Raw genomic sequence first — 72,089 nt, forward strand, 5'->3', positions numbered from 1 at the left:
TATGCTAAGTAAAATAAGCCAAGCAGAGAGGGATAAATATCATATGATCTCACCTTTAACTGGAGCATAATCAACAAAAGAAAACAGCAAACAGAATATAACCAGAGACATTGAAATTATGAACAATCTAACAATACCCAGAGGGGAGGGGGAGGGAACTGTGGGGAGAAGGTATTTCAGGACTAACTATAAAGGACACATGGACAAAACCAAGGGGGAGGGTGGAAGCAAAGGGGGAAGGTGGGTTTGGTTGGGCTGGGGTGGAGTGGTGGCGAGAAAATGCAGACAACTGTAATTGAACAACAATAAAGTAATTTATGGAAAAAACAGTTATATGGAAACATAAACGATCCCTAATAGCTGCATCAATTTTGAGAAAGAAGAACAAAGTAGGAGGGATCACAATACCTGATATCAAACTGTATTACCAGGTCACTCTAATCAACACAGCCTGGTACTGGCACAAGAACAGACACAGAGAACAGTGAAACAGAATAGAGAGCCCAGAAATAAACCCAAGTCTCTATGGTCAATGAATATTCGGCAGAAAGGCAGAAGCATAAAATGGAGTAAAAGTAGCATCTTCAATAGGCGGTGTTGAAAGACCTGGACAGCTACATGCGAGGAAACTCAATCACCAACTTACACCATGCACAAAAATAAATTCAAGGTGGGTAAAAGACTTAAATATAAGTCATGACACCATGAAAGTCTTAGAGGAAAACATAGGCAGGAGAATCTCAGATATTCCACATAGCAATATTTTCACCAATATGTCCCCTAGAGCAAGGGACATAAAAGAATAAACAAATGGGATCTCATCAAAATAAAAAGCTTATGAATGGCTAAAGACAGTAGCATTAAAATGAAAAGAAGACCAACTGTATGGGAAACCATATTTGCCAATGATACCTCAGACAAGGGTTTGATCTCCAAAATATATAAAGAACTCACACTACTACACTCCAGGAAGATAAACATCCCAATTAAAAAATGGCAAAAGACCTGAGCAGACACTTCTCCAAGAAGAACATGCAGACGACCCAGAGACATATGAAAAGATGCTCAGCATCACTAGCCATCAGAGAGATGCAAATTGAAACCACAATGAGATACCACCTCACACTGGTCAAAATGGTTTTCATAAACAAATCAACAAACAAGTGTTGGAGAGGATGAGAAAAGGGAACCCTAGTACACTGTTGGTGGGAATGCAGACTGGTGCAGCCACTGTGGAAAACATTATGGAATTTTTTCAGAAAATTAAAAATGAAACTGCCTTTTGATCCAGCAATTCCACTGCCAGGATTACATCTTAAGAACCCTGAAACACCAATCCAAAGAACCTATGCACCCCATTGTTCAATGCACAATTGGTGCACAATTTATGATAGCCAAGTGCTGGAAGCAACCTCAGTGCCCATCTATAAATGAATGGATCAGAAAACTATGGTACATTACACAATGGAATACTACATAGCAGAAAGAAAGAAGAAGCTCCTACCCTTTGCAACGACATGGATGGAAAGTGATAGCATCATTCTATGTGAAATGAGCCAGACAGTGAAAAACAAATACCATATGATCTCACCTTTCAGTGGAACATAATCAACAAAATAAACAAGCAAGCAAAATATAACCACAGACATTGAAATTAAGAACAATCTGACAGTAACCAAAGGGGAGATGGGAGGGGATAATGGGGGAATGGGGGAAATGGATTTCAGTACTAACTATAAAGGTCACATAGACAAAACTAACAAAACCAGGGGGGAATAGGATTGGGAGAGGGAGGGAGATATGGATGCAGTGGTGGGGAGTAGTGGTTGGGAGAAAATGCAGATAACTGTGCTTGAACAATAAAATTAAATTTAAAAAATTCACTGAAGCCAAAGGCAGTGTCTCCCAACAGTGCCAGCTGATATATTGATAGAGATGGGTTCCTAGAACCCTCAGCTAGTGGGGAAGCTTGTATTACATGGACCCATCCTCCAAAAGATATTTCTGGTGTTTGGGGAATCAACCCCTTGTAGACATAGAGACAATCCAATACTGGAAATGAGCTCCTCATTGCATTGTTAATTGTGTAGAAACTACAATAAATGAAAGGAGTATGTGGGCTTTTTTTTATATAGATCAAGTCCAACAAAGACTTGAAGCTACATATGAAACTACAGCCATGTTTACTAAACGGGGCTTTCAAAGATTGAAACTCAGAATTTCCAATCTGTGTAACAGCAGATAGAAGTGCAGTCCATGGAGCAGGCTCAGGCAGTGTCAGGGTGGGATCTGTGATTCCAGAGAGGGATGGGTCAGGATTGGTGCTGGGTGGGGCCTGGGGCCTACTTGTACCACCACACCCAACCCCACCAACTCAATTACAATGATCCCTCACCTATCTCAGGGGTTATGTTCCAGAGACCCCCGAGATAGGTGAAAATCTGAGAAGTAGCGGTGTTATATTTATTATTTATATATATTTTAAGGCTTTATAAACCCTTCCCACACTCCTATAAACCTTTTCCACTCTCTTATTAACCTTTCCCACACTCTTATAAATACTTCATATGCTCTTAAACACTTTCTACACTCTTAAACCTACATAATTTTAGCAACATATAAAATTCTATATGGGTACTCACCAGTGAAGTATACTACAACTTGAATGATGAAGATTATGAATTATGTAGCTGTGCAGTACTGATGGCGATGAAGGTGAGGATGATGAGATGAGTGTACTGCACAGCCAAGAAGAGCATTACAGCTCTTCTGAAGGCATCACTTCATCAGGGGCTTCATCAGGTGGTGCAATATCTTCACCCTGGGCCGAAACTTCTATTTCCACTAAAGGCGTAGGCGTAACTGATCTCTTCCTCCGAGTGATGAACATAGTTATGGGAAGCTGCTGGCACTACTTTTTATCCACAGAGGCAGCTTCTCCATGCAGAGAAACACTCTTGAGTCCAAAGCATCTCTGAAATTTGTCAAACCATTTGCTAGCACTGAATGGAGTTTGTCTCGTGGGAGAAGCACTCGATGGCCCTGCTTCTGTATCGTTGTCTTCATCTTCGCCCTCGTCACCATCATGAATGTCCATGCTTTCTGCAAAACTATCTAAAGTTTTTTGGCCTTCATCCAGATAGTGTTGGTGTCCAGCGAGATATTCTTCTTTCTGCAGTCATTTATCCACAGGACCAATCCAGACTCCATCCTCACTATGGCCTTATTGAGGGAAGTGACCATCCTTTTTGCAGTCTTGTTAAAAGTCATTCTTGCCATAGACCTAATATACTTCTCATCTTCCTTTACGTAGTGAACAGTAGATTCATTGATCCCGTAATGGCAGCCTACAGCCATGTAGCTTTTGCCTTCCTTTAACATGTCGAGAAGTTCCACCTTTTCTTTCATGGTAAGCATATTCCTCTGGTGCTTGGGTTCACTGCCAGAAGCCTTAGAAGGTGCAGAATGTTTGGGTGGCATTGTAGGGCTTGAAATAATTTCAAACTTTTATGAAAATTTCACAAAAACATAACACTGCATACCAACACTATGTGCAGAGATGAGACGTCGATGTGAAGTGGACAAGGAGAGATGCTGAACACATGGGCACAGTGCAGGAGAGCAAACAGACAGATGCTACAGTCACTGAGTCAGTCAGCACCCAGGATACAGAACACAGTTCTGTGGTTGGTTGCCTTCCATTCATCAGCCAAGTGTGTGCCATATACAATCTCATGTTGGCAAACTTTTGCAAGCAGTAGTGGCGTACTGCATTTCCATTGTGTACAGTATGGTATTCATTTATTGGTGAAATACATGCTGTATTTTATTTTGATTTAATATTCTTTTAATATGTTTGAATTAACACTTTTTATATTTTTATATTGTTTTAAATTTTTAGGCAAAAATAATTAAAATCATAAATATTATATAAATACCTATATACCACAAAATCCCATGATAGAGTGAAAACTCCATGATACAGAATTAGATATATTTTTTTAAAAACACCTGTAATACAGTGAAGCCACAATAAGTGAACCACGATATAGTGAGGAATGACTGTACATGGCCCAGGCATTTGGAGTCTCACAATGCAGGGAGTGCTGACCAGGTGTGTCTTCATCTGCCTGGGGACAGCAGGCTGTGAGATGACTAGAATGGCCTGGTGAAAAGCCTGGGTAAGTGTGGAGCAAGCAGAATCAGAGAGATTTTGCAGTGTTGAGAGTTTGGGAAGAGGGATCAGCTCAGTCAATACTTGCTGCTGCCTTCCAGACCAAGCCCTGTACTGCCTACTGGGAAGGAATACAGGAAGAAACTGCCTCACCCTAGAAGTGCTCACACCAGAGACAAAGGCAGGTGAAACAGGCAGATAAAGGACCCTTGAAATGTACAGGGAGATGGGAGAACTCAGAGAGCGAATCCCTTCTGGGAGAGGTCAGTCTGCTCAAAGTTAGGGGGTATCATGGTTGAGCCATATATATATGTGCAGTGTATGTGCACATGTGTATGTTAGGAAGAATCAAACAGTGGTCCCTTGCAAAGGAAGTAGTGTGTGCAAAACCCCAGAAGGGTGGGAAGCTTGGCTTTGGAGGGAAATAGCTTAAGGGCCTTGGCAGGAAGGTCAAAGAGTAAGGGAAATGTACCTAGGGAAGCAGGCAGAACTGGGTACCAAGGGTCTCATATGGCAATCTAAGGAGCTCAGATTTTACCTTAAGAGCAATGGGGAGCATTGAAAGGCCTTTAGCTGGAGAGTAACCTGATTGAATAAGTTGATACTAGAGGGCTCATCAATGGCTACTCTTGGGGCCTGGGTGGGTGGGTTAGTCTCCAGGAAACAAGGGTTTATTTTATTTGTTAGGATTGAGGAGGGAAGAGTGGTGGTTGGAAGATCTAGCCCACAGGGGTCTTGCTTGGCTGAAGTCCATGCTTTATAAGAGACCTAGAGCAGAGGTAGGGAGAACAGCACAACCTGTCCCCAAGTCACCCATGTCCCAGCTGAATTAACAGATTCCCAGGAATGTTTAAGTCCAAAGCTATCTTGTGCTAAGGAGTTGAAAACACAAAAGGAAGACCAAGACAATGAGCAAATGACATCCCCTAAACAGGCATGATGCTGCAAGCTCTGCATACCTTGCTTCATTTTGTCCCCAGGCATCCTGGGATGTTAGAACTGCTCTTTCCATTGTATAGATTAAAAAACTGAGTCTCAGAGACACTGGGTTACTTGCTGAACCCCACAGCTAGCAGGCAGAGGCATAGCTAAAACTCAGGTCTCTTCACCTCTATCCTCAGGCTCTCTGTGAGCCTTACTAGAATCAGGCTTATCCTGCTTCAGGAAATCTCTTTGTCCCAATTATCACAACCCAGTGGCCTTAGGTTCAGACATACTAGACAGACAGAACAGTGAGGACAACAAGGTCAAGGTGGGGCAGCTGTATGGCCTCGAACAAAGCAGCCAGAACAGGCCAAGGGGCCAGTTTTGTCTCAGGTGGTGGGAAAAAGCCTTTGGGGATGCAGATGTGTCAGGGAGAGCCCAGTACTAGGCACTTTCCAAAATCACCTGCTGGCCCAAGTGAACTGATTCTGGGCCTTGCTCCCAGTGGGGCAAGAACAAAGGCCCATCCTTGGGACCCTACTCAGCTAGGCAGGCAGAAGTTCCCTTCTAAGAACCCGGTCAACCTGGCATTATAACATGACATTTGCTGAGCAACTACAATGTGCCAGACATTCTTCTAACCACTTCACACTCAATATCTCACTTGAGCCTCATACCACCTCTACAATGTAGATATCAGTTACCTTGTCCACAGATGAGGAAACTGAGGCATCAGGAAGATAAGCACCAGTTTATCCTTACTAGTAAGTGAGGTTGCCACACTAGTGAGTGTTAGAATCTGGGTTAGAATCTGAGCAGCCTCACTCCAGAGCCCAATGTCTTTAGGCCTTGGCTACCCATCTAGAAGAGCTGGCTTGTGGCAGCAAGATTGCAGGTAGACCCCACCTAAGACTATCTGAGCTACCAGTGAAGACCAGGTGTCCTCTGGACACCAAGCTGGACTAGGACTGGGAACAGAGGAAGATGAAAGATCAGCTTGGAGGCATGGGGGATGGGGTATGCATCTGGGCATCTATGCCTTCTTACAGAGCCAAAGTTCTACCTCCCAGGTCATAATGACAGAAGGCAAAGACATGGAAGTTCCCCTGTGATGACCATAAAATGTGTTACAGATATAGAGTCACAGGCTGGACTGAGTCACATTTTCAGTGAAAATGTTCCTGTCTGGACCTGCTTACACCAGGCAAGACCCAGCAGGACCCTTGGCAGAACCTTCTTCCAACAGTGAGGCCGGGGGTGGGTTTCAGGTAAGAAAACTTGGAACTCTATTGGTCCATGCAGATATCCAGGCATCTGATTCCAAGAAAATTGTCCTTTCTTCCCCTAAAACCATGAAGTATAAAGTGAGGCTGATGCTTCTCAATGCAGTGAAATCACAACAGCCTAGGAAGCTATTTACAAATAGTGCCTCAGACCTGCTGAATGGGTCACTCCACTGTGACATATGGCCTGGTCAGTCACTGCTACACAGACAGCCCCTTGAGTCCCAGCATGGGGGCAGAAGAAAGTCCCTCCTGGGTGGCACCCAGAGCTCAACACTGAGAGCTCAGAGGCCCTCCAAACTCCCAGAAGACCTGCATTCCTCTGTCCCATTCCTTTAGTGATGAGTTTCAGGAAGACTCATTGTCTGCAAAAGTTTGAGTTTTTGATAGAGTGGATGAGGTAAACAGAGCTCAGCTTCTTAGTTAGCCTGTGGGTTAACTCCTTGGCACTATCACTTACTAGCTGTGTAACTTCAACAAGTTTTCTGAGTCCAGCTTCTCTGCCTATAAAATGGGGCATTCATGTTAACCTAGTGCAACTGTCAAGATAAACCGAAGAGAAGACCACTGCATCTATAGCATCTAAAGCATCTAACTTGCAGAGCTTGGCACATGGAAGGTGCTCAAATTACTAATAGTGGTAACAGCAGCTAATGACTCCACAAACAAGAGATGTATAGTTGGGCAACATCTGGGACTGCATAGGCTCTCTGGATGGAATTGTTAGGGATGGGGACAAACATATCTGAGTCAAGAGGCTCTCTTCCCTGCTTTGGTTCTTGTCTCACCAAGAGACTATTCTCTTGCCTCACCAAGAGGCTACTCCTGCAAGAGAATGATTCAAGTGAGGGACAAGTACATATAATGGAAATGAGCTAGCAGGTGTATTTATGAAACACATATGGGCACAAAGCTGCAAGCAAGCACTGATAAAGCTGTTAATAAGTTTGTTAGTAAGTTTTTTAATAAGCTTGTTGTATACACTTAAGTGGGTACTCAGCTAATCTAAGTACACCAACTATTGAGGTTCAGGGGTTATATACTTTAGTCAGCTTCTAAGTTCCCCCTCCTTCTCTTCTTACTAAATATTGGGAATAATATGCAGCCACAAAGGCATTTTTTCTTAGTTAGTAAAGGTTCTCTGCTTTACTTAGTGAAATAGTTACAGAAGCTCCTTTTCCCAGTATAGGCCTCCCTCTTCCTCCTGTGCAATTCCTGCCTGTGATGTTCAGAATACCAGGCAACCTTAGTAAGATTGTTACAGAAGCCCTTTTTCTCCACACAGTCTCCCTTCCTCCTATGCTAATTTGCTTGTAATGCTCCGGACACCCAGAAATCTTATCAAACTGAGCTAAGTACTGCTGAGTTGATGGATGAGACATGTCTTCATTTTGCTTCTAGCCTCCTGTATTAAGTTCTCTGTTAGATTGTAATGGCAAGGGCCTTGGCTTTATTTCTCCTCTGGCCACTCATTCCTAGCTGCTACCTAACAGAATTCCCACAAGGAATCATTTCTAATAATTTCTGCTATAATTTCTGCTAATTATATATATATAATGCTGAGAAATGAGATGAGAAAATCTGTCACCAGAGATTTGAAATTCAAGCAAAGTACATGAAATGAATGGCTTCTTACCTCTTACTCAAAATAAATATCCTTATAGCTGTACTATGGATGGGAATCTGCTCTGTATTTTCAGGATCTAACCCAGGGATTGGATGGAAGGGTAGATAAATAGATAGACATTACAAATGGAAGGAAGGAACGGTAGATGACTAGATGGATAGAAGGATGATGGAAGGAAGGGTGGATGGATGGATAGATAGATAGATAGATAGATAGATAGATACATGGATGGGTGAAAGGATAAATGAAAAAGGAAGGAAGGAGGGAAGGAAGGAAGGAAGGAAGGAAGGAAGGAAGGAAGGAAGGAAGGAAGGAAGGAAGGAAGGAAGGAAGGAAGGGAGTGGTCAGATATCTGGGTGGAGAATGGTTGAATAGATGAATGAATGAGTGGGTTGGTGGTAGGTGGGGGAGTAGATGAGTGGGATAGGAGCATATAGAATGAGTAAGTGAAGAGGTGAGTGGAAGACCAAATGCAATGGGACTAAACTCCCTTCTATTTGAAGGCTCTCTGAGTGTCCCTCATACTCAATGCCTATCACCAATCTCCTCCACTCCTCTACCAAAAACACTACTTAAGAGGATCAGTCATTTGCATCTAAGAAACTCTGTAGGACAAAAGTCTAAAGAGCCCTTAAGCAAGCCCTGGATTACAGATTTGGACGTCAAGGACCCAGGTACTTTGGTTATCTGCTTTATTTCACAATTTTCAGAGCATTGTGCAGTTCTTTCTAAACCTAACCCTCTGCCTGCATGAGTCTGTAGATTTTGCAAAGGCCCTGACCTGTCACAGTGCTCAGCTGGGTGTGCTGGATCTCTATCTTCTTGCAAGTACCCACTTATCAGGAAGCAAGCAGGCTGAGTTCAAACCACACCTGGCTTCCCAGTTTCACCTGCCACTCTACAGGCAGTGTTGAGCTCCATGAAGCCTGTCATTACTTGCTCATTGTTCTTGTAGCTTTGGGTGGGCTTATCCCTTCCTGCTACCTGTCAGTGGTGCTAGGGGCAGCTGAGGGGAGCTGGGCCTGCTGCCTTCTCTCAGATGGCATTGACTAGGAGAGGCACAACCTGATCAGAGACCACACCCCAGGGCAGGGACAGGAGGGATTTAGTGGCTTCTCCCTGCGAGCTGTGGCTCTGGCTGGTGCCAGCCTTTTAATCAAGGGGCCATTCTGTGGAGAAGATATGGCAATTCCACAAAGCCCAGCAGGGAACCATCAAACTTTCACAGCCAGACCAGACAGGGCACATTCTCTTAGGGTGCCTCCTTGTCAAGAAATTTCCTACACAGCTGATGTGCTCTATAGACCCACCTAAACCCAGGAAAGTCGCTTCCCACAGGATGCAGTGCAATCCCCCTTCTCTTGTACCCCTAAGCTCACAGCCTGAAATGGGGGGGCCTGCCCCCCATTTCTCCTCCCAAGCTTCCATCACCCAAGGAATCTTTGCTAGTCTCTGGAATCTCATCACAAAAGGCCTAGGAACAGCCCTGGAAAGAAGGTTAAGGGAGGGAAAACAGCAGGTACAGCCAGGACACTTCTGAAGACAACAAGGTGCTAGGGAACACACACGTTTTTTGTGCTGTCACCCTGATAAAAACACTGTTGAACTCTGAAGCCCATGCTGGTTCTTTCTCAGGCCAGGCCCTCTCTCCCTTCTCTACAATCTCTCACCAGCCCTCCCTAGTGCTATCCCATGACTTTTTCCTGATTCTTCTCTCTTTCCAACACCAAAGGCTACCACCAAGGCTCTAGACCCTCTTCTTCCGGCCCACACGGTAAGTATGGGAACTCTGGGAATGGCCACAGTGGCCACCTTCAAAGTCTTTGCCTGTATTGTCCAAGTCTCCAAACCCTGACCCCTCAAAGCTGGAACTGGCTCTGAGAGCTGGGATTCCATCTCTCAGGATGGCAGAGAGGTGCTAACTAGCTTGGCCCTGCCTCACTCCTCTTTAAAAGGCCTCTCCCTCCAACCTGAGGGCTCTCAACCAATACAGCTTCTGCAGCCCTGAGGTCAAAGGGCCTTATGGCAACTTGGTGTAGAGTGGAAACTGTTATATCAAAAAGCTGCTGCCCTGGACCAAGAAGAACCCCTCAGTCCTCCCCTTACCCAGGTGGTCAGGCAGGAGGAATCAAGTCAGGCAGGATCAGGGAGGAATGGAGACTCAGCCACTAGCTACAGGAACCCTGCTAGATTTCACCTACCAAGGCAGGCTGCAAAGAAGGCCAGGAGCCTGGGATGCCCTCCCAACTTTCCTACTTTGAGCAGGCCTGAGTTCTCTTGCAGATTGAACAGGAGGGTATCTCAGTGACAGGCAGCCCACATTTCAACCCAGACCCCAACATGGATACCCTCTACAAAGCCATGAAGAGAATTGGTGAGTGGGCACCTGAGGCCTTGCCCCAGGAATGCTATGAGTCTCTGGGATTCTGCCTACTCTGCTCAAGACCCCTCTACTCATATCCCTGAGGAAAAATGCCAGGAACATCCCAGGGTTTAGAGTGTCCACAAAAGCCCCTGGGACTGACTCCTAGCACCCAGAGAATCATCACACAGGCCCCACCTTCCCCAGCTCTGGTCTACACATACCCCTGAGACACAAGGGGGAGGGCAGTTGTGGCCTCCCTGAGTAATGGAGGTGCAGATGCAGAGGTGGTCTGCTGTGTGAGCCTGCATGTCCTTACGCAAGCAACCCCACCCTGATAGATCTGAGCTTTCTCACTCCCAAATGACCCCAAGCACTTTGGACCCTGTGTGTCACTGTGAATTTTGGATGAGATGATGTTGTGAGTGTTGTGGGGCTGAAATGGGCCCAAGGGGCAGGACATAGAGGTTTTTCAGCTTTTCCTTGCCCCACTTACCCTGCCAGCCTGTGGTGTCTGCATTCCCTCCTAAACCAATAGCATTTCTACACTCTAGCCCAGAAGGCCCTCATGCCATCACCCCAGGCCAAATTTACTCCCTACCTCACTTTGGTAACTGAGGCATCAACAAGAGCTACCATTTTCTATTCTAACCCACCATGTTGATGTCCTCTACTTCCTGTGAAATCTTTATTATCTCTACTTCCCAAAGAATAAAATGGAAGCTTAGAGAGGTGAGTCAGCTTGCCACTGGGCTATTGGACCAGAACTCAGATCCAATTTTCTGGACCCTCAGTACTGACCTTTCCCCATTGCCACTAGCACAAGTGAGGTCAGGGCAGGAGGTCTTGCTGATAAAACTCAAGGCCCCAGGCAATATCCAGAGCAGATCAGATGACTAGAGGGTCCTCAGATTATATCACTGTAAGGCTGAGGCTTGGCTGTACCCACCATTTTGTGGGTGTGGGTGGGAAAAGGACAGGTGGATTTTCTGTCTAGATGTCTTATCTACACTTTGAGAATCAGGTTTTGAAGCTATCCAGATGGTATGTCCCCAGTGCTTGGCCACCAGGCTGTTGCCTTCCCTTCTCCCCAGCTTTTATCAGGCCTCCTTGAAGAAGTGAAGATGCTCACACTGTGCACCCCTGCAGGGACCAACTAGCAGGCCATCAACGTGCTCACGAGGAGAAGCAATGTATATCGGCCTCAAATTGCTGAGTCCTTCAAAGCTCAGCTAGGCAAGGTACCAGAGAGACTGAAGGGGATGGGTGCAGGTGTGGTGGGGCACTAGAGGCCTGCTGCTGCCAGAGACAACCTAGGAGGCAGTTCTATGCTGGATCAGGCCCTTCCCTGGAGGCCAGCCCACTGGAACATGGGGCATGTGGGACATACTTGTCAACAGAAAGAACCTGAACCTTGAAAATACTAGGTTTTTTATTTACAGCCTTGCTTGAAGGTCTACAAAGCCTCTACAAAGCCATGAAGAGAATTGGTGAGTGGGCACCTGAGGCCTTGCCCCAGGAATACTATGAGTCTCTGGGGTTCTGCCTGCTCTGCTCAAGACCCCTCTGCTCATATCCCTGAGGAAAAATGCCAGGAACAGCCCAGGGTTTAGGGTGTCCACAAAAGCCCCTGGGACTGACTCCTAGCACCCAGAGAATCATCACACAGGCCCCATCTTCCCATTAAAGAAGAGTTTCAAGAAGCCTTGAAACAATGCTCTAACTCCTGGAAAGTGGAGCTGAGGGGTTTCTATACAGGCAGAGGATTAAAAAAAAAGTCCATCTGTCTCATTAGAAGTTTCAATCAGGATACACACGGTTCTATATGCAATGGAAGGAATGTGTAGAGAAGATAAGTTTGAGTTGCTGTGCCCACAGAAGTCAGAAAATTTTAATTCGGATCTGGAAACAAATTTTTTGAAACTGCTCAAGGTGATTTTTATCAGATGTAGAAAGAACAGATACTGTTATCTATATCAGTTGATCTTCAGTATTTGAAACTGTATTCATATATATGATTACCCGCCATGGTTCTCACCTTAGTAAAAAAATTTGGGAGAGCTCATTGCTCTCTCTCTCTCTTTAAAAAAAAAAAAAAAGACTTAGCCCTGGCTGGTGTAGCTCAGTGGATTGAGCACAGGCTGCGAACCAAAGCATTTCAGGTTTGATTCCCAGTCAGGGCACATGCCTGGGTTGCAGGCCATGGTCCCCAGCAACCGCACATTGATGTTTCTCTCTCTCTCTCTCTTTCTCCCTCCTTTCTCTCTCTAAAAATAAATAAATAAAATCTTTTTTAAAGACTTTATTTATTTATTTATTTATTTATTTTTAGAGGGGGGAGGGAGAAAGAGGAGAGAAACATCGATGGTGTGTGAAACATCAATAATGTGCAAAATATCGATGTGCGAAACATCTACTGGATGCCTATTGCCAACCCCCTATTGCCAATCAGGGACCTGGCTCCCAACCCACACCTGTGACCTGACCAGGAATTGAACCAGCAAACTGCTTTTGGTTTGTGGGATATTGCCCAACCCACTGAGCCATGCAAGTCAAGGCTCATTGTTCTCTTTTGGCTACTGATCAAGTCAGAGAAGTGGAAGCACTGTTTCCTTTCTCATACTTATGCTAAAAAAATGATGAATTATGTATCTGAAATTCAAATGTAACCAGCCTCCTGTGTTTTATCTGGAAAACTTACTTAGGTTCCCCACACCCTGGTCTACTGGCCAGCCTTCTGTTGTCCGACCCGCCTGCCTTTCTCACCTTCTCACCCACTTTGCTCCTTCACATTTTTCCCTGACTCCATCCATGAGCTGCTTCCCTGCCTCTGTGCTTTGTTTGTCCTGTTTCTGAGATTGGAATGACCTCTTTCACATGTGCCGTGCAGAAGACAGAAGACATGGGAGCGACTCCGCTCTGTCTAGGGCATGAGCATTCACCTCTCATTGACTTTCCTTCTGCATGGGAACTCTATAGAACAGCATGGAGCCTTTTCCTCTCCTCCCAACTTCCACTACCCCCAGGAAAAAGCCAGGCATTAGGATGCTAGGTAAACACAGGAATAAATGCTCACGTAGCCATGGTTGCTGGAAGCCTCCATCGGCACACATCATTAACTTGGAGATTTAAAACAAGGAGATAAGTGATGAAGCCCAAACATTTCATGGAAGAAATCAATGTGCTTTTATTTTTATATTAATGTTTTTATTGTTGTTCAAGTACAGTACTCTCCTCTTTCCCCCTAAACCTTCCCCCAACCCCAGCCATCCCCACCTCCCACCCTCAATCTTATGACCCTTTGGTTTTGTCCAAGTGTCCTTTATACATGCTCCTGAAAAAAACCCTTCCCCTTTTCCCTGCTTTATCCCCTCAAACCTCCCCTCTGGTTACTGTCAGTTAGTTCTTTATTTCACTGTATCTAGTTATATTTTGCTTGCTTGTTTTACTAGTTGATTAGAAGTTATAGGTCAGATCATATGGTATTTGTCTTTCACTGCCTGGCTTATTTCGCTTAGCATAATGCTCTTCAGATCCATCCATGCTGTTACAAAGGGTAGGAGCTCCTTCATTCCTCTCTGCTGTGTAGTATTCCATCTTGTAAATGTACCATAGTTTTTTGATCCATTCATTTACAGATGGACACTTAGGTTGCTTCCAGCACTTGGCTAATGTAAATTGTGCTGCTATGAACATTGGGGTGCATAGCTTCTTTTGAATTGGTGTTTCAGGGTTCTTAGGATATAATCCCAGCAGTGGAATTGCCAGGCCTAAAGGAAGGTCCATTTTTAGTTTTTTGAGGAAATCCCATACTGTTTTCCACAGTGGCAGCACCAGTCTGTATTCCCATCAACAGTGTACTAAGGTTCCCTTTTCTCCACATCCTCTCCAATACTTGTTGTTTGTTGATTTGTTTATGATGGCCATTGTGACCAGTGTGAAGTGGTATATCATTGTGGTTTTAATTTTCATCTCTCTAATGGCTAGTGATGTTGGCATCTTTTTGTATGCCCCTGGGTCCTTTTATGGCCTCCTTGGAGAAGTGTCTGTTCAAGTCCTTTGCCCATTTTTAAATGGGTTATCTTCCTAGAGTGGAATTGTGTGAGTTCTTTATATATTTTGGAGATAAAACCCTTGTCTGAGATATCATTGGCAAATATGGTTTCCTTTACAGTTTGTTCTCTTTTCAACTTAATGCTATTTTCTTTAGCCATGCAGAAGCTTTTTATTTTGATGAGATTCCATTTGTTTATTCTTTCCTTTATGTCCTTTGCTCTACAGGACAAATTGGTGAAAATATTGCTTTGTGGAATATCTGAGATTCTCCTGCCTATGTTTTCCTCTAGGACTTTCATGGTGTCATGACTTACATTCAAGTTTTTTACCCACCTTGAATTTATTTTTTTGTATGGTATAAGTTAATCAAGTTTCTTTCTTTCTCTTTTTTTTTTATTTTTTTGCATGTAGCTGTCCAGCTCTCCCAACATCATTTGTTTAAGAGGCTATTTTTTGACTCTCAGCAAGATGGAGGCATAGGTGGATGCACCGTACCTCCACACACAACCAAGATTAGAACAACAACAATTTAGAGGCAGAATAACACCCAGAACTGATAGAGAATTTATCTGAATGGAAGTCGGACAGCCAAGAAGTTGAAGTAGACCCGTTCATCCAGACCGGTAAGAGGGGCAGAGAGGAGGAGCAGGCATGGGTCTTGGCGCTCAGAGATCGGGGAGAACTGGGTGCAAAAGGCAACTGGGAGTGCGTAAGCCTTCCAGGATGTGCAAGATTGCAGTGGTGGACCCTGAGTACACAAGCGGCAGCTGGCGGACCCAGTGAGGCAGCACTGTGGACCAGGGCAGAGCATGCAACCCAGGATCCCGGGGGGGTACTGAGGCCCCAGGAGAGTGGAGCTACTGCCATTGTTCCCTCCTGCCCCCACATACAACGTCACAATCTAGTGACTGGGGTGCCCAGCCCCAGGGAACACCTAAGGCTCCACCCCTCACCGTAACAAGACCGACCAGACCGGGGAAAAAATAAAAAGGAGAAAGAGAGAGAGACATGTCTCCAACAGAAGAACAGATCAATCCCCCAGGGCTCATCCTTTTGAGTGACTAAGAGATAGCCAGTCTATCAGATGCACAGTTCAAAATACTGGTGATCAGGAAGCTCACGAAATTGGTTGATTTTGGTTGCAAATTACATGAAAAAAATGCAGGTTACCATAAAAGAGATGAAGGAAGATGCACGGAGAACCAATAGTGAAGGGAAGGAAACTGGGACTCAAAACAATAGAGTGGATCAGAAGGGAAAAAAAAAAAAACAACCAAGCAGGAAAGAATGAAGAAATAAGAATTCAAAAAAATGAGGAGAAGCTTAGGAACCTCCAGGACGTCTTTAAACATTCCAACATCCAAATTATAGGGGTACCAGAAGGGGAAGAGGAAAAGCAACAGATTGAGCACATATTTGAACAAATAATAAAGGAGAACTTCCCCATTCTGGCAAAGGAAATAGACTTCCAGGAAATCCAGGAAGCTCAGAGAGCCCCAAAGAAGTTGGACCCAAGAAGAAACACACCAAGGCACATCATGATTGCATTAGCCAAGGTAAAAATGAAGGAGAGAATCCTAGAAGCAGCAGGAGATAAGGGGACAGTCACCTACAAAGGAGTTCCCATCAGAATGTCAGCTTATTTCTCAAAAGATACCTTACAGGCAAGAAGGGGCTGGAAAGAAATATTCCAAGTCATGAAAGACAAGGACCTACATCCCAGATTGCTCTATCCAGCAAAGCTCTCATTTAGAATGGAAGGGAAGATAAAGTACTTCTCAGATAAGGTCAAGTTAAAGGAGTTCATCATCAACAAGCCCTTATTTTATGAAATGTTAAAGGGACTTATCCCTTTAGAAAAGAAAAGAAAAGAAAGAAAAAACATGTATAGTAAAAGGACAGCAAACTCACAATTATGAACAACCACACCTAAAGCAAAACCAAAGAAACTAAGCAAACAACTAGAACAGGAACAGAACCACAGAAATGGAGATCACATGGAGGGTTAGCAACAGGGGAGTGGGAGGAGGAGAGAGGGGGAAAAGGTTCAGAGAATAAGTAGCATAGAATGTAGGCTGAAAGTAGATAGGGGAGTAAGAATAGTATGGGAAATGTAGAAGCTAAAGAACTTATAAGTATGACACATGGACATGACTAAAGGGGGAATATGGGTGGGAGAGGGTGTACAGGGTGGAGGGGAGTGAGGGGGGAAAATGGGACAACTGTAATAGCATAATCAATAAAATATATTTTAAAAAAGAGAGAGAGAATAAGATCCAAATACAGAGATCCCAGAATCATAACCAAACCCAGGTCCGGCTGTCTGCTGCAATGAAAGCCAAACTTGTGAGACGGTTACTGATGGAAAAGGAAGGAGGTTTACTCAGGTGCCGGTGACCCAAAAAGATGGAATGTCTCTCATCCCAAAGACCATCTTAACAGTTCTGGTCAAACTAGCAAATTTTATAGGGCTAAAAGCAGGGGAGACAAAACTGGTCGTGCAGGACATGTAGAACATGCAGAATGTATAGGATGTCATTCTTAGGCCTTGACATGGATCTTCACTGTCAGCATCCTTGAGCTGGCCATCTGGTTTTTGTCAGCTGAATCCTGTGACTGTGCAGTCCGCATCAGCTGGGACCTTGAGATCAGGCTGCCTCCTATGCTATTACGGTTTTGCTGGAAAGAGCACTTCTGTGTATCATCATCTCAGTTTGCATGCCTATGTGCACCAAGAGTTGGCTGGAAGCAGCCCTGAGAAATGCATGAGGTCACTGCTGTGGTCTAACTTGTGCCTTTACCCTTGTGCCTGAGCTCTAAGTTCCCAGTGGTTTTCTAGACCATAATCAGACACAGAAAGAAAGGAAAAACTGAGACTGTGACAAATTTTAGACAAGGTAAAAAGCAGAGCTTCCCCACAAAAATATTTTTATTCTGTCAGCTACCTCTGATTATAGGCATATGTGAGATATTATAGGTTTGGTCCCAGACCATCAGATAAAGCAAATTTTTCAATGAAGAAAGTGACAATAATTTTCTGGTTTCCTGGTGTATAAACAAGTTCTGCTTACACTGCTGCAGCCTGTTAAGTGTGAAATACCATTCTGTCTAGAAGATTAGTGTACATGTATTATTTGAGCCTTCAGTGAGTCACAATCTTATTGCTGGTGGAGACCCTTGTAGTTACACTGATGAAAATGCATTATCTGCCAAGCATAATAAAGCGAAGCTCAGTAAAATGAGGTATGTCCCTACTTCTAATGGTCTGGAGGACTCCAGGGCATTATGGCCAGCTAAGCTTTGTTCAAAGTTGGCCTTCCACAGGCCTCGTGCACTGTTTGTATTTGGGGATGGGAATAAAAGAAAAATCTTCTAATTTTTCACTGTTTTCAATCATGGGAACCTCATGTAGATGTTACCGCCTGTTTAATGAAGTGATAAAAATGGAGGGTAATAAGGAGATGAAAGAACTTTTCCAAAACCAATTGATGTTTTTTAAATAAATAATATTTATTTCACTTAAAAAAGGAGGCTATTTTTTTTACTCCATTTCATGCATCTACCCCCTTTGTCAAATATTGATTGACCATAGAGACTTGGGTTTATTTCTGGGCTCCCTATTCTGTTCCATTTGTCTCTGTCTGTTCTTATGCCAGCACCAAGCTGTTTTTATTATAGTGGCCTTATAATAGAGTTTGATATCAGGTATTGTGATCCCTCCTACTTTGTTCTTTCTCAAAATTGTGGCAGCTATTCAGGGTCATTTCTGGTTCCATATAAATTTTTGAGTTGTTTGTTCTGTATCTGTTTAATATGCCATTGATACTTTAAGAGGGATTGAGTTGGATCTATAAATTGCTTTGGGTAGTATGGACATTTTGATGATGTTAATTCTTCCAATCCATGAACATGGTATTTGGTTTCATTTGTTTGTGTCTTCCTTAATTTCTTTCTTCAATGTTGTGTAGTTTTCTGAGTACAGGTCTTGTACATCCTTGGTTTGGTTTATTCCTAGATACTTTATTTTTCTTGTTGCTATATCAAATGGGATTTTATTCCTGATTTCTATTTCTGATATTTCATTGTTGGTGTACAAAAATGCCTTTGACTTCTGAATATTGACTTTGTATCCCGCTGTTTTGCCAAATTCATTTATTAGGTCGAATGGTTTTTTTGATGGAGTCTATAGGATTTTCAATATACACTATCAAGTCATCTGCAAACAAGGTCAGTTTTTCTTCCTCCTTTCCAGTTTGGATACCTTTTATTTATTTCTCTTGTCTATTGCTGTGGTTAAGACTTCCAATACTATGTTGAATAGAAGTGGTGAAAGTCGACAACCTTGTCTTGTTCCTGATCTTAGTGGGAAAGTTTTAACTTTGGCCCACTGAGTATGATGATGGATGTAGGTCTCTCATATAAGGCCTTTATTATGTTGAGGAATGCTCCCTCTACTCTCACTTTGTTGAGTGTTTTTATCATTGATGGGTGCTATACCTTATCGAATGTTTTTTAGGCATCTGTTGATATGATCATGTGGTTTTGGTCTTTCATTTTGTTTATATGATGTATCATGTTTATAGATTTGTGAATATTGTACCATCCTTTCATCCCTTGGATGAATCCCACTTGACCATGGTGTATAATCTTTTTAATGTATTGCTGGATGTGGTTTTCCAATATTTTTTTGAGGATTTTAGCGTCTATGTTCATCAATGACATAAGCCTGTAGTTTTCTTTCTTTGTTGTGTCTTCATATGGTTTTAGGATTGGGATGATGCTGGCTTCATGAAAAGAATTTGGGAGTCTTTCATCTTCTTGGATTTTTTGGAATAAAATGTGAAGGTTAGGAATTAGCTCTTCCTTAAATGTTTTGTAAAATTCTCTGTGAAACTGCCCAGTCCAGGGCTTTTCTGTGCTGGGCATTTGTTGAATACTGCTTTAATTTTGTCAACTGTTATTGGTCTGTTCAGGGTTTCTGCTTCTTCTTCATTGATCTTTGGAAGATTATATTTTTCTAGAAATGTTTCCATTCCACCTAGGTTTTCAAATTTCTTGACATATGGTTCTTCACAGTAATTTCTTGCAATCTTTTGTATTTCTGTGATATCAGTTGTACTGTCTCCTCTTTCATTTCTGATTGTGTTTATTTGGGCCCTCTTTTTTTCTTGATGATTCTGCTTAAAGGCTTGTCAACTTTGTTTATGTTTTGAAAGAACCCAGCTCCTGGATTTATTGATTCTTAGAATTGTGCTTTTAGTCTCTATGTCATTTAATTCTGCTTTATCTTGGTTATTTCCTTCCTTCTACTTTCTCTGGGTTGTCTTTATTGTTCCTTGAGTTAGGTTGTTTGTTTGAAATGTTTCTATCTTTTTAAGGTAAGCCTTTATCACTATGAGCTTCCCTCTCAGGACTTCCTTCACTGTGTCCCATAAGTTTTGGATTGTTGTGAGTTCATTTTCATTTGTGCCCAGAAAGTTTTGATTTCTTCCTTGATCTTATCCTTGACCCATTCATTTTTTAATAGCATGTTATTCAATCTCCATGAGTCTGTGTGTTTTTGAATTTTGTCCTTGAGGTTGGTTTCTAGCTTTAGGCCCTTGTGGTCAGAGGAAATGCTTGATAGGATTTCAATTTTCTTGAATTTGTTGAGGCTTGTTTTGTGTCCTATCACGTGGTCTATCTTTGAAAATGTTCTATGTGCATTTGAAAAGAATGTGTATTTTGTTTCTTTGGGATGAAAGGATATATATATATATATATATATATATATATATATATATATATATATATATCTCATATATATATATATATATATATATATATATATATATATATATATATATAATCAGTTAAGTCCATTTGATCTAGGACATTGTTCAATGCTGCATTATCTTTGTTGATATTTTGTTTGGAAGAGCTATCCATTTTTGAGAGTGGGATGTTAAAATTCCCTGGTATATCTTTCTTGAAGTCCTCCAACATTTTTCTTATGTGTTTGGGTGCTCCTATGTTGAGTGCATGTATGTCTATAATATTTATGTCTTCTTAATGGATTCTTCCCTTGAGTGTTATGAAATGTCCTTCTGGGTCTTTTTTTATGGCCCTTCTTTTGAAGTCTATTTTGTCTGATATGAGCATTGCTACCCCAGCTTTTTTTTTCCTGTCCAATTGCTTGGAATACTTTTTTCCAACCCTTCACTTTCAGTCTGTGTAAGTCTTTTGTTCTAATTTGTTTCTCTTGTAAGTAGTGTACATGAGGGTCATGTTTTCTTATCCATTCAGCTACTCTATGTCTTTTTATTGGAGTATTAATCCAGTAACATTTAAGGCAATTATTAGTAAGTATTTATTCATTCTCCCCCCTTTGTACCTGTGTTCCTCACTTTTTCACTCTTTTCCTTCCTATTCTTATAGTAATCCTTTAGCATATGTTGCAGTGCTGGTTTGGTGGAGATGTATTCTTTCAGCCTGTTTTGTCTGGGAAATTCCTTATTTCACCTTCTATTTTAATTGAGAACCTTGCTGTATGGAATAGCCTTGGTTGCAGGCCTTTGTTTTTCAATACTTGAAATATTTCTTGCCATTTTCTCTTGGATTGGAGTGTTTCTGTTAAGAAGTCATCTGTAAGCCTTATCAAGCTACTTTGTATGTTACTTCTTGTTTCTCCCTTGTTGCTTTTTAGATTCTCTCTTTGTCTTTAAAACTTGGCATTTTAATTATGATGTGTCTTGGAATAGGCCTCTTTGGCTTCATCCTAATTGGGATTCTCTGTGCTTCCTGCATTTGTGTGGTTTTTTCCCTCTCCAGGTTAGGAAAGTTTTCTGTCATTATTTTTTTAAACAGGGTTTCTGTCCCTTGTTCCTTTTCTTCTCCTTATGGTGTTCCTATGATTTGAATGTTTTTGTGTTTTATGTTGTTTTTCAGTTCTCTTAAGCTATCTTCATAATTTTTTAGTCTTTTTCCATGCACCTGCTCTACATGGGTGTTTCTTTCCACCTTATCTTTCAGCTCACTGATTCCATTCTCTGCTTCATCCAGCCTGCTTGTAATTCCTTCTTTTTTATATTTGAAATTGTATTTTTCATTTCATCCTGACTTTTGTTTATAGTTTCTATTTCCTTTTTCATATTGTTGTAGTTCTCACTCAGTTCCTTGTAGTTGTCTGTGAGTTCCTTGAGCATCCTTATACCATTCTTTTGAATTCTATATCTGATAGTTTATTTGCCTCCATTTCATTTAGTGGGGAATGTTCCATTTCTTTTGATTGCATGTTCTTTTTTTGTCTCCCCATTTTAGGTGACTCTTTTTGTTTGTTTCTGCACTTCCTGATGTTCTGCTTTGCTAGGGTGAACTTCTATGGTAGGAATTCTGTCAGTTTCAGTAATGTCATCTCTTTGATCTCCTTGTCTGGATGCTCTAGGGTTGACCTTTCATTTGTTTGTGTAGGCTTTCTTGTTGTACTTGTGTTTTTACCTTTTGGTGGTTCCTTTATTGGTGGGTTCTCTCTTCCAGCAGGCATATTGGTGTTCACAACTTCCACCCACTTTTGTATATGATCAATTGCAGGGGGAAGGCAAAATGGATTAAGATAGCAGGGGAGTGTTCTATGGGAATTAAAGTACCAGAGAGTCAAGAAGAGATAGGAGATCCTTTGGGTAAATACAGCATAAACCATGATATTTTACTCAACTAGCCACTTTTTATAAAAGTTGAAAAAGAGATAAGACTCTTGTTAGAGTGGGGGAGGACTGTGAGCTGATTCCAGAGAACAGGGCTTTTGTATGAAATCAGATAATGAGATATAGTGAGAGTAAAGGGATAAAAAGTAGGCATAGTGTGAGGGAGAATAGAGTTAACCACAACAGTAATAGAGCTTTGGAAGATAGTAAAATGGGCTAAGACCAGGGATGGGTGCTGCATAATATTTACAGTTATATGGAACAACAATTATTTACCATAATACTGGAACAAAAATAATATGAAAAGAAATATATGATCTGAATAACAAAAATAGCTAGTACACAACCAAGAGTAGTGTGATATTGGAACATGAGTGAAGTGAGAAAAGAAAAATTAAAATACACTATGAAAGAGAGAACAAGGAAAACCAGTCAAACAATGCAATTAAACAAACAAATGAAATGAAAACTAAACAGGAAGAAGAGAAATGAAAAAATATTAATAAAATAAAAGAAGTAAAAATAATGAAAAATAATAACAATACAAATAAACAATAACATGTAAGTTCTCTAGAATAGAAAAATGAAATTTGTCTCAGTTTCTCAGTTGTTTGGGTTAGCCTTGTGTTCCCTCTTTGGATCTGTGTCTGGACCTTTCACGGCTCCAGGTCTTATTGTCTCACTTGGGGAAAAGAAAAAAAAGCCTCCTGCTAACTTTAAACTACCAAGTGAGTCTGCTGGTGTTCCTGGATGCTTCAAGCTAAGTGGGGCTGGTTTTCGCTTTTCTCCTTTCCCTATGGTTTTGCAAGGATGGGGCTATGTCTGGGCTGCAATATTCACAGTTGCCCAGCCTCCAGCCCAGGTCCTTTGTGCACTGCCTGGCCCCCACTGTCCATCTGTGCCAGGTCAGCACCTCTAATCCACCAGTTGTGCTGTCCATCAGGTGCACTAATTAGGGGCAACTCACATACCACCTTCTCCCTCTTGGCTGGCTTAGTTGCTGCACACTCTCAAAGTCTCTTCAGGATATTTCAGTTCCCCCACTGAATTAAGTTTTTCTGGGGATTGTTAACACCCTGAACCCCATTGCCCTCCTCTGAACCGTCCCTGTGGGGTGCCTCCTCCTTCCCCTTTGGGAGCCAGCCATAGTGCAAGCCAGCTGCAGTGGTGAGAGGCAGATGCTGCATGAGAGTTCTTTAAACAGCAACTGAGAGCTTTTTTTTTTTTTTTTCAGTAAAATCCTCTTATTTAAGCCTGCCATTCTTAACAAGCACCCAGCTTTACACACAGCCCAACTTTATAACCAGACTGGGAACTATCTAGGTCAGAGTCCATCATGACCCAACTCTTCTCCCTTCTCCAAGTGTCACCCAGCTCCTCACTTTCTCTGGTAATGATCTAGCTGGCGTCCACAGTCTCAGCAGGTGAACACCACGTCTGTGCATCTCCCACTTTGTTTTTATTCCCCCCAGTGATTTCAAGCATCCAGGTCTATCCTGGTGCTGCTCTGTCCTCACTGTTTAGTAGGGGAGGGAACTGTTGATTTGGCTCTCCTCCAAGGATCCTGCAGCAGGTGCCAGGCTCTGGGCCGTAGCAGCCTTGGTCCCTGTGCAGGTCCCAGGGACCTTACAATCCCAATGAAATCTCCTTACCGTCTGTTTTTCAATGTCTTCTACAATTTTGGTCTCCAAACTTCATATAAACTGGGATTCCATTGGCTGTTCACTCTGTTCATTAGAAGATCAGCTAGGTGTTCCACCTGTGTGCAGGGAGAAGTGGGCTCTGCTCCCACCTACCTTGTCACCATCTTTCTCCTAAAATAACATCCTGATATGCATTTTAAAAATAATAATAATTTTTCTCTCTTAATCATTACATGCAACATCAGAGGAAAAGGATGTTCTGAGAGGTTAACTGGCCCAAGATCTAGAGCCTATAAGCAGTAAGATAGGGACTTAAAGCTGACAAGCCTGACAATGCCCTTGGTCCTTTGCTGTGCCCTTGAGAGAGATAAACTAGGTATGGCCTTATGGCTTCTTGTAGAGACACGTACCCTTACAAGGGCTCATAGGTGAGATAGCTTCCTTAATTCAGTCATGCATTGATTGAGTGCTGATGACTAAGTGATTGGGATTTGATGGTGAACAATGATGAACTTGTATTTCAAGCTTTTAATGTGCCTAGCACTGCAATGAAAGCTGAGTTGGGCCACATAAATCTCTCCAGCAATTCCCCAAGCAGAAAGCAGAAGCATCATTATCTCCATTTCACAGGTAAGGGCGCCTAGAGGGGCTGTTGCTGGCTCAAGAAATCCCAGCCAAGACTAGCACATGGCAGAGCCCTCATTAGAATCTAGCCAGAGCCACTGGGCATGCCTACCATCTTGCTGCCTGCACACAGGTGAGTGCATCATACAGATCATCACTCTCTGTGGTTCCTGCATTAGGATTTCACTGAGACCTTGAAGTCAGACCTAAGTGGTAAGTTTGAGAATGTCACCATGGCCCTCATGTACCCACCACACAGATACAAGGCCAAAGAGTTGCATGATGCCACAAAGATAACTAAACAAGAAGGTGGGGCAAAAATGAGTACAAGGACTGGGGTGGGATAGTGATGCCTAGGACCCCTTACCAAACACAGCCTAGCACTGGGAACTCTGAGCTCCCCCTGAGCCATCATTCAGAATGGTCACCTGGACCTTGGCTGAGCCCAGCAAGCTTGCAACAGGTTGCTCAAACTGCCACCAAACATAGAACTGCTGCCACATGGCCATGATGAAGCCAGGACATCACAAAACCAAGCGTGCAAGAATTAGAAACCAGCCCCTGCCATTTCATGCCTGGTTCCTCAATTGCCTCTTATTTCCCACTCCATTTGAATTTTCTGTTATTTAAGAGGTATGAGGCATCTTGACCCAAGAGGGTATGGACAGAGCAGGAAGGCCCAAGCAGAGCTCTCCAGAATGCTGAGAATTTATCCACAGGGTTTAGGAACCAAAGAAGGTATCTTCATTGAAATCCTGGCTTCTCAGACCAAGAACCAGCTGCAGGAGATAATGAACGCATATGAGAAAGTTAAGTGACCAGCAAAGAAGAGTTCAGAGTCTGAGTTAAAGGCTCACTTGGGAATGGCCTCAATGTGCTGGGCCATGTTGTAAATGACCTTTCTGGGCCTTTCCACACATGAGTGCTAAACAGTTATTGTGTGCCAAGTCCTGTGCCTAATGACGAAATTAGACATGACTCAGGCTAGACTCTAGGCTCATGAGCTGCTGGAGATAAGGCACGGACCCACTAAATTCTCTGCCCCTTGAGGGCATAGCAGTGCTATACAGGGCCACGGGCTATGTCAGCTGGGTCTGGCTCCTCCTTGCCAGGCACAGGTTAACCCAGGGCTCCAATGCACTGGGGAGTGTGAACCACAAGCTAGCTATCACGGAGTCTACAGGAAGAAAGGCATGTTGAGGCCAGCCAGAGGTCTGCTCCATGAGGTCTGCCGGGTAGGCAGTCTGCCTAAAGGCTCTAGCTTTGCTAAACCACAAGATGAAACATAGCTTAGTCAGCAGCCCATAGCAGGGCTCCCTAGCATGGCCCATCTTTGTCCCTCAAGCTGGGTTGGCTGTCTAAGTCACTTTCTAGTTCTGAACAACTACCAGGTGATGGAGCCTCTACCACTTAGACACCTGGGCAGTGTCCACTTTTCATGTCAAGGACTCATCCTTCCTGGACAGCTTTAATCAGAGTAAGTGTGGGAGACAGGGCCAGGAGGAGAAAATCAGGTTATGGGGAGAGGAAAGTAGGTCCATACCCCATGATCCTGTTTCCCCTGCAGACTACGGATCCAGACTAGAGGAAGATATCCAAGCAGATACCATCTGCTACCTGGAGAGGATCCCAGTGTGCCTCCTTCAGGTACCACAGCCCAGTCTCCTGGGACCCTGGGGGATCTCAAGAGCCCCACCCCAGGGACAGCAGCTCTTGAACAGTAGCTACTGAGGAAGTGGGAAAGGGTCAGAGCAAGGGCAGGGTATAGCCCCAGTAGCTGGGGCTCACTGGGGATGTCTCAGTATGGCTCAAGGTTCCTCACTGCAGAGCCCCTGCACCTCTCCTAATGTAGTCACATGAGGGCATAAGGAAGTGGGAGCAGAGTGCCCTGTCATTGAGCACATCTTCACACCAAGCTCCATGGCAGCCACTTTGCTTCCATGAGCTCACTGCATCCCCCAGCTCTCTATGAGAGGGTCCTTACTACTCTTACTTTACACATGAGGAATCCAAGGCTTGAAGGTGATAACTGGCTTGAAGAAGGCCCCATGTCCAAAGAGCAGCAGGGCCCTGCCTGCCTTCCTGCCCAGCTCTCCCCTAAGCCTTACTTGCTCTGGTCAGTCAGCCAGCCTCACAGGTCTACCTCTTTTATTCCTAGGGCAGCAGAGATGATATGAGTAGCTTTGTAGACCTGGACTGGCCCTACAAGATGCACAGGTGAGGCTACACCCTAAGCAGTTTTTACCTTGCCCCTGGTCCAGGGGCCAATGCCTGGAAGCCTTACTCTACCCCTCTGCCCATGGAGGTCTTTTTTGTTGCTAGGCTGGGACGCAGCTCAACCCTCTGTAGGCTTTTATCCTCTAGTCTCTAAAGAAAAAAGTGAGGGTATTGGGGAAACTCAGGGACAGGAAGGAGAGTGACTTGGATGGAGGCTGCTAAAGCTCTGTTCTGATAAGAGCAGCCCACGGACCTGGGCCTCTGAGGACTGGATTTGTGTTTTTAGCTCTCCATAGGTCTGCCTGCCCATAGAGTGCTTGGATGTGCTCAGAGGCAGAGCAAAGCTACAGAGTGGAGAGACTTCTTAGGGCAGCTTCTGGCCTGATTATTGAGAGAATTCAACCACTTGGGGATAGTGAGCTCCCCATAAAAGAGAGGATCAACCAGAGAATGACCTGTTGGGTGGATGGGGGCTGCCCCTCAGCTCCTGCTTCTCCTTCACTGGATTCTTGTGGATGTCCCAATACCAGAATCTGTATGCAGTGGGCGAGAAGATCAACAGTACTGATGAGATGAAATTCATCACCATCTTGTGCATGTGCAGTGCCACACACTTGATGAGAGGTACTGGGCAGGAAGGGAGGAAGTGTTGGAGCCACAGTGGGGTGCCTTGGTCACAGACCCTCTCTCTTCATGTTGAATATCCACTAAGTTATGTCATTGAGTCCTGGAGTTGAGGAGAAAACCAAGAAGTCCTGGTATAAGTGGAGCTCAGGGGTAGCCCACTACATGTGCAATCTCTGATCTGAGAGCTAAGGAGCATCACTCTGAGACCCATGTGTTCCCTAAAAGAAGCCCTCTCTCCACCGTGTTTGAGGAATATGAGAAAATAACCAACAAAAGCATTGAGGACAGCATCAAGAGTGAGACCCACAGCTCACTGGAGGAGGCTATGCTCACAGTGAGTAAGTCATAGAGTTTGTACTCAGACTCACATGTGTCTGTGGGCCATAGGGCCCAGGGGCAGAGTAGTGCCCAGGGCATCCATGGCAAGTGACTGGGTCCCTACATGCTCCTTCAAGGGACTCCTGTTAAGGCCACACTCTCACCATGTATCTTTCGACCCAGGACACTGGCACTGTTGTACCTCCAGTGTCTTCAGTTTGCAGTGTCCTACCAGTGGTTGTTCTCTGTGCTCCCCAGGTAGCACCCCATGCTGTGTGAGTGAGTGTGTGACTATGTGTGCATGTGCACACATTTGCAGGATTATACCAGACCCAGTGTCCACACTCACTCTCAGCAGCTATAGAAACAATATTCTGGTTCTGATTGTGGAGCCCTGAAGAAAGTCACTTCTCTAGACCTCAGCAAGGATCTGGTATCTGCTTTAGTTTAAAGAAATTGTGATGAGTGATTGATGGTCTGAATCTGAAGAACACTGAGCAACTTCTAAAGACAAGGCCAGGCCAAGAGGATTTATTCCCAAAGCATATTTTGAGGTCCAAAGCTAAGATCACAGTAAGAAGAGTAATTGTAGAAGGAAAACCTGAGGCCTAGGGGCAGAGGGACTTCTCCTCTACTTCCTCCTGTGATAGATCCAAGGTCAAAGTCCCAGGGCTAAGGTACTCAGCTCTACACCAAGCTGTCCACATTCAGTGCCAAGCAGCCAATTGATATGTACAGGTCTTTAGGGGTGCACTGGGACATCTGACACTCCCCAGCAGGCATTGACTGCTGTGATAAAATCCAATCTATTGTAGAGCATCTAAGCGTGCCCCCTGCTCATATCTCAGCTTCCAAGTCAGCACCTGGATCCAGTTTAAACAACAACCTAAATAAACTTTCAGGCAGGGAAAAGCAAAGTTGTACAGTGCCCTACTGTGCTTGGACATGCCCTATTCATTTTTCCTTGAGACTCCCATCATTCACTTCACAGATTAAGATAGTGCCAGGCAGGGAGGTCAAATAATGAAGTCACACAGTGCTGTCAAGGTGGGATTTAAATATCTGCCTATTTCATGTACAGTCCATGCTCTTTCTGCTGCCCTGGGCTAAGATCACAGTAAGTGATCTTCCCAAACTTCCCCCATTCAGATGCAGAGTCTCTGAAGCATGTGCAAAAGTGAGTATGGGGCCCATTCTCTGGGCCAGATCCCCCAGGGTGCTTTGTGTTTCAGGGCTGGGCCTACTTATCATACGGAATTTCAAATGCAGGGACCTTGCTGATAACTCACATATAAAGTGGGCCTCTGAGTTTGGTGAGCCCTGTAACTGTGGCTTCTCTGTGCAGCTAGGTGGCTGGATTCTTGGCACAGCCATCTCTGGAGTGTGAGAGTCCAGGGACTGCACTGGGTAGAGCTGTGCTCTAATGGACCAGCCTTGCAGCCCCCAGTACATTTCATGCCTCAGCCTATAGACCTTTGCCCAGTGTCTCAGGCTTCCTTTCCTGTCCCATCCCACTTGACACAAAGCCCTTCATTTTGGAACTAAGCAAGGTACAAATAAATAGATCAAGGCTTCCACAATGTTAACCCTTCAGACCCAAGGCAAAACATAAATAAACATGAACATAATACTGCCTACCACCTAGAGCTGATAACAGAGCTTTCCTGTTTGCTACTTTGTGGAATGTCTTTACTACACCATGAAGGTAACTGCTTTGTCTTCCACCCACTTACACGCAGCCCTATGCAATAGCAAATGTAAAGCCAAGTTGCACAGAACCATCACCATCTTTTGAGAAAAGACATTTGGATCTTCTCTTATCCTCGCCTCTTGTGATCATACAGTCTTATATCTCAAAGGGGGAAGGGAAGCCAGTCTCTCAAAGGCTGCATTTGAGCAGGTGCTTTTGAAACTGAAAAAGATGCATTCATGCTGTCTGTCACATACTGAACCCAACAAGCAGAGACAGGAATTGAATCTTTATGGGCACTTTATTCAGGAGGCTGACAATCTGAGAAGACAGCAGGTTCAAACCCTAACAGACTGTCTTACATTTTCTTTCCAAGCCAGCCCTTTTATAACAGAGAACAAAATGTGGTGAGGGGTTTTGAAATTCAAAGAAAATTAAATTTAAAAAACTGCAGTATTCTTACCCTAGGCAGTTAGCTGTTCCCAGGGCTGGTGGTCATCTGTCTCTCCCTAAAATACAATGCCCTGGATGCCTCCACTTGTTCCCCAAGTGGTGATCTTTAGTGGTACCCCAGGAGATCGACTGTCTCTCCTGGGAGCTAGGATGGGCCTTATCTGTAGTTTCTGAAACAATAGCTTTAACATACACATTACTTACTAAGCTTACAACTATTTACCTTAAACCAAAATTTTCCAACTCTTGAGTCCCTTCTCATTCACCACCAGCATTGTTTCAGGCTTAAGGCATTGTTTCAGGCTTAAGTATGGCAGGGGAAGTAAGGCAGCCAAGAGATTAGGAGACTTCTTGCAGACAGCATGAGGACTCAGGCCATGTCAAAGCCGAGGGGCGAGGGTCCATCACCCCCTTTTCTGTAGCCCCCCAAGTCCTTCCCTGGGGCCTCCCCACGATAGTGCCTATCTTAGGTCGTTCCCCTCTTGGGGAATCTTACCCATCATTGGCTAACTGACCAAGCATTGGGGGCCAGGTAGGGTGAAGTAAAAGGAGCAGAAGTGGTGCTCCTGCCAAGTAGATAAGCTTTGTTTCCTTAGTGGCTTATGGTCTGAAGGTTGCTCACTCAGCCTTAGCCATGAGGGGTTACAGCTTCTGAAACCAGGCAGGGCAGTTCCCAACAATTTAGCAAAAATGTTCTGAATATTTCTGACTTTTGTCTTGCAGGAGGAACTTATGTTGAACAAACTTTCACTTCATGTCTTGTAGGTGTTTGTACTCCCTTGAAAGCCTTAGAAATTATACTGTGTTTGAGCATATCAAAAGAAAATGACCTACTCTGATATTTATAATTGGGACCAGTGATAAATATAAAGGACAGGAAAATGTTTTCCTTGAAGGTCGCTAATGTAGTCCCACCTAGAGAATGTACAGGTTTTGTCAACTATACTAAAAATTGTTTTGTGCTCTCAGCATGTGTGAAGATGAATTGCACCACCAACACTGATGTATCTCAAGCTTATGTTCATGTTAAATTGCCTACAGGATAGTTTCTAATATGTGGAAGGACTTGCTATTTCATATAGGATCCCCTGATCCTATAGAAATAAGAAATTTTATTTTTTAAAAATATATTTTATTGATTATGCTATTACAGTTGTCCCATTTTCCCCCTTTACTCCCCTCCACCCTGCACAACCCCTTCCACCCACATTCCCCCCTTTAGTTCATGTCCATGAGTCACACTTATAAGTCTTTTTGCTTCTACATTTCCCACAGTATTCTTACCCTCCTCCTGTCTATTTTCTACCTACCATCTATGATATTTTAGCCCTTGATAACCCTTTAGCTATGATAACCCTTGCCGCCCTGTGCTGGAAAGGGCAGGTTCCCTAGGGCAATCAGACCTAAAAAAGAATATGTAAAATACTGTGAAAACTGCTTTGTTTAGGATGCTCTCAATTAAATGATAAGGGTCCAAGTGAGAAGTGAGTTTGTTCCTCAAAGTTTTATGGCTCTTTAGCTATCTGACCCTGACTCAAAATAGGCCCTCAGAGTTCTTTGTATGTTTGATTCTTACTGCTTGATAATGATTAATGAGCTTTACCTGTATTCTTGTGCAGAACAAACCCAATAAAAGCCTGTCAAGGCAAGGGTTGGGGTGCTCTCTTCTTGCGAGAGTAGCCATGCTGTCCCTTTTCCTCCACAGGACTCGGCAGTCTGAGTGAACTTGTCTCATGTCTCACCCATAAGGGCACGGACATTGGGGGCCATTGTCTGCATCACTAAATATAGACCAAATATTTTAATCTTGTTTGAAAGGAATGAAAAGAATGTAAATATTGTTTTCGAAAGATAACTTTCAGGTCTTCTTGAGGTTCAGCAGTTCATTGTTCCTCCAGTGCTTTCTTTACACCGGTGTTATGAATCCAAAGTTTTATTCCTGCCAACTTCATCATGGTAGGGGTGGTGAAGAGTGCATCCCAAGGTCCAGTCCACTTTTCTTTTAGTTGGCCTTCTGGAGATGCTCTCATCCCAGTCTTGAGTAGCACCTTATCTTCAGGCTCAAAGGAATGCAGCAAACCTGTGGGGGAGAAGTCTTTAATACAGGCAAGGTCATTAATTACAGCAAAGGTCTGACTTAAATGTTGTACATATTTCTTTACCTTCAGTGTCATATATATGTATGTATGTGTGTGTATAAATAAATAAATAAATAAATAAATATATAATCACCCCAATCATAGCCTGAAATGGTCACCTGTACAAAATTTCACAGGAACTCATTTGAATCCCAGTCCAAGGAGCCATAAGGCAATAGGTGAAGCTTGATGCCAATGGAGATCAGTTTCTTGACACAGCTTGGCTATATTTTTCTTCAAGGTGTGATCCATCTTCTCTGCCTTCCAAGAAGCCTGAGGTCTCCATGCTATATGGAGTCTCTACTTGATTCCTAAAAGTGTACTAACCTTCTGTGTAATTTCTGAAATGAAAGCAGGTCCATTATCATTCTGCATGCTGCCAGGGAGGCAAAAGTAAGGGATTATTTCCTTTAGTAAGGCTTTCACTATCTCTAGGATTTCTCCATTCTAGTAATATAAACTTCTACCCATCCTGAAAAGGTGTCCAGAAAGACTAACAAATATTTCCATTCTCAGACCCTTGGCATCTGAGCAAAGTCAAGTGGACACTGTTCTTGGTATTGCTTTGCTTCTTTCCTTTGATGGGGATCTGTTTTAGAGGTGTTCTGACACACAGCACATCTAGCAATTACATTTTGTATGGCTTTAGAAATTCCAGAACCTGTGAGCCACAGTTTAACATAGGTGATTAATGAGTCTCTTCCATAGTGTGTGGCCTCATGCAAATGCTTCATGACTAGCCCCACTAAATATTCAGGAAAGTAGTATAACTCCTTTCTTATTCTTTTTTCCATCCACTATCAGGACCTTCTTCATCAAAACCCCAATCCTCAGCTTTCTCTAAGTCTGCAGTTAAATATTCAAGGTCCAATTTTGACAAGTCCAGAACAGGTACCAAAGATATTATAAACATTCCTTTAGCAGCCTCTTTTGCTGTCTGATCAGCCAGATTGTTTCCTCTAACCACTTCAGTGTCCTCTTTCTGATGCCCCAGGCAGTGCCTAACTGCCACCTGTAAAGGTACCTGAACAGCCTCTAATAATTTTAAATTTTCTGCTGCATGCTTATTCTCCTTTTTATTTGGAAGTTAACAGTTCTTTGTCTTCCCAGATGGAACCACGTGCATGCAAAATTAGGAAAGCTTACCTTAAGTCCATATACACATTCACTCTTTTTGCACAGCAATTCCAGTACCCTCATCAATGCAATCAGTTCAGCTTTCTGAACAGAGGTTCCTGGCAGCAAAGCCTTGGCCTCCACTACCCCTTCAAGAATCACAACTGCATACCCAGCCTTTCTGTTTCTTTTTTTCCATATAGCTGCTTCCATCTGCATAGACAATCCAGTCTGCTTCTTCTAAAGGATGGTCCTGTAAATCAATTCTGCTAGAATAAACTTCATCAGTTATTTCTGCACAGTCATGTATTAGTGCAGCCAAGTCAGACTCCAGGAGAAGAGAGGCAGGATTTTACTTACTTATATTTTTGAGGGAACCATTGGGATTGTCAAGAGGAATGGCTGCGTAGCTGCCCACTCTTTCATCAGTGAGCCACAAATTTTCCTTTTTCTCCAGCAGGCTCAACACTTGCTGGGGTGCATAACTGGTGATAGGTTGTCCCAAGGAAAGCTTTTCAGCTTTCTGTAAGAGCTCACAGGTGGCTGCCACAGCATTCAAGCAGGCTGGCCACCCCTGGACAGCATGATCTAGTTTCCTTGAGAAGTATACAATGGGCTGTAAAATGTCACTAAACATTTGGGTGAGGAATCCTAGGGCAATGCCCTGTCTCTCAAGCACATATAATTGAAAGGGCTTCAGTAGGTTTGGAAGCTCCAAAGTCAGTGCAAAAGCCAGGTGTACCTTCAGGGACTCAAAAGCCTGAGTGCATGCCTTTGCCCATAAAGGGCTATATTCTGGCCCTTTCAGTGCTTTATACAGTGGTTTAGCAATGAGGCCTAAGTTTAGAATCCAAATGTGGCAGCCACTTGCCATCCCCAGGAATCTCCTTAACTGTTTCCTGGTGTTGGGAGGGGTCCTCTGTGGACTTTTGTTGCACCGCCTGAATATGATTGCACCTTATTCAGACTCTTATGCTCAGGGATGCCTTTCCCCATTCCCTCAAGGGGGCATCTCTTATAATGCCCTAAGAGAGGAAGGCCATCCCCTTCAGGGTCTCAGTTGGGCTCAGTTACAGGTATTGCCCTGGGAAGGCCCAGAGCCCCATCTGGATTTTCTTGGCGTAACCTCTGAGCCTCTTCATTTGCCTTATCCAACACCAGCCTCTGCTCATCGCCCTTACTGAAGCAAAGAATTCAATAAGGCTCCTATGTCTGCCCAATTGAGATGATAAGTGGAAAAAACACTGATGCAATCAAACCAGTCATTTTAGCAGGGTTATGTCCATAAGAAGGGTTTGAGCTTTTCCAGTTTAACAGATCTAATGTAGAAAACAGAGTATGTGCCAGATAACATCTAGCAGACTGGCCTTCTGGCCTTACTCTCACTGAAAAGTCTCCAAAAACCATATTGCCCTACCCTGGTAGTGAAGCAGGAGACAGCATAGGAAGAACTCTGAGACTGCAATACTGTCACTGGCCAGCATTTATCACCCTGGTTTCCAAGAAACACCTTTTACCAATTAGGTAGAATTGGTAAAATTCTAGGGCACCTAGGGCACGTGGGAATGCCCTAAGGGAAGAGACTCACAGGGCTGGGAAAGGAAGGGGTGATCGACATCAACCCCTGCCCCCTCGGCTTTGTCAAAGCCTGAGTCCTTGTGAGAAATCCAAGTGTCCTGGCTGCCTTTGTCTTCTCTGTTAACTCAGGCCTGCAGGGGTGGCCCAGACCAGAAACGGCGGATCCCCGGGGTGATCAGGCCTGGGACATAGAATATGCAAGATCCTGTGAGATCTGTTTGCTGGAGGATATTATTAACTCAGAATTTAAAGGCACAGACAGGAAACCTTTGGAACCTATAGTCCTTTCATATGTTAAAATTCCAATCTCTGCCCAGAATCACAGCAGGAGTTCTGTCTGCACCTTTGTAAGTCACCTACATCTTTTGATCTTTGCTGCCAGACTGTGAATCCACAAACTAAGTCTGTATTCTCAATAAAAATCTGCTTGGGAATGGAGACCGGGTGCTCTCCCCACTAGACAGAGAGTGGCCATTCCTTTTTAACTTCCCCACAGAAACTGCTTGTCTCTGTGTATGTCTTTCTCATGTTTTGACGAGCCATCCACAGCATTCCACGCTCACTGCAGGCAGGTGAGCACGTGCCACTGGTCACTAGCTGTCTTACAAGGGAGTCCCTGATACTTACAGAAAGTGCCCATAAATAACTTTGGAAATTGCCCCCAAATTTAATTAACTGCCTCCTGTCAGGTATTTGTTTTACAACAGGATGACCAAATGGAGTCTGGAACAAGATAAGAATTCGGGCAGGCAGACCTTCATTCATCCCTAAATTTGGGTAGTCACATTCTCCCAGGAAAGCTGGCGCCACATTTACCCATTAATCGATATGTAACTTTTTTCCCTCCTATCCCACCAACTATATAAGTCCTGAGAACAAAGGACTCTCTCTCTCTCTCTCTCTCTCTCTCTCTCTCTCTCTCTCTCTCTCTCTCTCTCGGCTCAGGGAGCTCTTGGCTCTCGGGCCACAGGGCCTCTGGCCACCCAGCCTCAGGCTGCCCAAGGGCTTGCCACCCTGGTCTTCAGCCTCTCTTGCTTTTCTCACCCTGCTTTGCTCTGAAACTTTGCCTTTCCCCCTCTACTGTACCCAGTCCTGTTCTCTTCCATGGAAGTGAGCCACTAATAAACTAATTACATACTACTAGATTTGCTGATATATAATTCTTTGCATGCATCAGCAAGAAGAACCAGGTCTCTCCCATCAACAGTAGAGGCTTTTCCTCCACTGTCTTAAATCTGGTTCTTTGACCGATTTAAGACAGTGATACCAGTTCAGGCACACTTTTCCTATTTCACTCATAGAAGTGGATTCCCTGGGGCTGCAGGAACTCTGACCAACTTGCAGCAGTCATCATATCTAGATCTTCCTGGCTCCTCTCCTCTGACCTTCTATCTTTCACATGTAAATTTTCTTTTCTCTGAGCCATTAACTGATTTTCCTCCTTTTTTTTTTCACTTTTTAACTCTGCGTGCATCTTTATCATGTAAACCCAAAAACTTCTAGATAAGGCAGTTTGTTCCACTTCCCTGATTTTTGACAAAACAACTCTAGTTACAGTATAATACAGTAATTTAAAGACCCATTCAGTGACCAGCGCTCTCCTGAATCTAAGTTATACAGGACACAAACAGAACAGTACTACAACAAAACAACATACGCTTTCTATATATGCTCATAAGTCAACGAATCAGAACTGGCCCAAAGGGCCATTTCGTGGAATGGAGGCTTTCCCCCCATTCTACCAGACGGAACTCCATGGAGCTCCAAACAGACACGCTTTTGGGACCCGAACAGATGTCTATGCAGACCAGACAGAGCTCCAAACAGAAGGTACTCAAATAGAACAGATGACCTAAGTGTAAGGTTTCCTTAGACTCTCCTGGGGAATAAATGTCAATTAGACACAAAAATAGGCAGAAAAGCTTTATTTGGGGGGTTTGTGCTCCGGGGCAAAGTTTTCCCTGCCCACACAGCGGGAAGGCTGAGAAAAGACTGCACCGCAGAGAATATGGCGGGATTTTATTCTGGTTGGCCCTCTTCATGAGGGCTGGGGTTTGGATCCCTCCAAACAAAGTGGCAACCCCTCATTAGTGGCTCTTCTCATGCCCTGGCTTGATGTCAGCCATCTCTTCTGGGTCATAGTTCAGCTGCCATCTTGGCTGCTCCCAGTGTTCAGCCACAGGCGCCACCACCCTGGGTTCTCACCTGAAGACCGAAGACCGTGGCCCCGGAGGGCTGAGGCAGCCAGCGGCGGCAGCAGCGGGGGATGAGAGTGGCTCCGGGACCCAGCTTCATGAGGCCCAGCCTGGGAGACTAGAAATGTGCGGCAGCAGCAACTACAGAGGCGGCTCCCTTTTGTTTTGCCCCATCCATCCTGACACTAAGTTGCGATCCGGGATTTCAACCTGAATCAGAAAGTGCAACGATTCAATCCAGTGTGATGCACAACGAGAGGTGCTGGGAGCGAGGGGAGGAGAATCCCCAAGTGAAATCGCTTGGCAGCTGCTATGGATTCTCGGACTCAAACTCCCAGGGCCTCTCAGTCCAGGCAGCCAATGGGACTCCCCGCCAAATACCCAGACTTACCGGAGAGTCCCAAAGTGTGCGCCGGCACGGAGTCGCCAAAATATGTAACCGGAAAAGACACCAGCGTTCGGGCTGCCTGTCACTACCAAATCCAAAGAGCAATGACAGCAATTGAATATTTTATGGGCGCTTTATTCAGATGGCCGGCGATCTAAGAATAGGGTGGGTTCATACCCTAACAAACCATCTTGCCTTCTCTTTCTTGGCCAGATCTTTTATAAGGGGGTGGGGGAGGACAAGCAAGTACAGTGAGGGCTTTGAAATTAGGGAGGATTAGGTGAGCAAAGCTGTAGCCTTCCTGTTCTTGGCAGTTAGCTGTTCCCAAGGGGCAGGGGCGGGGGGGGAGGCGGGGGGCGGTGGTCAGACAAAAGGCCTGGATGCCTCCAACATGTTCCCAGGCAGTAATCTCTAGCCAGTGCCCCAGGAGGTTGGCTGGTTTTCCCAGGAGCCAGGATGGGCCTTATCTGTGGTTTCTGAAACAAAAGCTTAACATACGCATTACTTGCTAGACTTACAGCTTTTTACCTTAAGCTAAAATTTTCCAAGTCTTGAGTCCCCTATCACATTCAACCATCCCTCCTGAAGCCCAGGGTACAGCCACATTGTTACAGAACAGAACAAGGGGGGCCTGGAACGATATACTATTATTGAAAGAAGGCCCTGGGTCCGTTATGTCCGCCGCCAGAGGAAAGACGTCTCTCAATGCCAGAGATTCGTGAAAAGGAAAGGAAATGTTTAATGCTATACAAACTTAAAGTAGTGACCTAATGTCTTTCTCAAAAATCCCAAAGTCCCCCAAAACACCCACAAACAGACACAATCCTTCCTTCCTTCCCCCTTTGCCCAGTCCAGAGTACCGTATCTCAGGAAAGGAAAACGAAGTCCATGGCTCAGGCAGTCCTCTGGTTCTTCCCAGTTAATCCTCCATCCGACTGGGAGACCTCCCTGGGTTCCCAGCACTCTCCCCTGAGTAGCCAGGATCTCTGCTAAAACCAGGTGGTGGTTCCCCCTTCTAAAGCTGCGGGGGGTCCCCCACTCTGTCCAGGCCTTGTGGTTCTCTCTCTCAGGGCTGCGGGAAGGGGAGAGTCCCCACTCTGCCAAAGCCGCGTGGTTCTCTCTCCTAAAGCAGCGCGGTTCTCTCTGGGATGCAGGAGTCTCCACTCTGTCAAAGCCGTGTGGTTCTCTCTCCTATGGCTGCGGGAAGGGAGAGTCCTCACTCTGTCAAAGCCGCGTGGTTCTCTCTCCTATGGCTGCGGGAAGGGAGAGTCCTCACTCTGCCAAAGCCGCGTGGTTCTCCCAATGGCCGCCAAGTCTGGGTTTTAAATCCCCTGGCCAATCTTCCTCTGCAGCCTCATTTCCAACTCCTCCCACACTCAGCTTCACATGCCAGAACTCTTATCCTTCCAGCTTTACTGGGTTGCCATCTTGAGTCTGGGCAGGTGTGGCCCCATGTCCTGGAGCCAATCTTCTCCGAGCTCCCACGCAGGCGCTGTAGCTTGGGGGATCTGCCCCAGTCACGTGTTGGTGGGGAAGTTACTTCCATTCCCCTGGCTCAGAGATGATCACAGTTATTTAACATATCTAAGCGACCAGCCAAAGGCTATAGATATGTTAAATGATCATGCCAGAGGTTAGCTGCAAGGCTGTTGCTATGCAAAACAGATCTCAATGGCCTTGCTCCATTTGTCCCTTCCCCCAACCCACACCCTGGGTGGGGGGATGGAGACATCTTAAAATCTCCTGGACACCTTAAGTTCTGGACCCCATTTCAAATGCCCATTTGGGGTCCCCCCTCTTGGCTGCACCCTGTAACAATCCCTCCTTTCAGATATACACCCACTTTAAATTCTTTTAAAGGACAATGGACGAAGATCTCATCTTCTTGTAACTGCTTCCTGCTGGGAATGGACGTTGTTTTACCCACCCATGGGTCAGGGGTGCCCTGAAAGGGGGGGGTGCAGCACGGAGGGAGTCCTTCCTGTAAGGGGAAGGACCTTACAGAATCCTGGTCAGTTAGCTGTCACCAGGAAGTCGCAGGCTCGGTGTCCAAAGGCTGGCATTACTGGACCGTTGACATCCTCATCATCTTCTGGAGGTGACAGATTTGGAAAAAGTTGGAAGGCACAATTAAATCTTAACCACTAAATGACAAAGGCAGGGCTTAAGTAAGGAATGGCTTATCTGGAGGAAGGTGTACAAGGCATGCTACACCTATCCGAAACTCTTGTGGCCCACTATACTTCACTCAGGCTGAGGGGAATATGTTAGGATTTCCCTCCTTTCAGATACCTGGGCCCTTTCTGTCCAAGCCATCAAGACAGAAAAGGCAAAATTAGTTCTAAAGTGAAGCCCACAGACCCCCCAAACCATTTACCAACCCAACCACTCAGTTCAGCCAAACCGTTGAGTCTCGGGGGTGATGATGAAAATGGGCTCCTTAAGCGAGGTTTATATTCACTCACTCATTCAACCAATTACTCAGGTAATGAAGTCATAGGCATATGCCCTATGAAAACAGAAGAACACACAAGTTAAATTCACACAACAGTCCCCAAACCAGTCTCTGTGCCTGTGAGACTATCTTTTGGGAAGACATTCAATGGCAAGGTTTTTCCTGTAATAACATTTAGCAATGGCAACTTCAAAGGTCCTCCGTACCTGTAAATTGTACATCTTTGGTGATACTACAAACCAAGTTTCAACTTTCAAATGAAAACAAACTTTTAAGACAGTTAGCTGCACCATTCTGATGTCCAATACTAAGCATTGTGATTTTCCTTGAACCACAATTTTTCTCCTTAAGATCACCCTCACTGTTATTAAAGGACTACTTTGAGTCCCACTTTTAATTTTGACTGTTCGTTTGCATAAACACACCAAGAGCAGCCTGGATCACTTATGATCCTTGAGTCTACCTTGCTGGACCTCACACAGGGAGCCTTTAGATTGACTTCTCAGTCCACCCCTCTTGGGGCACAGAAGCAGAGCCACACATTCGCCATCTGGCTTCGCCTGTACCAGTTGTTTCACTCAAATCCTTGAGGCTTCCATTGTGCTTACAGGTTCCTTTTTGGCCATCTTGCAGAAAAGCAACCTTTGTTCCTTCCCTGGAAAGACTGCCATGAACCACACAACCAACCAAAGTACCAGGCTTTTTCGTGGGCTTACACTAGCTTCACAAGTCAATCCCAGTTCCTCAGGGCTTTCTGGTGATGACCAGAACCCATACATGCCTCCTTCAGGCGTGACATTCCAGTCAAAGTCTTGGTTAACAAAACCACTATTCACGACCGGTCTTATTGGTTTTATGCAAAGAAACCTTATATTATCACTCCCTCAGAATGCCAAATTCTGGAGGGATCAGGTAGGGAGAAAACTACAAAGTGTGAAGGAAAATCCTTTTCCTTCTGATATCCACCAGGCTTCTCAAAACTTTCCTACAGAGTGTGAAGTTTCAACCTTCCCTGGAATCCTCAATTTCCTTTTCAGAGCAGATACAGAGCAAAATCCAAAACATAGAGTTCCAGAACAATACACAGGTAGAAGCATTCTCTTGCACCAATGTGTCCATCGGTGCCTCGCAGAGACATGCTCCTTCAGGTCCGGTCTCTTGGTAGAGACATGCCCCCTTTGCCTCTGGCTGAAGCACTGGTCAGCCCCAAATGACCCTTCCTGGGTCCCGAGTGGCAAAAGCATGCTCCCCAACCGGTTACAGGCGACCTTTCCTAGGTCTCAGAGTACAGAAGGTTTCTGATCAGAAACAAAACCAATGTGAGAATTTTGCTCTTTTCTCATGAAACCATAAAACAAGTAGTTTAGGTTTCCCTTACTCCAGGTTTAAAACTTTCACATCTTTTACACATAATTTTCACATCCAGATTTAATCATCATTTTCTTTTAATCCTGGTTCCTTTCCCACACTGGGAAGGACTATACTTAAACTCAGTACTTAAACTCAGCATGTGGCAGCTAAAAGTCCCTAACACTACAGGTACCTTCCACTAAAAGTCCCTAGATTCGCAGGGACATCCTGCAGCTTTCTGAAGCTTAAACCTTGCAAACATCCTATAAATCAGATGGTCACCTTTGGACCTCAGTTCATGACCTTCAGAACCAGAGCCATTCCTATCAGAATCAGTTACACAGAGAACCTGACTGATGCAATGCCAACACAGTAGGAGCACACAGCCCATAATCTGAAGAGACCCCTTGGCCCACCACCTTGTCCAGTTCCAAGATGGTGGCGCCCATGCACGACCCACCCTCCATGGTGGGGCACTCACGTGGCTCATCCTCCATTTTACCCAAAATGGCAACACACCTACATGGTTTGCTGTCCGATCCCCACTATACATGCAGGCTCGGCCTACAGAGCCCAGGGGTTTGCTTCCTCCCCAAACCTGAGTACAGGTTCCCTTACTGCCACCTGGGCTCACCAAAACTGTAAATGAGCAGACAGGGGCCACCTGGGAGCAGTACACTAACCAAACTATTATCCACAGTTCCATTGTTCCAAAACGGTGTTCAGAAACCCGTTTTCAACCAAACCATTTTCATGTCTCTGCTCCCTCCCCGTTTCGTTTCCTTTTCACCTTTCCAGGCGTGATAGGCAGCCGATGCCCTCAGGAGGAGTGCAGAGGAATTCTCGAGACTGGGAAAACTCCAAAGTCTCACTCTCTCACACCTGAGAGGGTCGGTCTGCCACGGACAATTATCGTCCCTTCGTGGTCGCCAAAAACTGTTACAGAACAGAACAAGGGGGGCCTGGAACGATATACTATTATTGAAAGAAGGCCCCGGATCCGTTATGTCCGCCGCCAGAGGAAAGACGTCTCTCAATGCCAGAGATTCGTGAAAAGGAAAGGAAATGTTTATTGAATGCTATACAAACTTAAAGTAGTGACCTAATGTCTTTCTCAAAAATCCCAAAGTCCCCCAAAACACCCACAAACAGACACAGTCCTTCCTTCCTTCCCCCTTTGCCCAGTCCAGAGTACCGTATCTCAGGAAAGGAAAACGAAGTCCATGGCTCAGGCAGTCCTCTGGTTCTTCCCAGTTAATCCTCCATCCGACTGGGAGACCTCCCTGGGTTCCCGGCACTCTCCCCTGAGTAGCCGGGATCTCTGCTAAAACCAGGTGGTGGTTCCCCCTTCTAAAGCTGCGGGGGTCCCCACTCTGTCCAGGCCTTGTGGTTCTCTCTCTCAGGGCTGCGGGAAGGGGAGAGTCCCCACTCTGCCAAAGCCGCGTGGTTCTCTCTCCTAAAGCAGCACGGTTCTCTCTGGGATGCAGGAGTCTCCACTCCGTCAAAGCCGTGTGGTTCTCTCTCCTATGGCTGCAGGAAGGGGTGAGTCCCCACTCTGCCAAAGCCGCGTGGTTCTCCCAATGGCCGCCAAGTCTGGGTTTTAAATCCCCGTGGCCAATCTTCCTCTGCAGCCTCATTTCCAACTCCTCCCACACTCAGCTTCACATGCCAGAACTCTTATCCTTCCAGCTTTACTGGGTTGCCATCTTGAGTCTGGGCAGGTGTGGCCCCATGTCCTGGAGCCAATCTTCTCCGAGCTCCCACGCAGGCGCTGTAGCTTGGGGGATCTGCCCCCAGTCACGTGTTGGTGGGGAAGTTACTTCCATTCCCCTGGCTCAGAGATGATCACAGTTATTTAACATATCTAAGCGACCAGCCAAAGGCTATAGATATGTTAAATGATCATGCCAGAGGGTAGCTGCAAGGCTGTTGCTATGCAAAACAGATCTCAATGGCCTTGCTCCATTTGTCCTTTCCCCCAACCCACACCCTGGGTGGGGGGATGGAGACATCTTAAAATCTCCTGGACACCTTAAGTTCTGGACCCCATTTCAAATGCCCATTTGGGGTCCCCCCCTCTTGGCTGCACCCTGTAACAACATCCTCTCAATGTGTCACAGGTGTGCACAGGTAACCAGGTTCTTAGTGATCTAGGACAAAGAATTGAACCGAACACACAAAGTTTTTAGCATAAAGAAAGAGGGAAGATTTATTAAGTGATAGTACACTCCACAGGACACGGGAGTGGGCCAACTCTGAGCAGAGAAGGGTCACGTAGGCTGGGGGATTCTATTCTTATAGGGGCAGAAGCACCTTCACTAGTCTTTGGCGGGCTTTTCCTGCACAGGTACAAGGAGTTGGATTTCAAAGCTACTGCACATGTGTGGTTTCCCATGATTTTCTTGATTGGCTACTGGAGAAGGAAGTCCCACAATGTTATTTCATTATAATGATATTATAATGAATCAGGGGTAGCGCGCAGGCGCATTCTATGATTCAGAGTTATCCCAGAAAACAGGAACAACCCGTCTTAGGGGGTCTTTGTCATGTATAGATGTTTTCTACCTCAGCCCTGTGGGGCCTCTGGAGCTTCCTTCCTGACTATCTCCTGCCTCAAATGTGTTGTACATTCAGAGCATTCAGGAGCAGAGCATACCCAAGATCAACGAGCAAGGCAGAGCAGTGATTAGTGATTCAGGAATAGGGGGAATTTTAGCTCACACAGATGGGAAGCAGTCTGTCTCTACCCTGTGTTTTTCTGACTTAATCTTTCTCTTTCTCTCTCTTCCCCAGCCTCCCTCCTTCTGCCTCAGTTTTCTTACTTTTAAATACAAAATGAGGATCCCAGTTATAATTGCTGAATTTCAAACCACCTAAAGCTAGTGGTGTAAAATCATTTTATGATGCCAGGGGTTTGTAGGTCAGGAATCCAGCTGAGGCACAATGCTAATTGCTTGCATCTGCTCCAGCAAGGCTGGGGCACTGTCAGGAAAACCTGAAATTTGGAGTAACTCTAGGACAGGTGCTGGAATCATCTAGAGGCTTCTTTCATTCACATGCTGGGTGCCTGGGTGAGATAGCTGGAAGCCTGGGCTGTGTCCTAGTGCTCCTACATGTGGCCTCTCCAGCATGGGTCCTCAAGATAGCGGGACTTCTTACACAGCAACTCAGGGCTGCATTGCCTTCTGCGGTGGAACCTCAGAAATCAAGCAGATCACTTCTGCCAGGCCCTGTTTGTCAAAGACATCACAAGCCAGCCCAGTTTCAAGGAAAAGAGAAACACGCCCCATCTGTCAATGGGAGAAGGGTTAAAGATTTGGGGGGACATTTCCTGAAATCCTCAAGTAGTTTTGTGACAGGACATAACTGAGCAGTAGCCATTCTCAGATAACAGTAATCTCAAGGTCGCACGCTAACTTCCGCATTCTGCTTCTGTGAGCCCGCCTCCCCCCAGCGATAGCTCAAAGCCAACCACCCACGACTGCACTCTTCTTGCTTCCGCTTTTGCAGCAAGAATATAAGCAAGTCCCCGCCTGAGCTTGGGGGCCCAGAATTTGGAGACCGCCTCCTCTGGGTCTGAATGCATAAATAAAACTCCACTTTGTAAACCCCGAAGCTGTCTGAGTCACGTTTTCCATAACAGTTTAAAATAATAAACAATTTATGCAGCAGATCCCAGGCTGCTGTCTGCTGGGCTGGAGCCCTCTGTGAAGCCCCCTGTAGTGTCAAGAGGCAATTATTACCTTTGGGTTTGGGGGCTGTCTCTAGGCCCCCAGGCAATGCTCCTGGGTGGTGAGAGGGTTTTTTTGTTTGTTTCTTTGTCCAAGTTCTGCCCTGGATTTTCTTTCAGTGCTAAATCATTGAGTCACTCTGCCAATGAGCTTTAGAAAGGACTTGGAGGATTCTTAAAGCTATAATCCCTTTGGAATGCTAATTCTCTGGAAGTAGGATTATCTGGAGACCCACCCAAAATAAGTCTGGCATGATCAAAAAGGATCCTTGAGAAAAGCTGCAGCCAAGGAGATGGTTCAGGAAACGGTGTCATGTTCAACTAACTGCCCAGAGAGGGACTCTGTCTTAGAACCATGCAATTCATCTACTACTCCTGGTGGAGCAGAATGCAGCTTCCTTGTCCCCACAATGTGGAAGTGTAGGAGGGTGCAGCCAGAGGGGGCCCCAAATAGAGATTTGGAATGGGGTCCAGAACTCAAGGTGTCCAGGTGATTTTAAGATGTCCTCACCCCCACCCCCCAGGTGTGGGTTGGGGGAAGGGACAAATGAAGCAGGAACATTGAGAGCTGTTTCCCATAGCAACAGCCTTGCAGCTACCCTCTGGTGTGGTCATTTAACCTATCTATAACCTTTAACTGGTTGCATAGATATGTTAAATAGCTGTGACCAGCTCTGAGCCAGGGAAATGGAAGTAACTTCCCCACCAAGATGTAACTGGGGGGCAGGTCCCCCAAGTTACAGCGCCTGCGTGGGAGCTCGGAGAAGTTTGGCTCCATGACATGGGGCCACGCCTGCCCAGACTCATGATGGCAGCCCAGTAAAGCTGGAAGGATATGAGTTCTGGCATGTGAGGCCGAGTGTGGGAGGAGTCGGAAATGGGGCTGCAGAGGAAGATTGGCACAGGGATTTAAACCCAGATGTAGCAGCCATTAGAAGGAGAACCATGCAGCTGTGGCAGTGCAGGGAGGACCACAGCCACTGAGGAGAGAGAACCATGCAGCTTTAGCAGAGCGGGGACTCCCGCAGATGTGCAGACACCGTCCACGATGCAGCCGCCTACGGTTCCTCTACTGCCTGGCTCCGAGCCCCAGTGGGCTGTGCAGCCACAGCCACAAGAAGGGGCCATCAGTAAATGACTCCGGAGCACCAGGTGACTGCCCGCTGCAGCCACCGCCAGGCCTCCACACGCTGAGCCTGCGCTCTCGCCGCTCAGGCTCAGCCAACCTTGCAGCCACCTGCTCTGGCCAGGACACAATGAGCTCCACGCTAGCCCTCTCGGTGCTGCTGCTGCTGCTGCTGCTGCTGCTGCTGCTGCGGTCACTTTCCCAGAAAGGGGGATCATGAAAAGAATCCTCCCCGCAGCCATGAAAAGAATCACCACGAGGCTTTAGCTAGAGATCCTGGCAACACAATCAATGGTGCTGTGTTGCGCGTGGGTCACCGGCCAGCAGTGACCACGGCACACTGTGGATGGCTCGACAATACGCGAGAAAAAACACACATGCACAGAGACAAACCAGTTTCTGTGGGGAAGTAGGGACAGAATGGCCACCCCCCCTAGTGGGGAGCGCGCCGATTTACAGTCCATACCTGCTTTTATTAGGCTCATTTTGCATAATAACTCAGGTAACGTACAATACTCATTAGGGGAAGTAAGGAATATATAAAACAAAGAACTCTGCTGGTCTATTGAGTTGGGGGTCAAAGAGCTGTAAGGCTGAGGAACAAACTAGCTTCCTCCTAAGACCCTCCTCATTCAACTGAGAGCATTCTTGAACAAAGAAGGTTTCACAGTAATTTACATGTTCTTTCTTAGGCCTGATCACCCCGGGAAATCCGCACTTCCCAGTACCGAGCTGTACTTCCCCGTCATTGTTTCAGGCTTAGGTGGAGCGCGGGAACTAAGGCCACCGAGAGATAAGGAGATTTTCTTCCGGACGCTGAGAACTCAGACTTTGTCAAAGCCGAGGAGTGAGGGTCCATCACCCCCCTTTTGCTGCAGCCCCCCAAGTCCTTCTTTTGGGGGGCCTCCCAAAAGTGATCGTGCCTGGCTTGGGTTGTTCCCCCGTGGGGAATCTTACCCGTCTTTGGCTAACCGACCAAGCTTTTTTGGGGGTTCAGTTATGAACAAAGCAGCAGAAACAGCATTCCTGCCAGGAAGATAAGCTTTTTTCTCCTTGCCGGCTCACGGTTCCAAGGGCGTTCCCTTAGCTTTAGCCTAGGCGGGGGTCTCAGCTTCTAATACCAGTCAGGGCGGTTCCCAACATATCCCCCTTTTTTAGTTTTTTAAAATCAATTGTGGTCGTTAAGCCTGTGAAACCTACTTTTGCTGTTTTTCGAATGCAAATCAGAAGAAAAGCAACATCTACATACATCATAAGGCAATAATAGAAATATAAAGCAGAAACTAAATTCTATGGGTGGTGAATACCTAAATTTCTAAATTCAGTGCAAGAAAACATATTAAGGGAAAAACAAAAGTAATAGGTCTGATTACATTTCAATCTTTGTGAGAAATTACATAGATATCAGGAAAGGCAAATTACAAGGCAGTTTGAGCATAATGCAAGCCTGACTTTTTACGAGAGGATTTCTTAACAGGTGCAGTTCTGCGCACCAACTCATCACCTACTTTCTTACGTGGGTGTTGAGTTTTAATTTTACGCCTGCCAGAGTGGTTTCTCATACCTTCTCCCTTGTTTTCAGTTAGGACTGCTAAGGGTTCCATAAAGGTGGCTACCTGCTGGTCTCTGACACGACCCTGGGAAAACAATTTGCAAATACACCGAAGTACACAAATCAATATCACAATCAGTAAACAACCAGCAGCTCCAAAAACCCAAATTCTCAAATTAATTCCATCAAACCATGTTTTAGGATTTAGCCAATTAATATTTTCATTAAGGGCTCGAAAAAATGTCCTGTTTGGTTAAACGTTGAATGTCCTGCAGCTGATGATGTAACTCCAACTGCAATTTATCAATTTGTCCTTTTAAGTTAGTGGAGAAAGCTCCCCTCAAGCGATGTTGTATATCAGTCCAAGTATGTTGGCTGGAATTCCACTGTAGCGGTGTGACACACAGTCTGGAGAAACCAGGGTCACAGGTTAGGTGTTGACGAATCACGAGAGCGTCCTGGCGTTCGCCAATCCAGTCCAGTGCTGATTCAACTGCAGAAAGGCCGGTCAGGATCTCCTGATCTATTGAGCCTGTTGGACTAATTCTAAAGTAGCATTGATTAAACAATAAGTGCAACCAGGTGTTAACAAACTGTCGGACTCATAAGGAGAGCAGTGCATTGTTAAATGCTATAATGCCATTTGGATTCATTCATTTTTTGGTCATATTCTGGAGATAACAGATTTGGAAAGAGTTGGAAGACACAATTAAATCATAACCACTATTAATGACTGGTTTTGATAGATTTATGCAAAGAAACCTTATGTCATTACTTACTCCTTTAGAATGCCAAATTCTGGAGGGATCAGGTAGGGAGAAAAATATAAAGTGTGAAGGAAAATCCTTTTCCTTCTGCTATCTACCAGGCTTCTTAAAACTTTCACTTCCACAGACCTTCTGCAACATTCACAAACTCTCTATTCTTTTTCATACACTTTCTGATATCCACCAAGATTGCATCTCCATGTCTTATACCTTCAATTACTAACACACACCACATAATTCTTTCTTAAAACATTTACTTCCACAGACTTTCTGAAACATTCACAAACCTTCTAATCTTTCTTTCATACTCCTTCTGATATTCACCAAGATTGCATTTCCATGCCTTATACCTTCAATTATTAACTAACATCACATAACTTCTTTCCTAAAACTTTTACTTTTCTATTTATCTTTACAGTTTCCCATTTACATTCCTAGAGTGTGAAGTTTCAACCTTCCCTGGAATCCTCAATTTCCTTTTTTTCAGAGCAGATACAGAGTAAAATCCATCCTTCTCTGTGGGGGTGAAGGTGGGGCCTCCGTGATCTGCTCACTCAATTTGCACACCGTTTCACTGTCAGAATCATATTCCTCATCATCTAGCTCTGTTTTCTTTGCCCAAATGAACTCGAGAGAATCCCTGACAAGCCTCCAGGTTACAAAGGTGTGTGCACCAATAGATATACCACTGTTTTGCAAAGATTTCAACCTTTCACCCACTTTTTCCAAAACATCAATGTCTAACGTCCCTCTATCAGGAAATGAAGGACAACATTTTCTTACAGATTGCAAAAGGCTGCACCAAATGCTTTTCTTTCTTATACTTTGTTATACTTTCTTATACTTCCTTATACTTTGCTTCTTTAAGAACTTGTTGTAATATACGCAGAAAAGATTTCTGCCCTTTAGATAAGTTACAACCTATGTTTACCTCCCTTCTTTTTTTTTAAAGAAAAAAGCTTACTTTTATTTACTTTTAATTGGCCAAAATAAATCACCTGATTACTTTTTTCAAGGCAAATCTTTTTTTCCCCAAACTTGAGAATTAAATTACTATTTACCCAATTATAGGCGGTCGCGAAGAGAGAAACGACCTAGAAAAGAAAGACCTACTTCCCTGAAAATTCAACACATCCCAACACATGCCCGAGAAAGAGTTCGGGGTCGTTGGCCCTTACCTGGGCTGTTAGCGCGCAAATCCACCCGAAGTTGATGCGTTGTCCACAGCGACGGCTCGTAGCCGCTGGTTCCAAGTGGTCTCGAGCGGGGTCCCACCTCTGTGGTCCCGAATCGCTGCCCCACGTTTGGGCGCCAGCTGTTGCGCGTGGGTCACCGGCCAGCAGTGACCACGGCACACTGTGGATGGCTCGACAATACGCGAGAAAAAACACACATGCACAGAGACAAACCAGTTTCTGTGGGGAAGTAGGGACAGAATGGCCACCCCCCCTAGTGGGGAGCGCGCCGATTTACAGTCCATACCTGCTTTTATTGGGCTCATTTTGCATAATAACTCAGGTAACGTACAATACTCATTAGGGGAAGTAAGGAATATATAAAACAAAGAACTCTGCCGGTCTATTGAGTTGGGGGTCAAAGAGCTGTAAGGCTGAGGAACAAACTAGCTTCCTCCTAAGACCCTCCTCATTCAACTGAGAGCATTCTTGAACAAAGAAGGTTTCACAGTAATTTACATGTTCTTTCTTAGGCCTGATCACCCCGGGAAATCCGCACTTCCCAGTACCGAGCTGTACTTCCCCGTCATTGTTTCAGGCTTAGGTGGAGCGCGGGAACTAAGGCCACCGAGAGATAAGGAGATTTTCTTCCGGACGCTGAGAACTCAGACTTTGTCAAAGCCGAGGAGTGAGGTTCCATCACCCCCCTTTTGCTGCAGCCCCCCCAAGTCCTTCTTTTGGGGGGCCTCCCAAAGTGATCGTGCCTGGCTTGGGTTGTTCCCCCGTGGGGAATCTTACCCGTCTTTGGCTAACCGACCAAGCTTTTTGGGGGTTCAGTTATGAACAAAGCAGCAGAAACAGCATTCCTGCCAGGAAGATAAGCTTTTTTCTCCTTGCCGGCTCACGGTTCCAAGGGCATTCCCTTAGCTTTAGCCTAGGCGGGGGTCTCAGCTTCTAATACCAGTCAGGGCGGTTCCCAACAGTGCTGGGAACTAAGGAAGGCCTGCCAGCTGAGCACAAATTACTAGGAAAAACCGAGAGCTGCCTAAGCCACAGACTTCTATTTCTTTTCCTAAGATACGGTACCCCAGACTGGGCAAAGGGGGGAAGGAAGGACTGTGTGTGTTTGTGGGTGTTTCAAGAGACTTTGGGATTTCGACAAAGACATTAAGTCATTACTTTTAGTCTGTATAACTTGAATAAATAACTCTTTTCTTTTTCACCAATCTCTAGCATGGAGAGCTATAATTCTCTGGCTTAGGGAAAGGTGAACCTAGTACAGGGGGACCCCAGGAGAAACGGGGATTAATTCCGTAGCATTGTGGGACCCTCTTCCCTGGTGGCCAGTTGGGGAGGATTATGGGAAACCACATGCACAGTAGCTTTAAAGTAATGCAACTACTTGTATATACTCAGTAAAAGCCCACTAAAAATAGCCAGAAAGAATCCATCCTATAAGAATAAAGTCCCTCCAGCCCATGAGGTCAATCCCTGCTTGGAGTTGGCCTGCTCCCGTGTTCTCTTCTATAAACTCTGGGTGTTTAGTTTCTATTCTTTGTCCCGATCACTAAGAACCTGGTTACCTGTGCCCACCTGTGACAATTCTTCTTCTCATGGCTGTGGGGGGTGGGGAGGGAGCCCCTTTCTGTGAGAGCGACTGCAGTAGCAGCAGCACTCATAGGGCTAGCATGGAGCTTATCGTGTCCTGGCTCCAGGTCCAGAGCAGGTGGCTGCGAGGTTGGCCTGAGGCTCTGAGAGCCCAAGCGGTGAGCAAGCGTGGACGCAGCACGCCGAAGCCTGGCAGTGGCTGCGGCAGCCGGGCAGTGACCCGGTGCTCCCAAGTCACTTACTGGTGGCCCCTTCTCGCAGCAGCAGCTGCAGGGCCAGCTGGGGCTCAGAGCCAGGCGGACAGTGTCTGCGCGACTGCCGGGAGTCCCCACTCTGCTAAAGCCGCATGGTTCTCTCCTCAATGGCTGCCAAGTCTGGGTTTTAAGTCCCCACACCAATCTTCCTCTGCAGCCCCATTTCCGACTTCTCCCACACTCAGCTTCACATGCCAGAACTCTCAAAGCCTTCCAGCTTTACTGGACCGCCATTGTGGGTCTGTGCAGATGCAGGCCCCATGTCATGGAACCAATCATCTCCAAGTTCTCACACAGGTACAGGCGCTGTAACCAGGGGGAGTTGCCTCCCAGGCACTGTAACTAGGGAAAGTTACTTCCATTTCCCTGGCTCAGAGCTTGGCCAGAGCTATTGAACATATCTATGTAACCAGCCAAAGGCCATAGATATGTTAAAAGACCATGCCAGAGGGTAGCTGCAAGGCTATTGCTATGGGAAACAGCTCTCAATGGCCCTGCTCCATTTGTCCCTTCCCCCAACCCACACCTGAGGTGGAGGGTGAGGACATCCTATATATTTTTCTAATATTTCCTGAACACCTTGAGTTCTGAACCCCATTCCAAATCTCTATTTGGGGCTCCCTCTGGCTGCACCCTCCTACACTTTTATTTTTCTTTTTTTAAATATATTTTATTGACTATGCTATTACAGTTGTCCCATTTTCCCCCCTTCACTCCCCTCCACCCTGCATACCCTCTCCCACTCACATTCTCCCCTTTACTTCATGGCCATGTGTCATACTTACAAGTTCTTTAGCTTCTACATTTCCCACACTATGCTTACCCTCCCCCTGTCTATTTTCTACCTACCATCTATGCTACTTATTCTCCGTAACTTTTCCCCCTCTCTCCTACTCCCCTGTTGCTAACCCTCCATGTGATCTCCATTTCTGTGATTCTGTTCCTGTTCTAGTTGTTTGCTTAGTGTGTTTTTGTTTTTGTTTTAGGTGTGGTTGTTAATAATTGTGAGTTTGCTATCATTTTACTTTACATATTTTTTATCTTCTTTCTCTTAGATAAGTCCCTTTAACATTTCATAAAATAAGGGCTTGGTGATGATGAACTCCTTTAACTTGACCTTATCTGTTGGGAACCGCCCTGACTGGTATCAGAAGCTGAAACCCCCGCCTAGCTAAGGCTAAGGGAACGCCCTTGGAACCGTGAGCCGGCAAGGAGACAAAAGCTTATCTCCCTGGCAGGAATGCTGCTTCTGCTGCTGAACCCCCAAAAAGCTTGGTCGGTTAGCCAAAGACGGGTAAGATTCCCCACGGGGGAACAACCCAAGCCAGGCACGATCACTTTGGGAGGCCCCCCCAAAAGAAGGACTTGGGGGGCTGCAGCAAAAAGGGGGGTGATGGACCCTCACTCCTCGGCTTTGACAAAGTCTGAGTTCTCAGCGTCCGGAAGAAAATCTCCTTATCTCTCGGTGGCCTTAGTTCCCGTGCTCCACCTAAGCCTGAAACAATGACAGGGTAGTACAGCTCTGTACTGGGAAGTGCGGATTTCCCGGGGTGATCAGGCCTAAGAAAGAACATGTAAATTACTGTGAAACCTTCTTTGTTCAAGAATGCTCTCAGTTGAATGAGAAGGGTCTTAGGAGGAAGCTAGTTTGTTCCTCAGCCTTACAGCTCTTTGACCCCCAACTCAATAGACGGGCAGAGTTCTTTGTTTTCTATAGTTCCTTACTTCCCCTAATGAGTACTGTACTTTGCCTGAATTATTATGCAAAATGAGCCTAATAAAAGCAGGTATGGACGGTAAATCAGCGCGCTCCCCACTAGGGGGGGTGGCCATTCTGTCCCTACTTCCCCACAGAAACTAGTCTGTCTCTGTGCATGTGGTGTTTTTTCTCGCGTGTTTATCGTCGAGCCATCCACAGTGTTCCGTGGTCACTGCTAGCCGGTGACCCACGCACAACACTTATCCGAGAAGCACTTTGTCTGTCCTTCCATTCTAAATGAAAGATTTTCTGGATAGAGCAGTCTGGATGTGGGTCCTTGCCTTTCTTTACTTGGCATACTTCTTTCCAGCCCCTTCTTGCCTGAAAGGTCTCTTCTGAGGAATCAACTGACAGTCTGATGGGAACTTCTTTGGAGGTTATTGTCTCCTTATCTCTTGCTGCTTCTAGGATTCTCTCCTGCATTTCAATCTTAGCTAATGTCATTATGATGTGCCTTGGTGTGTTCCTCCTTGGGTCCAACTTTTTTGGGACTCTCTGAGCTTCCTGGATTTCCTGGAAGTCTATTTTCTTTGCCAGAATGGGGAAGTTCTCCTTCATTATTTGTTCAGATAACTTTTCCACTTGTTGCTCTTCCTCTTCTCCTTCTGGTACCCCTATAATTCAGATGTTGGAACGTTTAAAGATGTCCTGGAGGTTCCTAAACCCATCCTCATTTTTTTTTAATTCTTATTTCTTCATTCTTTTCTGATTGTATATTGTTTTCTTCCTTCTGGCCCACTCCATTGATTTGAGTCCCAGTTTCCTTCCCATCACTGTTGGTTCCCTGTACATTTTTCTTTATTTCACTTAGTGTAGCTTTCATTTTTTCATCTAATTTGTGACCAAATTCAACCAATTCTGTGAGCATTCTGATTACCAGTGTTTTGAACTGTGCATCTGATATGTTGGCTATTTCTTTGTTGCTTAGTTGTATTTTTTCTGGGGCTTTGATCTGTTCTTTCATTTGGACCAATTTTTTTTTTTTGTCTTGAAGTGCCTGTTACATAGTGAGGGGTGGAGCCTTAGGTGTTCACCTGGGCAAGGCAACCCAGTCGCTGGGTTGTGATGCTGTATGTGGGGCAGGAGTCTGAGAGGGAACAATGGGGATTGCTCCACTCCGCCAGATTTCAGTCACTTCCCCCACTTCCCCCAAGCAAATTGGGCCATTCTGGTGCTTATTCCCATGTGGGTGGGTTTGTGTATGCTCTAGGACCCTGTAGGTCTCTCCAACAAACTTTCCTGTGAGGCTGGGAGTTTCTTCCACTGCCACCTCAACCCCCACAGGTATTTTCAATTGGTGTTTTAAGGCTTTATTTCCCCTAGCTGGAGCCCTGGGTTGCATGGTCTGTCTCACTCCCCAGTTTTGCCTGGTTTATTTACACATGAATGTGGGGCTGCACCACACCCTGTTCCACAATCCACCGCCTTGCTGGGTCCACCAACTGCCACCTTGCACACCTGGGGTCCACCAGTCACCACTTTCCTGCGACACCTCTCCACCTGGCCTCCCAACTCTACCCCTCCTACCAGTCTGGATGAATGTGCCTACTTTAACTCCCTAGTCATCAGACTTCCATACAGTTCAACTTTCTGTCAGTTCTGGTTGTTTTTTTTTTCTAAATTGTTGTTGTCATTATTTTGGTTGTGCAAGGAGGCACAGTGTGTCTACATATACCTCCATCTTGGCCGGAAGTCACTTCTCCCCTGTGATGAATATTTTGAATGAACAACCACTAATGAGAGCACAAACTTTGGCCCTGGATCATGTGGCTCAGCTGGCTGGGCATCAGCCTGCAACTGAAAGGTCACCGGTTTGATTCCTAGTCAGGACACATGCCTGGGTTTCAGTTCCCAGTCAGGGAACATGCAAAAGGCAACTAATCAATATTTCTCCCTCACATTGGTGTTTCCCTCCCCCTCTCTGGAATCATTTCAAGAAAAAAATTTTTTCAAAGAAAGAGTACAGAATTTGGGGACAGAAGACCCAGCAGGCTGGTGAGCCTGAGTCCATCCCTGTTGTCTCTGAGTTTCTGAGAAAACACTCTGAGCTTCTTGGACTTCTCTGAGGAGAAAAGCCTACTCAGTCAACCCTACTGAAAACAGTCCTGCCCTGGCTGGTGTGGCTCAGTGGACTCAGTGTCAGCCTGTTAACCAGGGGGTCACCGGTTAGATTCCCAGTCTGGGCGCATGCCTGGGTTGTGGGTCAGGTCCCCAGTAGGGAGTGCATGAGAGGCGAGGACACACTGATGTTTCCCTCCCTCTCTTTCTCCCTCCCTTCCCCTTTCTTTAAAAATAAATAAAACCTTTTAAAAAACAGTCTTGAAAAGGATCAAATGAAGAAGGCAGTTTCCGTCAAACTTTTTAGCACCTACTTGGCACCAGGCCTTGTTTCAGATGCAATGCAATTCCTGCAGAATCATTCCCTGCTTGTGCTCCTTTGGAATAGCTCACCACCCCTGACTACCACCAGTCCAGTGGGGCATGCAGGCAATGGTCAGTACACACATGCCCACCAGTGTTGATCTCATGCATCTGGGGTCTTAGGACTGCATGTTGGTCATTTCAGAGTTTATTGTTGAGTAAGAGAAGGGTCATCCGGCTGAGGGTTGAATTTTGGGCAATATCAAGATTCTCTTCATAAGGAGTAGAAGTATTTGTGGTTAACACTTTTTATGGTTTGTTACTATGGACAAGCTTTCTACCTGCCACCAGGCTGGAGCTGGCCAAGTTAAGCTTCATAAGGAGGGTGATGTTTGAGCAGTCTCAAAGGATGACTCATTGCGTATCAGATAGACAAGACAGGGAAAGACATTCCAGGAAGAAGAAGGAATGCAAATAGTGGCAAGGGGTCTGGTCTCTGCTAGACCATAGGAATGGTATGTTCATGCCACCAAAGGTGGGAGAGTCAAAGGGTAAACATGTTTTCCAGGGCCAGGTCAGGGAGGGCTTTGGTTGTCAGCCTGAGAAGCTCAAACTATTTCCAGGGACAATGGGAAACTACAAGGAATCAGGCAAGGAAATGGGCATCTAGAATGGATCTTAGTAAGATTTCTGACATTATAACACTTAAGATGAGTGGGTCTGTGGGAGTCTGGAGACACGGGGCTCAGCCCTGAAGCAGTTGCAACTGCTGACAGCAGTTCCCTGCAACCTCCCAGCTTAGTACTTAGTGGTTCTAGAGCTAATTCCCTAGGGAGAAGGTGACCTTGGCCATCTTCTGTTCTTGTCCTTGGAAGTCTTTCTACATAGTTATGATGTAGCCTGGGCCACTGTATTTCTATCCCTATAGTGAGGAGTAGATGCCTATTTCCACACCTCCCATAAATAACTGAAAGAGCTCTGTAAGTCCTAGGTCTGGGCGTGAGGTTCCAGGGCCTTCCATGGCCTGATATAGGTGTTCAAGTTCCCTCATGGTACTAGGCTGAAATAGGCCATGGCTGATGTACCCCCACCCAGTGGCCTATGACTATTTTTGTTCCCCTGCCAGCCTATTCTTGGCTTTGTGCTCTGATAGAATTCTGGGGCCACCAGCCTGAATATTAGGATTTGCACCATCTCTCTTGCAAAGTCTGGACCTGAACTCCATCTGCATCCCCAAGCTAAATCCTTGGGGTGCTGGACATTCAGCCTTGACTAGAAATACTTACCTCACTCTGTCTGAGTCAGTCACCTCCTCCCCAGGACCACAGGTCTACAGTCAGGACTTTCTTTCCAGAACCCAGTATTTTTCCTACTCTCAGAATGTCTTGCTGCTGAATGACCAGATTAGCCATGAGTGAACCATGACCTCTCCATTACCCCTGTGTCTTCTGTCTGTAGGTCCCCAAAATAAGTTCCCCACCCTCTACTTCCATCCCATCCTGTCATAAATTGATGCTAATTGAAATAGAAATCATTCATTTAACTCTGCCCCTGGCCTGACAGTACATGTGGTGAGCTAACCCACCACAGGCATGAGATTTTGCCATGTTCCCCATATTTCCATGTGCTAAGCTTCCTGAAACCTATTGCCCAACGTTGTCCTTCATTTCAGTCTCTCCTTTCCCTACTAGGCTATGTCTGTTCCCCTGACGGCCCCATTTCCAGGTCTGTGTTCTGAGAGAACACACTGGCAGGGAAACCTTTCCACATGCCAGGTGAACTCATTGCTCTGTCCTCCTCTCTGTCTCTCACCTGACCATGTATGATTTATAAAGTCTCCCCCTGTTCTCAGAGCAAAGCAGTCAGGGCCTAACTCCAGCTTCCTACTGCAGCTAGAGAAACCTGTTCTCACAGTGCCCTCTGGTGGCCATCCTTGACCAACAGAAACACTAAATGCCAGCTCAGGGATTGACACCCACTGCTCAGGCAGAGGAGGCTTGGAGGCTGTGGAAAGAGAATCCTGGCTCTCTCCACCATCATGTCATCTTTCACCCCAGCTTTCTGGAGTGCCCTGTATCCTCACCACTGAACACTGCATTTCTCCAATTACGTTTCAAAAACACTTACTGGTACTGACCCTCAGTAAGTCACTGCTGCCCTTCCTTGGCCCACTTTGTTCCCTGAGAAGTGACTTGCCCAAGACTACCTGGAAACAACTAAAAGTTGTTTAGTTGGAAACAACTAAAATATACCTTGGGCTTCAAGGCCAAGATTGTTCCCACTGACTGCTACTTGTTTTTATTTACTTACTTATTAAATATTAAATGTAACATATACATCTGGTAAGAAAAAAATTCAGGAATAGATTACAGATATAAATTTTAAAGCTTCTAGAATAAAACAGAATATCTTCACCAACTCAGGGAAGACAATATTTCTTAGACAGACACAGAAGCAGTAATTACAATGAAAAAACATTGGTAAATTGGACTTCTGGCCAAGATGGAGGCATAGGTAGATACACTGTGCCTCCTGACACAATCAAAAGAAGGACAACGACAAATTTAAAAACAAAAAATTATCAGAACTGCCAAAAAATCTAACTGCAGAAGTCTGACAATCAAGGAAGTAAAGAAGAAACATTCATTGAGATGAGCTGGAGGGGCAGAGACAGGCAGTAGGGCCAGAGAGGATGCTCAGCAGGGCAGAGGCTTGAGGTCCAGGCAGGTGAGTGAGGCAGCAGCTGGTGGACTGGGCAGTCCCACATTTTCCTGCAGATGAATGAGGAGAAATACCTGGGAGCAAAACAGACTGCACAACCCAGGACTGCAGCCTCAAAACCTCTGACTGTAAAAACTGGTGGAGGTTGCAGTGGTGGGAGAAACTCCCAGCCTCACAGGAGAGTTCATTGAAGAGACCCACAAGGTCCTAGAACATACACAAACACACCCACTCAGGAATCAGCACCAGAAGAGCCCAATTTGCTGGTGGGTAGCAGGGAAAGTGGCTGAAAGCCAGCAGAAAGCCAAGCAGGAAGTATCGTTCTCTCTTGTACCCCTCCCCCACATACAGCACCACTACACAGCCAAGAGGGTTGCCCTGCCCAGGTGAATACCTAAGATTCAGCCCCTTACAAAGTAACAGGTGTGCCAAGACAAAGAAATATGGCCCAAATGAAAGAACAGATCAAAACTCCAAAAACAAAACTAAGTGATGAAGAGATAGCCAACCTATAAGATGTGCAATTCAAAACACTGGTAAATAAGATGCTCACAGAAATGGTTAAGTATGGTCACAAAATAGAGGAAAAAGTGAAGACTATGCAAAGTGAAATGAAGAGAAATATACAAGGAACCAACAGTGAAGGGAAGGAAACTGGGACTCATAAACAATTTGGAGCAGAAGGAAGAAATAAACATTCAACCACAACAGAATGAAGAAATGATAATTCAAAAAAATAAGGAGTGGCTTAGGAACCTCCAGGACAACTTTAAACATTCCAACATCTGAATCATAGGGGTGCCAGAAATGGAAGAGAAAGAGCAAGAAATTGAAAACTTATTTACAAAAATATGAAGAATTCCCCAATCTGGCAAAGGAAATAGCTTTTCAGGAAGTTCGGAAAGCCCAGAGAGTCCCAAAGAAGTTGAACCCAAGGAAGCACCCACCAAAGCACACCATGATTACACTACCCAACGTTAAAGAGAAGGAGAGAATCTTAAAAGCAGCAGGGAAAAGGAGAAAGTTACCTACAAAGAGTTCCCATTATACTATCAGCTGATTTCTCAGAAGAAACCTTGCAGGCAAGAAGGGGCTAGAAAATAAGTATTCAAAGTCACCAAAGGCAAGGACCTACATCCAAGATTACTCTATCCCGCAAAAATATCATTTAGGATGGAAGGGCAGATAAAGCAATTCTCAGATAAGGTCAAGTTAAAGGAGTTCATCATCACCAAGCCCTTATTTTATGAAATGTTAAAGGGACTTATCTAAGAAAAAAAGATCAAAACTATGAATAGTAAAATGACAACAAACTCACAACTATCAACAAATGAATGTAAAAACAAAAATAAACCCAGCAAACAACTAGAACAGGAACAGAATCACAGAAATGGAGATCGCATGGGTGGTAATCAGTGAAGAGGCAGGGAGGCTGGGGGAAAAGGAACAGGGGATAAGAAGCATAAATGAAAGGTACAAAATAGCAAAGGGGAAGAATAGTATAGGAAATAGAGAAGCCAAACAACTTATATGTATGACCCATGGACATGAACTAAGTTGGGAACGGGGGCGGGGGGGGGGGGGGGGAGATGATGATGGGAGTGTGGAGTGCAGGGTGGAGGAGAATAAAGGGGAGGGGGGGAAATCAATATAATATACTTAAAAAAAGAAAAGGAAAGCATTGATAAATTGAACCTCATCAAAATTTTAAATTTCACCAGTAAGAAAATTAGTGGGTAATCAAGAACTAGAGAAAGTATTCACCAAATATACCAAATAAGGGAACTGATGCCAGAATACTCAAGAATGGCTACGAGTCTTGGTCAAAGAGTGTAAACTTTCAATTATAAGATTAATAAGTTCTAAGTATCTAATGTATGGGATAATGATTACAGTTAATAATATTGTATTATATACTTGAAAATTGCTAATGAGTACATCTTAAATGTTCTTACCTCAAAAAGAAATAGTGATTATGTTGAGAAAGCAGGTGTTAGCTAACCCTATGGCAGTAATCATTTTGCCATATAAATTTTATCAAATCAACATCTTAAATATACACAAAGTTATATGTCAATTATATCCCCATAAGGCTGAGGAAAAATCCACAAATCCATAACAAAAAGCCCAATTTTTAATTAAATATTTTATTGCTATTTTAATGTAGTAGTTCCAACTTTTCCCCCTTTACCTTCCTCCACCCAGCCTACACCTTGCACCCACACTCATTCCCGACCCTGTTGTTCATATCCATGGGGCATTCATACATGTTCCTTGACTAGTCCCTTCCCTTCTTTCCACCCTTATCACCCTTCTCCTTCCCACTGGTTGCTGTCAATTTGTTCCTTGTTTCCATGCCTCTAGTTCTGTTTTGTTTGTTAGTTTATTCTGTACAAATATTTTACCTCTTTGGTTAAGTTTACTCCTAAGTAAATTATTTTTCTTGTTGCTATAGTAAATGGGATTTTTCCTAGTTTCTGTTTCTGATATTTCATTGCTGGTGTACAGAAGTGCCCTCGATTTATGAATATTTACTTTGCATACCACTGTTTAGCCAAATTCACTTATTCTGTTGAGTAATTTTTTGGTGGAGACGCTAGGGTTTTCTATGTACATTATCATGTCATCTGCAAATAATAACAGTATTACTTACCACTTTCCAATTAGGATGCCTTTTATTTCTTTTTCTTGTCTGATCACTCTGGCTAGAATTCCCAATACTATGTTGAATAAAAGTGGTGAAAGTGGACACCTTTGTCTTGTTCCTGATCTTAAGGGGAAAGCATTTAGTTTTTGCCCATTTAGTATGATGTCAGCTGTAGGTTTCTAGTATATGGACTTTGTTATTTTGAGGTATGATCCCTCTATTCCTACTTTGCTGAGTATTTTTATCATAAATGGGTGCTGTATTTTATCAAATTCTTTTTCAGCATCTATTGATATGATCATGTGGGTTTTGTCTCTCATTTTGTTTATGTGGTGTATTACTTTATTATTTTTGAATATTATACCATCCTTACATCCCTGTGATGAATCCCACTTGATCATGGTAAATGATCTTTTTAATGTATTGCTGGATCCAGATTGCTAATATCTTGTTCAGAATTTTAGAATCTATGTTCATCAGCAATATAGACCTGTAGTTTTCTTTCCTCATTGTGTCTCTACCTGGTTTTGGAATTAGAATAATAATGGCTTCATAAAAAAATTTGGGAGTCTTCCCACTTCTTGAACTTTTTTGAATAGTTTAAGGAGGATAAGATCTTCCCTTAAGAGTTAACTCTTCCCTGAATGTTTGCTAAACTTCTCCTGTGAAGCCATCTGGTCCAGGACTTTTGTGTGCCAGGAGTTTTCTGATTACTGCTTCAATTTAATTAGTCATCATTGGTCTATTCAGGCTTTCTGCTTCTTCTTCATTCAGTTTTTGAAGACTGTATGTTTCTAGAAATTTGTCCATTCCACCTAGGTTTTCAAATTTCTTGGCATATACTTGTTCATAGTAATTTCTTACAATCCTTTGTATTTCTGTGGTATCAGTTGTAATTTCTCCTTTTTCATTTTTGATTCCATTTATCTGGGTTCTCTCTCTTTTTTCTTGAATAGTCTGGTTAAAGGTTTGTCAGTTTTGTTTATCTTTTCAAAGAACCAGCTCCTAGATTTACTGATCCTTTGAATTGTTCTTTTGGTCTCTATATTATTTAATTCTGCTCTAATCTTGATTATTTCCTTCCTTCTACTCACTGTGGGCTTTGTTTGTTGTTGTTCCTCTAATTCATGTAGATATAGTGTTAGGTTGTTTATTTGAAATTTTCCTTATTTAGGTAGGCCTGTATTGCTATGAACTCACTGCCTTTGCTGTTTCCCATAGGTTTTGGGCAGTTGTGTATCCGTTTTCATTTGCTTTCAGAAACTTTTTTATTTCTTTCTTGATACCATTGTTAACCTATTCATATTTTAATAGGATGTTATTCAATCTCCATGAGTTTGAGTGTTTTTGAGTATTTTCCCTTGAGGTTGGTTTCCAGTTTCAAGCCATTGTGATCTGAGAAGATGTTTGATGTAATTTCAATTTTCTTGAATTTTTTTCAGGCTTGTTTTGTGTCTTATTATTATTATTATTACCCAGCTTTCTTTTCATAGTACTTGGAATGTTTTTCCAGCCCTTTACTTTCAATCTGTGTAAATCTTTTGTTCTGAGATGGGTCTCTTGGAGACAGCCTATATGTGAGTCATGTTTTCTTATCCATTCAGCTACCCTATATCTTTTGATTGGAGCATTTCACCAATTTACATGTAGATTACTATTGATAGGTACTTATTCATTGCTGTACCTTTTCCCTTTGTACCTGTGTTCCTCTCTCTCTATTTTTTACCTTCGTCTTTTTTTAAGATTTTATTTATTTATTTTTAGAGAGGAAAGGGAGGGAGAGAGAGAGAGAAACATCAATGTGCGGTTGCTGGGGGCTGTGGCCTGCAACCCAGGTATGTGGCCTGACTGGGAATTGAACCTGCGACACTTTGGTTCCCAACCCACTCTCAATCCACTGAGCTATGCCAGCCAGGGCTTATCTTCATCTTAAAGCCATTCCTTTAGCATCTCTTGCAATGCCAGCTTAGTGGAGATGTATTCTTTTAGCCTTTTTTTTTTTTTTTTTTGGTCTGGGAAACTCCTTATTTTACCTTCCATTCTAAATGAGAACCTTGCTGGATAGAGTAGTCTTTGTTACAGGCCTTTGTTTTTCATTATTTGTAATATTTCTTGCCATTCCCTCTGGCTTGTAGTGTTGCGTTTGAGAAGTCAGCTGCTAGCCTTATCAGAGCTCCCTTGTATGTCTAGCTTTTTCTCCCTGGCTGCCTTTATGATTCTCTCTTTGTCTTCCAGTTTTGCCATTTTAATTATGATGTGTCTTGGAGTGCACCTCTTTGGGTTTATTTTGATTGGGAACCTCTGTGCTTCCTGGACTTGTGTGATTTTTTTTTCTCTCATCAAGTTAGGGAAGTTTTCTGTTATTACTTTTTCAAACAGGTTTTCTATCCATGCCCCCTTTTCTCCTTCTGGTTTCCAGATTATACAAATATTTTATTTCTTGTTATGCTGTAGCTCCCTTAAACCACCATCATTCTTTGTGAGTCTTTTTTTCATTTGTTGCTCTGTCTGGGAATTTTTTTCTACCTTGTCTCCCAGCATACTGATTTGATCCTCTGCTTCATCTTACCTGCTTTTAATTCCTTTTCATGTATTTGTCATTTCAGATATTGTATTCTTCATTTCCTCTTTGCTCATATTGATAGTTTCTATATCCTTTTTCATGCTGGTGTAGTTCACTATAAGTTGTAGCTTCCCTGGAGTAACTTTTAGTTCTCACTGAGCTTCTTAAGTATCTTTACAACTATATTTTAACTGATTGTCTGATAGTTTGCTTGCCTCAGTTTCACTTACCACTTTTTCTGGGTATTCCTCTTTTCTTTTTGATTGGGTGTTGTTTCTTTGTCTCCCCATTTTGGGTGACTCTTCTGGTTCATTCTGTATATCAGATTGATCTTCTTTCACTCACTGTCTTTATAGTATGGCCTTCTGTGGTAGGAGAAATGTGGGACTCAGTGATGCAGTCTCCTTGATCTCCTGAGCTCAATGCTCTTGGGATGCCCTTTTATGCCATTTATGTGGGATCTCTGGTTGTAACTGGTTTAGGGTTTTGTTGGGTCAATATTTGGTGAATCCTTCCTTCCAAATGTTGACAGAGACTCACACTGCCCACCATGTCTTGTGCACAGTTATATAGGTGCTGCCAGAACAAAACCACATAACCCAGGAAACAAATCCACCCCTGCAAAATTAACCCCTACCCACAACCATACTATCAACAGCAAATGAAAAAACATTAATGAAGGTGCAAAAAGATTAAGACTACTATAAAAAAGTAAAAATGAAGATGAGATGACTAACAGAAAGAAAAACCATTTTGATAAGGTAGAGGGAGGAGAAATAATGAGAGTGGGAAAGAGAAACAAGGTGAAGAAAGAAAATAAAATTTACATTGCAAATTAAAAAAGAAGGGTGAGGGCAGATTGGAGTAAGAGAAGGAAAGCATATAGTATTAGGTTTAAACAAAAATTTGATAATATATAGCCAAAAACTAGGAACCAAATTGAAGAGATAAGTCCACCACAACACTATCAGCAACAAATGAATAAAGATTAATATATGTGGATGGGAAAAAAAGAAGGAAAGAAAATTTTCAGAGATGTTTAGAAGAAAGAGAAGTGACTTTGAGAGGACAGAGGGAGAAGGAATACTAAGAGTGAGGAATGAAAACCAGCTAAGACAGGGAAGAAAATTAAATTTAAAAAAAAGAAAGGGCAGGACGAAGGCAAAGTGGAGTAGGAGAGGGGAATGGTAAAATTTGAGATTTAAAATACTAAAATAGTGAAGATCTACAAATAAAATTGGAGAAATGCAACAATAACCACTATATCCACAACCAATGAGTAAATATTGATAAAGGTGGAAATAGAATAAGTGTATTTTAAGAATGAGAAAAATAATGTGAGATGGCTGATGACAAGAAAAATGGTTTTGAGAGGCTGGAGTGGGGAGAAATAGTAAGAGTTCAGAAGAGCAACAAGTCATAGCAAGAGAAAAAATAAAATTTCATACAAAAATAAGAAGAGGAAGTAAGATGGTAAAATGGAATAAGAGAATTGAGGAATAAAATATGAGATTTGAAACATACTAACAAAAACTAGTGACATATAGGCACAAACTTGAAGGAAAATAAATGAATTTCAAATGGCTATGCAAGAGAGAAAATAATGCAAATCATGAAAAAGATCACAATGGAATTCATCTCAGAAGAATCCAGTGTTTACCACTTTCTTCTCTTTCTGGATCCATCCCTGACAACATCTGATAGTGTCCCAGTCTGGCCCTAGGCAGCCTGTTCAAGACTACAAGCGATCCACAGTCTTGCTGGCTCCTTCAGATTTGGCTGGATCCCACTATTCTTCTCTTTCAGGTTTCCAACAGTGCTGGACCCTGGAGTTGTTCCTTTAATGACCCAAGAGGACTGCTAGCACCTTCCCCACCTGCCTCCAGATGAAATCTCTGATGTGATCAGGAGGGTGAGAACCCTGTGTCACTCCAGGGAGCACTATTCAGTCTTCATTGAAGAGGGTAGGAGTGTTTCCCCATCCTCTCATCACATGTCTTGGTCTGTCCTAGATTCTTTCCAATAATGTATGGTTTCTGGTGAATTAGCTGTCTATTTCCTGTGAGGGGCCAATCTGTATACAAGGGGCAGCTCTTTCCTTCTTGGTGCAGTCAGCAGCTCTGTCTAAATGCTGAGGCTAGGAGGGACCCTTTTTGTGCCTTTCTTTGCCAGGTTTAGTGATACAGGGCCCAAGAAGCAGTGTAGCTCATAGTGTCTGGTAAAGGGCTCTTTCAGAGCTTTTTCTTCTTTCCCCTGTGGAATGCACCTGGCAGGGGCCTCCTGAGTCTGGCCTCACTGGTCTGCAGAGCCTGTAATTCCATAGGTGTAGGTTGGGCTCACCTGTCTGTGAGGGAATCTAGCTGGCTGCTGCAAATCTCAGGTGTTCTGCTCCTAACTATCCAGTCCCCAGCCTGCCACTCCCTCCCAAGAGGCCTGGGTCCAAATTCTCCACTCTAAACAGTCTTTTGCTCACCAGCTGTGTTGGGTTGGGTTCCACAGTCCCTTCAGCATGACTATAATTCTGTTCCTTGTTCGCAGAGCCACTGTGCATGCACACACCAGCACTCAAGCATTGGGTCCCTGCGAAGTCTTAAGTTTCACCTCAGCTGTGGGGGGGCTTCACCCGCAGGACCACCCTGCTGCCACACATAAGAATAAGTCTACCATTACATGATCTGTTTGGGGAGGGAAGGTGGCCGATCTGTCAAAGGAGAAGGGCCAAGCACCTTTATCTCAGTGAGCATTTATTAGGTTCAATTTGCACAGGAATACAGGTAAAGCTCATCAATCATTGTCAGGCAGTAGGATCAAACAATAGATAACATGCAAAGAACTATGAGGGCCTATTCTGAGTCAGGGTCTGTTAGCTAAAAGGCTATAAAACTTTGGGAAACAAACTCATTTCCTGCTCGGACCCTTATCAGAAAATTGAGAACATTCTTAGCAAAGCAGGTTTCACAGGGTTTTATGTATTCTTTCTTAGGCTTGATCGCCCCAGGGAACCCACCCTTTCCAGCACAGGGCTGCACCACCCTCTGTCATTGTTTCAGGCTTAAGTCATCCAGGGGAATTAAGGCAGCCAAGAGATTAGGAGACTTCTCACAGATGGAATGGGAACTCAGGCTATGTCAAACCTGAAGGGTGAGGGTCCTTCACACCCTTTTTCTATAGTTCTCCAAGTCCTTCCTTGAGGGTCCCCCCATGACTATGCCTGTCTTAGGTCGTCCCTCCCTTGAGGAATCTTAACTGACATTGGCTAACTGGTCGTGCACTGGGGACCAAGCAGTGTGAAATAAAGGGGGCTGAGGCAGCACCCCTGCCAGGGAGATAAGCTTTGTCTCCTTTGTGGCTTATGGTTCCAAGGTCTCTCACTCAGCCTTAGCCATGGGGGTTACAGCTTCTGAAACCAGGCAGGGTGGTTCCCAACACTCAGCTCATCTTTTAAAAGAGTTTCTGCGTGACTCCCACACTTCAGCACCAAGCTCTGGGTAGGGCCTGTGTTCCATGCACTCCCCTCCCTCAAAATCAGTCTCTCTCAGTCAGACTGGCCAACTCCTGTCAGAGCCTCTGAGAATTTTAGATAAAGTTTCTCTCTGTATCTCTCCTAGATGGCTCTGGGAAGGAAGTCTCATGGTGATACTGTAACATAGAGCTGTGGTGGGCTGCTGTCCTCATTCCCTCCAGAGATTTTCAGCCACAGGCAGGCCTGCTCCCACCAAGCTGTTTCTGGAGCCATCACCTCCCCAGCCATCTCTCTCCTTCCATGGGGTTCACAGCTCCTGAGCCAGTCCACAACCACCCCACATCTGCACAGCCAGAAGTACCAGGTTGGGCAGCAGTGGTGGCAGTTGCTCCACTTGAAGAGCCCAGCCTGCCTGCTCCCAGGTGCCCTGCAGGTGGATAGTCTCTTGCCCACTCACACATACTCCCCACTCTCTTGTCCACATATGCACCCAATCAAACACAGTCTCACTCTCTGCTTGATTTTGGAGTTGGTTGCTCTGTGGTTTAGCTGCAAGACCGGTCTGGGTCTTGGGGCAAGTAGTCAGAGTTTCCAGCTACTTTGAAGCCATCTTGGATCTACCAAAATAAAGCCTTTAATAGTGAGTCCAGTTGGGGTTTCCTCAGTTTGTTTTTATTGACCACATTTTTCCTGTTTTGTTTTTAGATTCCACCTCATAGTGAACGCATATGGCATTTGTCTTTCTCTCACTTATTTTGTTTAGCATTTGTCACAATTTTTCTTGAAAACTGAACATTTTAAATAATAATGTGTAAACTCTGGAAATTAGTTAACTTTGCAAATCAAACCTTTTTGAGGGTTGTTCTTGCTGCTGATAATGCTTTTTCTGTTTGTTTGTTACTATTGTTGTTGCTGCTTCTGCTGTGTCTACTTGTTTTTTAGGAACTTCACTGGACTCATTATCTAACATCTATATTCTTTGTCACATGTGACTACTGATGTCTCTCTTTGGTTAGTTTAGGGCAGTGATTTTCAATGTTTTTCATCTCATGGCATACATAAATTATTAAAATTCTGAGGCACACAAAATATGTACTACATTTTTTCCTAATCTGACAAAAATTCAGGTGTAATTTTGATTTATTCACACTGGACAGTTATTGTTGTGTTGACTGTTGTCATTTTTTATTTGGCAGTCTAAGGGGAAAAGGTCAGTTCCCCTGACTAAATAGTCAGATATTGCATGTTTTAAAACTCTTTGCAGCACACATGTGTGCCTGCCATGGCCCATGGGCTGAAAATCTCTGGCTTAGTGGTCAGCTAATGATTGGAAGGAGTTTCCTGTAATGCTTGAATTACTCAGTCTTCCTAACTTTTCTATGAAACTTTGTGTGTGTGCATATGTGTTGGAGTAGGTCTTCAATAGTCCAGCCAGAAACTTACCGCTATGATTCAGTCTTCACTTTTTGCTTTCTCAGAGCCCCAAAGTCAGAGGTTAAGTCCTATGCAGGTCTTTCTTGGGCATGTGCACAACCCAACACATGCATGTGGCCTTCTAGAATTCCAGGAATGTACCAGAGCTTTTCCAAGCTCTTGTGAATATTTCATTCCCCAGTTATTTTTTGTAAGTGTTTTGATCAGCCTCTCCAACAGCTTCCAGGTTGCTGGTTTTCACAGCCATGTGGCCTGAGAGGAGGACGGGAATAAGGCAAGTTAAAACACCATAAAACTTGCTTTTCTTACCAAGATTCAGACATTTTTTAAAAAAATATTTAAATATGTTTAGAGATTTTAGAGGGGAAAAAACATCAATTAGTTGCCTCCTATACACACCCTGACCACGGAATGAACCCACAACCTATGTATATGTCCTTATCGGAATCGAACCTCCAAGTTTTGGTACACAAGATGACACTCCAACCAAGTTAGTCACCCAGCCAGGGCTCAGTCATTTTTCTTGAACAAATGATGCTCAGATTGTTGGAAGCCTTTGGTTAATTTCCAGAGCTCTGAAAAAGTTGATTTCGACCATTTCTTCCAGCATTCTCATTGCTTTTATGGAGGGGCATGTGTTTGGAAGTCCTTACTCTGTCATTCTAAAGGTTTGTGATTCTCCTAGTTTGTGATTATTTGCGTTTTGTTTTACTTGTTGAAAGGATGGTTTTTCCACTGGATAACCTTAGTATTTTTTACTTGGAAGTTAAACATTCATTTATTAGGATATTTCTCAGTGTTATTTACTTTGGGTCAATTTACCTTTCAGTTGGTAAATTCAAGTCTTCCTTTATTTCAAGAAAGTTGTTTTGAATTTTGACCCTAATATTTTATCCTATCCCATAGTTTAGATTTCCCTAACCAAGGGTGAAGAATGTCCTCCTCTGGTTGTATGGCCTTGGTCCCTTCCAGTGAAGACTGCCTGTGTACCACTTCCAGTTCAAAGCAGGCCCTCTCTGTGAAACCTTCTCTGTATCCAAGACAATGTTTAGAGGCCCATCTGTGCTTCCACCCAAATGGTAATCACAGTAATCATTACTATAAGTTAAGTGTCTAATGCTTCAAAATCTGATATCATTTAATGATCATGCCACCTAGTGAGATAGGTATTATTTTCATTTTATAGATGAAGATACTGTGGCTCAGAGCATTTCGATGACTGGTCCACTTACATCCAGCAGTTAAGTGTCAGAAGCAGGATTTGTACTGAAGAAGTTTCAACTCTGAAGTCCACACACTTGGACAGTAGGGCATACTGATGCTTGCATCTTCTTCAGTCATTGACCTGGGAGCACTTCCCAGCTCATCATCCCTGCTACACTGAGAACAACTTAAGGACCAGATCCATTTATCTTCCTCAAGGCCCATCTCAGAGCATAGGATTGTTCAGTGCAAAGAAAGCACTGAACCAGTGCAAAGAATCTTATGCCACCTCTCACTGTCAGGCAGGCACAGGGGTTTTTGTGAATTAAATATGGCATTCTTCCCTTCTGTGCCCAGTTCTGACTCAATATTTCTAGACCCAATTTTTAAATCAGCCACCATCAATCCACTGGAGCTGACATGCAAGTTGAAATATATGTGCTGTTCCTTATCTAAATAATTCACAAAATGAGGAGGTTGAACCCTCAAATGTAGTCCACCAGAATTTCCAGGAAAAAAAAGTCCTAGATAGTCCAGGATTTTTAGAGGTGACTATCTTTTAGAAAGATACTCTATAATTTTAGAGATGAGCATGACTCTCAGAATAATCCAGAAAGTTCTGGTCTTATGGCCTGATGTCAAACTATTTAAGTGCACATTTGCAATTTGTATAAATTAAGATGACTAAACCTCTTTGGGATCTGCTCTCTGTATTGTTAAAATCCTCATGTCTGATTTTCTAACAGTCTCTGCTTCACCATTTGTTACCAATTAGCAATCCATACAGCTTCATTCTAATGGCTGTCTGTCTGGGTTAGCTTTGAGAATAGCCAGAATGTCCAAGACTAGGCAAAAATGAGGAAATGAAAGCCTGGAATTGGCCTTAGAGTCCCAGTCACAGAGACCAAGAGAAGCCTGTCTCCTCAAGCTTTGATTCCAATACCCGCTGCTGTGTAGATGAGGAGAGCATCCCAGGCAGAAGTCAGAAGTATGCCTTGCGGACTTCAAGGAGCCTTCAACCAAGAAAGATGGATGGCCAAGGCTGTAGAAGGCAGAGTGGGGGATGAGAAATGACGCAGCCCTACCCCTAATTGGATTCTGGGTTTCCGTGAGGTGTGCTATCATTCCTTACAAATGTGGCCCAGCTGCAGAATTGAGTTATCAACTAAGAAGATTCCTGAGTCACGGGTCATCCCGTGTCCTCCACAATGTGATTAAAGACCGATGGCTACTCAGGAAGATCTCTGCAGCTGTGGGCTTAGAGAAATGCTTCTTTTCTGCTAAAGCACAATAAAGAACAAACTGACATTGACCAGAGGGGATGGGGAAGGGGGACAATGGAGGAAAGGGGAAGGGTCAAGTCAAGAAACATGTATAAAGGGTCCAAGAACAAAGACAATGGTGGAGAGGATTGAATGTGGGAAGTGGGGGTGGGCAGGGAAGGGGAGAGTAATGGGGGAGAAATGGGGACAACTGTAACTGAATAACAATGAAAAAAGAAAAACAAATTCAGCATATTTATATCTTAGGCCTCACAAGGTTCCTCAGTTCCTCACTGGCTCCAGAAGTTTGAGAAGTGAGGTGTGTGTGTGTGTGTGTGTGTGTGTGTGTGTGTGTGTGCGCGCGTGCACATACATGTGTGTATGTATGCATGCTGGATCATAGCATCAGAACAGATAGATGAAATTTGATTTCCTCTAGGCTGTCCCCCCAACCAGGTATATAAATAGTGTTCTTTGAGGATGAGAAAGTAAGAAGGAACACACCTCAACATTCATGAAGTCAATCAGCAAACTTTAGTAGAGCACCAACAACTGCAAGGTCCTAAACTTAGACATCATGTCCCAAATCAGGCGATAAAAGGAAAAGGAAGCAAACACTCATAGAGGGTTTACTGTGTGCCAGGCATGTGCTACTTGCACATTAGGCCAGTGGTAGGCTGTGTCCACAACACACACATCCCTCACTCCTACCTTCCATGAAATTACACCATTAGTGATACATTCTGTTGGGGCTCTGTAAGCTCCCTAGGAGGAAATATAATCACAACACTGAAAAAAAGCATTTTAGGCTCCCTAAAAAGACCATGCCAGGTCATCTGTGTAACCTTAGGCAAATCATTCACCCTTTCCAGACCAGTTTCCTCCTTTAAAAGTAAGGGGTGGAGTTCCCCAAGTTCTTCTTTAAAATATGAATTCTCCTCGGTTATCATTTTGCAAAGGGCAAGTCTCACTACTGAGCCCCCTGGAATAGAACCAGGAAAAGTCCAGGGTGGTAGGATGGGGAACAGTATGCTGGATTCTGAGTCATTCCCTCGAAGACTGAGCCCAGAAGGCTCAGAGTCTGGTCTGTATGGAGCTCCTTCAACTTCTCCAACTGGGCCCACACACCCTCTCAGTGCCATAGGTTCTGCCCTAACTCAGACCCTTGTCCTGAGAGATTGACATCAATGAAGAGAGCAAAGTGGAGAGGGACAGCCCACTAGCCTTGCCATGATTAGGATGTGGCCTTGGGGTAACTACGTCTTTGAGGTTCAGCTTCCTCCTCCTTATGCCTTCTCAGAGAACACTGCTGATTTCCCTTTCTAAAATCTAACCCAATCCTATCCCCATTATTTTTTCACTGTCCCTTAATTTTTCTCTTCAGATAAGTTGCTATATTTTTCAATCATTGTCTGCTTATTAAAGGGAAAGATATCTGTCTTCCCCATCCTGAAATGTGAGCCTAATAAGAAAGAAACTTTTTCTGTCATTCATGTTTAATTTCTAGTGCCCACCAAAGAGAAGTTCATGTGTATTTCTAGTACTAGCAATGATAAAACAGAAA

At 44.3% G+C, this 72,089-nt stretch overlaps 1 protein-coding gene across 1 annotated transcript; it reads left to right on the forward strand.

The window, feature by feature from the left end:
- Positions 1-4,160: 4,160 nt before the first annotated feature.
- LOC123821135 (annexin A8-like) lies at positions 4,161-36,921 on the forward strand. The gene is given in 12 exon segments (XM_045842426.1): positions 4,161-4,181; positions 10,292-10,382; positions 10,823-10,837; positions 11,427-11,611; positions 24,555-24,666; positions 25,093-25,183; positions 25,941-26,022; positions 26,534-26,561; positions 26,564-26,592; positions 27,123-27,215; positions 27,461-27,553; positions 36,682-36,921. Coding segments are annotated over 12 exon segments (1,080 nt in total).
- Positions 36,922-72,089: the final 35,168 nt, after the last annotated feature.

The sequence above is a fragment of the Phyllostomus hastatus genome, unplaced genomic scaffold, assembly GCF_019186645.2.
Source record: "Phyllostomus hastatus isolate PE091 unplaced genomic scaffold, TTU_PhHast_1.1 phas_contig_38, whole genome shotgun sequence".
In the NCBI taxonomy this organism is placed as follows: domain Eukaryota; kingdom Metazoa; phylum Chordata; class Mammalia; order Chiroptera; family Phyllostomidae; genus Phyllostomus; species Phyllostomus hastatus.